Here is a 72,089-nt window from a genome sequence, read left to right as displayed (position 1 = left end):
ATAGAAAAGCAAGACTCTACCCTCAAACAATTAAAAGTAGAGGTCAAAACGCTTCAAAGTGACAATGTCAGACTAAGGTGGATTTGTAAGGAAGCACATGCGAATTTTGTATCGGCCGAGGAGGATGAAAACCGCAAACCAAATCTCGATCAAAAACATGCTCGAACAAATCACACGACGCGGGATGACTTGCAAATGGTGAAAAACAATGCGAGGAGAACTGAGGGAACATACGATGATTTTTCACCGACGAGTCAAGATACAAAAAGAAGGAATTATCTAGGGAATAATGGTTTCATCCCACAACGGCATATTAGTAAGTAGTTCCGTATTATGATGCAAAGATAAAAGTGAAACCAAACACAGATACAAAATTAATATATAGATTTATTAAACGCATACCACGATTTGGAGGAAAAGCACTTGTTAGTTAAATAAAGCTGCATTTAGTATTGTTATACATATCACCGCTTTCATTTACTAGATGTCTGTTTCAAAGCCCTACTTCTTCCCTCACTTGCTCTCTCTCTCTCTCCCTCTCTCTCTCTCTTTTTCTCTCTCTTTCTCTCTCTCTATATATGTGTGTGTGTGTGTGTGTGTGTGCGTTTGTGTGAGTATGTGTGTCTGAGAGAGAGTTTGTGTGTGTGCAGCTAATTGTTATCAATAGTTGTCTTCTTTAATGTTCTGTTTTATCATGTAGCTTTTTAGTATATATCCATATATATCCATTAACCAGAAAATACACTATCAATACAATAGTGATATAGAGTTCATCTGCACTATTGTTTGCTTCAACGATGGATGTACTTTAAAGATAATGATTTGCTTTAGTATTATATGTTGTGGTCATTGTGTGCATCTATTTAGTGAGTTGGTAAATTCTTTCTTGTTGCTGTTTTGGTTTCAACGCCATTTTTTTGCACATGATAGGCTATATGTGATGGTTGCTATATATGATGAAGGTAGAACCCAGAATAATGCCAGTAAGAACCAACGACACACAGAAAACTACTGGCAAACTGTTTAACATACCCACGCTTGCTGAGCCTGAGACTTGAACCCCTGACGACAGATGTGAGATTGTTGTGTAAAAGGCGAGCGCCTCAAACCACTAGGCCACCCTGGGACCCAACATCTTGCTTGCGAATATATACTAATTAATAGCATCCTGCAGGTCTGACGGCCATGTGCTCAAAAGGGCAAAGTTTTCATTTAGGAACTACTAAACCGCACAAAGTATTCATTATGTTTTGTGAATTTCCTTTATGAGCAACATAATAAGAAGCAAATACTAACGGGAGCCAGATGAATATAACTATCTTTGATCACATGAACCCAAATGATCGGAGCACATGATTAAATTGCTTCAGAAATCTAACCTAACATGATAGGTAATAAGATATCCTCCAACAAATGTATTCTAGCTTGTTTTAGAAGCATAGGACATCACTATATTGTCGTCCTTTTCCCAGTAATGGATAAAATTACTTTTTTGTGTGTTTGTTAGTTTTTCCTTTTAGATAGCTCCATATGGCTATTGATTCCGTACTAAGGCTATTGACCGTAGCCTAATACATTTCAATTTCTTATAGTTTATCAAACATTACTTTTTTCGTTGTTTATTACAAATGTTCAAGACGTAAAGATCCTACTGTATTTAATGTTCGCACTTTAGATAAGTACCGAACACTTGCGTATATATATATATATATATATATATATATATATATATATATATATATATATATATATATATATATATATATATATATATATATATATATATATATATATATATGTACAGATATAGAAAGGGGGTAACTAATGAACTATCGATTTCTTCGGCGATGGGACATATGTTTTTTTCTTTAAGTTTAATTTCAAAAGAGAACATGTTTTTAAAGAATGGTCTATATATTTGACCTTTTAGGTTTTAAATATGTCTTCATATGTATTCCTTCTTCATTTATAGGACAAACTGAGGTGGGACAAGTTGCATTTTACAGCACAGTATCCCAGGTCCTTACCAACCTTGGCCTTCATCATCCAATAGTCTTTGATCGTGTTATAACTAACATTGGTGGTGCATATCATCCAAACACAGGGGTATTCATCACTCCTATAGATGGAGTGTATGTGTTCAACCTTGGAGCCATGTCAAGACCAAGGAAAGCACAAATTCTCGAACTTGTTAAGGACGGTTCTTGGATACAATCCATTTATCCCGACGCAGGAAATTCCGATTCTTATGCAACGGACAGCCTCGTTGCCGTTTTAGAGTTGAACAAAGGAAATGAAGTGTGGGTACGTACGGGCAGCGGATCGGGTGAAATCAATGGCAACAGTTATACTTTTTTCTCTGGATGGCTCATGTTCATGAAACAATACTGATTGTCTCATCAAATTAAAGCTTGTACGTTTAGGTCTTATTGTCTTTATTTCTTCTAACATGAGGTATTCTAACTCGGCATTCAATCTCCCTGTATGTGTTTGAACGGACCAGAGAAACACGTTAATCATTTTTTAAGCCATACTGTGCAAGACTAAGATTTCTTGGATAAATGTTTTAAGTTTGAGTCCCATGAAAAGATTGACTTTTATTTTTTTAAATTGCAAAATTTAAAGTTTTGTTTTTAAAAAAATCTTGATCTGATTGTATTTCACCGAAAAAAAAAGAATCATTGGCTTTCAGTCCATTTTGCATTTATCCTTATACATATTGATGTAATTTCCGTCAATATGTGTGTCCAACAAGTATGCGTCCTTCCAATACAAGAATTGTATGTCTGTAACCGAACTCAGGGTACACCAAGTGAGGGGGATGGAATACATTTTGCATATATTATATACATTGTGTGTTGTATTTGTACTGTATAGTTTTCACAACTCTACGCTGTTTTATTGGGATTTTTTATGTACAGTCAGACCACTATTAAAGGTCACCTCTACTCAACGGTAATGGAATATATTATCAGTCACTTTTCTGTGACTGCTCATTAAATGTTTGTGTAATAAGAAAGCATCATTTACAGAACGGAACATAATAATAATTCTCTAAATCTGCTTAATAACCTATAATTACTAATATAACAATGAAATATCCGGTACATAACTTGTGCTTGCAACAGTATATATAACACAACAGATGTCGCTATGGCTCATCGATTTCTAGGTCAATAAGAGTGTTTTCAAGCATCCGCAACCGGTTGAAAGAGACTAGTTGAAACATGGCTGATTTAGAGATTTAATTCCTGCAGAAACAGCCATGTAAATGTTTGACAACACAACGGTGTTTGTGTTTATCTGTTGTTTGTCTTTGTTTTGTACTTGCCTTTGAAAAAGACTCTTTAAAGAGTCGAAAGAGCTCAGGCTAGTTAAATATTAGTTTTACACTGTTCATTGTCATTCTTTTGCATTTATTTTAATCAGTCCCTGATACACATGATCCCTTGCTGGATCCAGGGCACTTGAATGGACTGTTATTTGCAATATGGTTTGTATTATATATATATATATATATATATATATATATATATATATATATATATATATATATATATATATATATATATATATATATCGTAACGGGGTGTTTTTGTGATCTATATGAACATCGCACCTTCTCTTCCCTCTATATATTTGGAGATTTAATAAATTTCCTATTTCAGCATTTATTGTGCATTTTAGCTACATGTATAAACCTATTGAAATTGACAAGATTCCTTTCAATGTAAGCATTGCTATCACATATTAGTTTTTTTTGTATAATGCTTTACAAATACTACATGTGCTTCCGGAAGGAATTGTCCATCATTTGATGTGTCTTCTGAGATAAGATAAACAATGTATGGATTATTGGCTAGGAGAAAGCATTATGTGTGCGTATGTTTGTGCGTGCGCGCGTGTTTGTCCAGTTTCGCAGGAAAAATGAATACTTTATGTTTAATGTTGTTCAATACATTATAGAGGTTATTGGATGTCATTGTCGTTTTACAGCACATGAGCACCACATTTGCATATATTAACCCTCATAAGGCAGGATCTTCTGGAGAAACTGGGTCCCTACCAGGGAGTCCATCCCACAGACTTTTTCCTACTTATTTACTCTCCTTCTTCACTAACCCAAAAATAGTGCCAGAGCTGCATGTGAGAAATATTAGCATGTAATATCTGTTTTTTGCATATAACTCATTACTGGGCTGGCAAGGCATAGCAAAGAAAGTTCGGTGATGACACGTGTTGGCCAGCACAAGATTGTTGTAAGCGGCAAACTCCAAGAGCCTGAGACCTCTTTCATTTGTTTCTGCATTGCAGAAGGGATCACAGGCTCTTTGCCATTGTGTTTGTTAAGGGTCTCCCATCTTTCCATTCCAGTAGTGTTCTCAAAACAGAATGTCTTTCTTTGATGAGTTGTCAATCAAATCTGCCAGTTGGCTATGTTATGTATACTTAATTTAATTGTTTGTTTTCTTAGATTTAATTTTTTTAAAATTCCATTACATGCTTTTATGATGTAACATTGTTTACTGCATTTGACATTGTTTAGAATTGAAACATTCTAATAGTTGCTAACCTTCAAAGTCAGTGACAGTTTTGGTAAACAACGATTAAAAATGTTATTTTATCTGTCTCAGAGTAAGAATCATTAAGATGAGTCAAGGTCATACCTGGACTACGTGATAATAAACAGCTGCAAATTATCCGGGATATAATTTGCGTTAGCATAAATTTTCATCAAATAACAAAGGTAGTTATGTCTCATCGAATGCTGCATCAATCTTAAATATTCTCCTGCATCCGCATCAAGTTGAAGAAAAGGTTTTGAAACATGATACATTTAGAGGTTTCATTCCTGTATAAATTGTCCCGTTAAGTTTTCGGTTTTATTAGTTTGTTTTGTGTATATTTTGTATTTGCCTTTGAAAAAGAGTCATTAATAGTTCAAAGTGGTCAGGTTAGTTAGATATTGCTTTGCATTGTTCGTTGTTAGTTTTTGGTATATATATATATATATATATATATATATATATATATATATATACGAAATTCCAACCTAGAGGAAATCGCAATATTAATTTCTTTATCCCATTTGTTGGTATTAAGATCATTTTGTTCGTTGGCTATGTACGAAAGTAAATTACGCAAACACATATATGCCTATCGATCAGTAGAATATTCACAAATGGCCTAGGACACATCCAAAACGGTTGTTCATTATTTACCATGAGTGTACAAAACATAGTATCGCGGTCATATATCACTAGACATAACACTGATAATACTTTATCTACTTTCTCGGAGTTGCTAATAACATTTCCAGTGAAAATCAAACAGGACGGACCATGTTTACTGGGACAAGCTATGATAAACAACTTTTGCTGACTGAAATATCTCATCCCAAAATGCATACAAATACAGATATTAGTGTTGGTTTGTTTCTAATAAATCTTATTTTTCAAGTGTTTAATTTACATTGAGTAATATCGATCGAATGATCACGCTGCAAATATGGTCAAATAGAAATTGCAGATTGCTATTGTATTTCAGGCACTATATCATTCTTCCATAGTTCGTCAATATTTGTCATCACTGAATGAAATTCTAAATACCAGATGTTGTTTTTTCACATTTATAACAGTTACGTCTTAGCGTCAGCCGCCTTTATAACATTGCCACGTTGACCCATAATGCCCTAGTATTTCACACAATGAATAGACATTAAACAAATTCAAGATGAAGTCCATTCTATCTTTTTGTACTAATTCAAAATATTTGACACATATCTTTCTTGCTTCTAGAATACATATTCTGGGTGAAATTTGACTAAATAGGGAATCGTAATTACTTATTTAATGTACCGCATTCCGCTAGAACATAGAAATAGAGACACATGAAATCAGAATTAATTGTATGTATGTATGTATGTATATATATATATATATATATATATATATATATATATATATATATATATATATATATATATATTATATAGTGTCCAATTCCTCACAAAACGTATAATTCCAAGTAGTGGCCATTCACGAGACCGAAAATTGTCCAGAAAATTGTCCAGGAAAGTATGAAACCGATAGGGTAAAAAAGACTCAGCGTCAATTTTGTGAGCAATAAGGCACGTGTGTTGGAGTGTATACCAGGCTTGATGTCAGCGCATCCTTAGTGTAGTTGTTTATTTCCATCGTACTGATGCAAATGGGTAATCCATATATACTTTGTCTAACAGTGGATTATGTGAAAATAATTATTCAGGAACAATCGTAATACTCAACCAATTTTCATTGTAAGGCAGTCCTTAATTATGTTTTTTTCTGTTATAATCGTCGTTCCTAATGAACGTCTTCACACAAGCGAAATCTGACAATTCGAGCAACTCTTCCAGTCTCCTTGCCCTTCTCTACGTGTCTTTTGATACAAGACATATTTATGTATCACCAATGACTGATTTCCAAGGAAGAGAAGGCAAAACAAACTAATATATTTTACGAGTCGTAAACAGATTTAAAAGTATAACTAGCATCATTATTAACAAGCATTGCATTTTTATCCTAATTTATCAATTTTATAATGTATCATGAAAAAGTTAACAAGTTTACTTTACAATCGGATTGAAAACGTATAATTATATTCCTGAAGTTTGCAGTTAAAGCTTCGTTATATAAAACTGAATTAGTTCACCAAAAAGACAAACAGTCGCCTATCACTAGCTTTATCACTAGCTCAACAGTATCTGAAACGGTCGTGTCGCCATTACGAATCAGTGTAAAAAGCATTAAATATTATAGTAGAGGTCTACACATTTCACTTTACAATCCGCTGCTGGCTAATTAAATTTTATCTTGACTCGAGAAAGTTTCGTCTCTTCGTAGTTTTGACTGCGCACGCGTTGTGTATACGTAAACGTACATCAAATGGTCGCTTTAAAAATTTAATAAAGATTTAACCTTCTCTATTAATTCTCAGAATCTATTTTAATTTAGTTTTAATCTTATGATTTTATGTTATCGTTTTCCTTCTTCTTCCTAAAGAAACTATTATTTGCAACTCAATTACCCGACGTATCTGTGCCACGTATTCACTTACACAATGATGTATTCAGCTTACTTGCCTCTGTAAATCTTAATGTATGTTATATATTATCATTTAAACAATGGTGTATTCTGATTCCGTGCCAAAGTATATCATGTATGTAATCACTGAAACAACCATAATATTTAGACCGCCGACCAAAGATCGTCTTTTATGTATTTCTTGGAAACAGTGTTGTATTTCGGTCTATTCTGAAGGTATCTTTTATAAATAAGGATGTATGTCGATCGCTTACCGAACTGCAAAATCATATAAGCAAGTTTATGTAACCATCAAGGTTATGATGTGTTCAGATGAATTGCCAAACTAAATGTTTCATGTCATCATTAACACAAGAATTCATTCAGATCCCTGTTAAAGAACACCCCCAATTACCCGTACTTAATAATCATTACAAAATCAATATATTTTGAGATCATTTGCCAAATTATTATTCTATGTAATCATTGCAATAAGAAAGAATTCAGATCGTGTGCCAAATTTTTATGTTCACTGTTTTATATAATCATTAGAACAATGATGCATTCACTTCGTTTCACAAATATGTCTTCAGTATGTCATCATTATATTATGTATATTTAAACTGCATTCTTTGTTAGCTAGTTTCTTCTTTATTGTTGTAATTTATTGATATGCTGTTGGGAATGAATATTTGTATATTAGGGTTGACCTTGTTCAAAACCAAGCTGATTTTCCACCTGACCTAAATAAACTGAGTATTTTTATCTTTTAAACGAATGATACATTGCTAAATATTTTCTCTTATTAGGATCATAGTCATTGCCTGAGTCAAGGGCATTGTGTCTACCATGTTTTATTTTATAATTTTACTGATAGACATTCTACGAATAACGGACATTTTATCTAGTAAAGATTATGAACCTTCCGGAAGTTTATTTCCATTAGGTAATAATTGTTTTGTTTAGACAATGGTAATTATGATCCGAGGTAAAGTAGAGGAGTATATAATCTTGTTTTTCAGGAAATTATTCATTAGTGCTTTAAGATCTGAACAGAATTAATGATATTATGGTCGTATTCTGCAGAAATGTATTTTCTCAGAGTATTTATTCACTGGATATACAAAGTATTCATCAAAAATAACATTCTTGAAAATAGAGACATACTTTTATCTTGAAAATTTAAATAATGACATATTCTTGGATTGTATTATTGTCATCCAACAAAAGAATGCTGGCTTATAACTACCGCGCCGACCACCGCAGGCACAATAGCACTTCTAGATTGTGATTTAATTTGGACTTCCACTAAATTTTATTCAAAAATTTAATCATTAGGACTGGTGTATGCAATGCTATCATTATTTGGAATTTTATTCTCAATACCTGAAGTTCCTTTTTGACATTCTCACGTTGTATTGTATAAGTTGTTTGTTGAATTGTACAAAGCCTGTTGATTTATCACTGTTCTATATCACTTATTTTAAGACCATAGATTCGCAATAATTTAAACAATGAAGTATTCAGCTCGCTTGCCACTGTAATGAATGATTGGAAACAACTTGAATGAGTATGTACGTATCTGTATACGTATATAACGACTCTATCTCAAATGCAGCCGCTATGTGTGAAGTCTGCTTAAAGCTACGAATACAACTTTATGATAATGCAACTTCCTACTGTTTAGTAGTATGCTGCATTTAAACTTCAGCTAAGTCGAATCCTTATATTCATTTACCATCTTCCTTGGTTTATCAGCGACTAATGGATGCATCCATTATCCAGGTAGTTAGCAAAATCTTGCTTGTTCTTGCTTTTGGTTTCAACGCCAATTTTCAGGTAGGCCATACATGATGACCAGGATATCTGGTGAAGGAAGAACCGATCTAAACTCTAGGGAGAAACACCGACCCATGTTAAGCTTCTGGGAAGCTTTCCCTCATACCCACACTGTCCAAGCCTGAGACTGTAATGCACGCAGACCGAGGTGAATCGTTTGTGTAAAGGCGAACTCCCGAGACTAACTCAGCAGCCAGGTAACCTAAAATATGACTTGTACATACAGGCCAGTTTGTAACGTCCTGCAGTTCTGGCGGCCTTATGAACAGAATTAATCCTCACAATTGAAAGTATTGAACATATTCTGTGGCTTTCCCTTATGAGCCAAGCAATAACAGGAAATGCTTAAGCTATGCCAGACGCATACGAATCTCATTTAACAAATGAATAGAAATAATCTGAGTAACTGATTTAATTTATTTTAGATATTTGCACTAACATGATTGGTAATCGAATGCACCATAAAAGATACCCAATTATGTTTTTGATGCATCAGACTTCATTGCATTTTCGTATTCTACCTATTAAAGGTTATCATTTATGTTTTGTGAATTTGTTTTATTTTCTTTCTCGGTAACCGTCAATGACTTTTTATCCGTAAGTATGCTATATACCGTAGACAAATGCACTTCATTTTTCTACATTTTATCAGGATCAGTACTTGGTTGCGTATCAGTTACATTCCTCTGATTAAAATCTAGACTGCATTGAATATCGGGCACGCTTACGGATATTGGAAGTACTCAGACTTACACGTAACGCAAGTATATATATATATATATATATATATATATATATATATATATATATATATATATATATATATATATATATATATATATATATAAATACATATATATATATATATATATATATATATATATATATATATATATATATATATACATATATATATATATATATATATATATATATATATATATATATATATATATATACACACACACACAGAGATAGAGAGAGAGATAAATAGATAGATAGTTAAATAGTTAAATATAGTAATTGACCAACTGATTATGTCGATATTTTGAAAGAGTTTTTCTAAACTGCACGCTTAAAAAGAGAACAAGTTCTTAAACAATAGTCTTGATATTTTACCCTTTAGGTTTAAGTATGGAATCATATTTGTTTTTCTTCAGGACAAACTGGGGTAGGTCAAGTTGCTTTTTCCAGCACAGTATTGAATGACCTTACCAATATTGGCTTACATCAAACAATTGTCTTTGATCGTGTGATAACGAACATTGATGGGGCATATCATCTCAACGCAGAGGTATTCATCATTCCTGTAGATGAAGTGGACGTGTTATATCTTGGAGCCATGGTATTTGGTAGGAAAAATGAAGAACTCCAACTTGTAAAAGACGGCTAAGTGATAAAAAGCATTCCACACGATGCATTATATTCCAGCTCTTATGCAACGGACAGCCTCGTTGCCGTTTTAGAGCTCATCAAGGGAAATGAAATATGGGTACGTACGGGTAGAGGATCGGGTGAACTCCGTGGCGGCCGTTTTACCGTTTTCTCTGGATGGCTCCTCTTCTTGAAATAATACTGATTGTCTCATCGACATACAATCTTGTACTTTTACGTCTTATTATCTTTTGTTTATTATAACATGAGATATATGAACTCTGTGCATGCCTTCAAACGCCTTCGAACGGATCAAGCAAAGATGTTAATAACATTTCAAACCAACCAGAGCAAGATTCAGATTTCTTTGATACATTCTGCAAGTTAAATACCATGAACAAAAACTTGTTTAGATTGAGAAATTCAAACTTTTTAAATAACATATTTTTTTTCAGTTTTAATTCACCGATTGGAAAAATCCAATTGGGTTCAGTTCATTCAGTATTTTCTCTTATATATCGTGATATGTCATGTTCGTCAATCCGTCTGTTCATCCAACTGTGTATATCCATGACAAGAATCGTACTGTTTGTAACCTCTGCTTTTTCTGCACCAATTATGGGGCAGTAAATTCCTTTTTTCTTTGTGATATTGTGAGGATACGAGGACGACAAGGGACTTTCAGATCTTTTATTGCATATGTCCAGCAAGTGGAGGTTATAAATTGCAGGTTAATAGCCTGGACAGTCTGTCTACTCAGAATGGAATAGACCGTTCGCGTTTCCTGTTGCTGTTTCACAAGAGGTTGTCTACATAAGATTTTGCTTCTAGATTTATCTTCATGGAATTGTGTGGGCCGAAGGAGAAAGACAACATGTGGCTATTAGCATTATTTATTATTATTAATGTTATTATTATTATTATTATTATTATTATTATTAGTTGTAGTAGTAGTTATATGTATATGTATTATAGTAAATATCTTCATACCTTACCATTGTCCTATACTAGGGGAACGATATTTGTAGGACACGCGCCCCCCCCCCCCAATCCGGTTGTAAACATGAACACTAATCAAGTAATAAACACATACATGCAACGTGCATGTATTTGCTATTATTCCATCTGTTTTGTCCCAAAACCTCTAAAACAAATACAATGAGAAAATCAGTTTAATGTTTGGTGTGGATTATTTTACATGTTCCAGTGCTTTTTATTAAAGAAGCTTCCATATATTTACTATTACGTTTCTGCAACGTGTAGAGCGATAATAAGATAACTATTGATAGTGTTGTTGTTGTTGTTGTTGTAGAGGTTAACGCCATTTTTCAGAACCAGATAGGCTATACATGGCGGCCAGCATAAATCATGGAGAAAGAACCCGGGAAAACCCCGGTAAGAACTACTGACCCACGAGAAGCTACTGGCAAGCTTTCTCTCATAACCACATTAGCCTAACGCGAGACTCGAACTCATGGAGACAGGGGTGAGATGGCAATAATCCATAACGGTGAACGCTTTAGATCACTCGGCCACTGGTGGTCCCGATAACTATTGAAACAATTTGCTTACAACAATACCACATATCACGATATATCGCTTTATCAAAATGCGAATTTTACGGCTTTCTAGTAATATTATGCGTCATCCCAAATGAGGATTTTTTCTGATTATCTTCGATATAATTATATTCGATGATTTATTTTTATATTAAAACGTTAAAACCCATTTATTTTATAAACGTCCTCAGCATTAGGAGCTTTGATGATTGGACCAGGTGTTCTGACTAATCAATGGTGGAAGCCGGATTACATAGGAATAAGTTTAGGAGACGTCTACTGTTCATTGATACTATGTTATTGGGACGATACATTTTCGGCAGATGCAATTAAAGGTCCGATTTTCTACTGCCTGGTTTTCATAACTCTGGGTTGTTGCTCGCCTTAACAGATCAGTAACATCTCGCCACTGTCTGCGTGGGTTTGAGTTTGGACTCCACCAACATGGATATATGCGATGGTTTGCCAGCAGATTACCGTGGCTCTTAGTGCTCAACTGTTCTTCATGCATTATCTATACCGGCCACCTGTCATGTGTATAATAATGGCGTTAAACTCAACAACAACACTCATACAACCGGGTTCCTCGATCTCGGTGAGCTTAGCAACTCAAATGATAAATCGTTGTAGATGTGTAAACACCCGTTCGTAATAAGCCTTATCATTGAAGCTAGCGAAACGAAGAGTTTGTTCCCTGCGTCACTATCATATGCAAGTAGTCACTTAAAGTAAGTGATTATTTAGTTTACATGATGAACATAAGTGAGGTTGATACATTATTCTTGTGCAGAACATGTATTTGGAATTACGCAGCATATATTTGCTTTTGTGTTATTGTAGCTTAGTTTAGTTTGGTTTGTTAACTAGCGTACTAAAATAAATAATTTGCAGAAAAGAAGACGAAGTCGATAAATGATAATGGTGTTCTGTTCAAAACTAAAGTGTCAAAGGTGAACCAATATAAGGTGGTTACCTGTGTACAATAGGCCGGTGTACTTTACATCAGCTTTTACGTTGTACATTCATCAATCATATTGTAATAAACACTATCGAAACTGCAACGGCAGAGTTGTTAGTATAATTCATTTTACGAACCATAAGAAAATAACAGAACAAAACCAAACCTTTATTAGCCATTGAACTCTCACAGGTAGGTGGCAATGTATGTAGGGATTAGTTCTTACACAGGTTAGGGTACAAATAGATATATCACAAAATGAGAAGTGAATTAGTATTGTATACTGAGAAAAAATATCCTAAACGATACTTTATAGAAACAAATATTTTAAGCAGTTATTTAAATGCAAGAACACTCACGCACATATATGCATTCATTTGCAGCGCATCATTCATACATATGACGCACCCAGATGCAAACCGCTATATATATATATATATATATATATATATATATATATATATATATATATATATATATATATATATATATATATATATATATATATATATATATATATATATATATAGGAGGCCCGGAGTGGCCGAGTGGTCTAAAGCGCTCTCCTTTACGGATCACTGCCATCTCACCTCTGTCTGCGTGGGTTCGAATCTAAGATTCGGCCAACGTCAGTATGTGAGAAAGCTCGCCAGTAGCTTCTCGTGGGTCGGTGTTCTTCCCAGGGTTTTTCCGGATTCTTCCTCCGCTATTAATACTGGCCGCCATGCATAGCATATGGTCTGCTGAAATATGGCCTTAAACACCACCACAACAACAACAACAACAACAATATTCGGGTGTTTGCATTTCAGAATAAAATTTAAATAAATGTCTTTGTCTAATAATTATGTACAAGCACTCAAATGCTTCCAGGAAAAAGAATTAATCTTTTAGAATCCAAACAATTTGAATAAAAATTATTATTAAATTCCCAAACTGGTTACAAAACACACACTTTCCAGTCTAAAGAAAAATCCCCAACTGACAAATTTCTCTATAAACAAAGATTGGCCATAATTTTCGAGAAATGTTTACGTCTAAAAGCACGTCGATCCAGTTTGAGCTTCACAAAATCCAATCATTGTACTCTAAGAATAAGATAGAAATAAAAAGTTGTTTACTTCTCTCACTGATTTCTAAATCAAGGTCGGGAACTAGGTCAGCTTTAAGTGTTTACAACTGAAGAGTCAAGGTCAAACTAATTTCTAAGAAATATCGAGTTCCTAATAAACAAAACTCCATTATTGTCACATGTAATGAAATTAAAAATAAAGTGATTTTAAACCTTACACAAAATTAAATTAAATCAAATATAAATTAAATCAAATATAAGCAACAAGTACGTATTTTCATCTTTCTTAAGTTAAAAGAACATGCGGGCAAATGGCGAAATTCAACTCTTATGTTAAGCCCATCGCAGAATGTGAATTTTCTGTTTTAACTGTTTGTCTCAACGATTGACTCTGCTCGGAATTTTGTAATTGCTGGTTCAAACTTTTTCGCAAAGTAAAGGAACCTTCCTTTCGAACGATACCAATTATTTTTCAACCTCTAAATTTTGCTTAAATAAATGGTGTGCAATAGTAAGATGTAAGTTCTAATGTTGCACTCCATTCCTGTATAAATAAGTCGATTCAAGACTTTTAACACATGTTTTCTGAGTTTGGTGAGTAATGTCGTCAGGATTAGTAGAGATGTTTATTCCTTCCCATTGAATTCCAGTTTTATTCGACTATGTTAAATCCGCACAAGGAATCTGAAGAACAATCAGACTGTTGTATCCCAAACATCACACAGGATTTGATATATTGATATAAATTGCAAATATTTATATTAACAAAATTAAAACTGCATTTTATTATTTTGTAATAACTTTCTCAAAAGACCCGCTGAACCAAATGCTTTGCTAAAATCAATAACCAATAGGTGTCGTCTTTAATGTTCTATTTTATCATGTTGCTCTTTAGTATCTATCCATTATCCAGAAAATACACTATCAATACAATAGTGATATAGAGTTCATCTGCACTATTGTTTGCTTCAACGATGAATGTACTTTAAAGATAATGATTCGCTTTAGTATTATATGTTGTGGTCATTGTGTGAATCTATTTTGTGAGTTGATAAAATCTTCCTTGTTGCTGTTTTGGTTTCAACGCCATTTTTTTGTACATGATAGGCTATATGTGATGGTTACTATATATGATGAAGGTAGAACCCAGAATAATGCCGATAAGAACCAACGACACACGGAAAACTACTGGCAAACTTTTTAACATACCCACGCTTGCTGAGCCTGAGACTTGAACCCACGACGCCAGAGGTGAGATGTTGGTGTAAAAGGCGAGCGCCTCAAACCACTAGGCCACCCTGGGACCCAACATCTTGCTTGCGAATATATACTAATTAATAGCATCCTGCAGGTCTGACGGCCATGTGCTCAAAAGGGCAAAGTTTTCATTTAGGAACTACTAAACCGCACAAAGTATTCATCATATTTTGTAAATTTCCCTTATGAGCAAAATAATAAGAAGCAAATACTAACGGGCGCCAGACGAATATACCTATCTTTGATCACATGAACTGAAATGATCTGAGTACTTGATTTAATTGTTTTAGATATTTCACCTAACATAATAAGTAATGAAATATCCTTCATAAATGTATTCTAATTTGTTTTAGAAGCATCAGACATAACTATATTGTTGTATTCTTCCCAGTAATGGTTAAAATTACTGTTTTGTGCGGGTTATTTTTCTTTTAGGTAGCGCTATATGGCTACTGATTCCGTACGAAGGCTATTAACCGCAGTCTAATACATTTCAATTTCTTACATTTGATAAAAAATTACTGTTTTTGTTGTTTATCACACAAATGCTCATGACGTAAAAATCCCTGCTGTATTTAATGTTCGCAAATCATGGACGTGACATCTGCTTCCTGACAAGTATTCATATCTGTAGATGATCCCACTTTAGATAAGTAACGAACACGTGCTTATATATATATATATATATATATATATATATATATATATATATATATATATATATATATATATATATATATATATACAAATATAGACAGGAAGTACCTAATGAACGACCGAATTTTTCAAAGATGGGACCGATCTTTTTTTCTTAAAGTTTAATTTCAAAAGAGAATATGTTTTTAAAGAATGATCTATATATTTGACCTTTTAGATTTTAAATATGTATTTGGATGTATTCCTTCTTCATTTATAGGACAAACTGACGTGGGACAAGTTGCATTTTACAGCACATTATCCGAAGTACTTACCAGCCTTGGCGTTCATCATCCAATAGTCTTTGATCGTGTTATAACTAATATCGGTGGGGCATATCATCCACACACAGGAGTATTCATCACTCCTATAGACTGAGTGTATGTGTTTAACCTTGACACCATGACCAAGGAAAACGGATATCCTCGAACTAATAAAAAACGGTTCTTGGATACAAAACATTTATCCCGATGCAGGAAGTTCCGATTATTTTGCAATGGACAGTCTCGTTGCCGTTTTATAGCTGAATAAAGGAAACAAAGTGTGGGTACGTACAGGAGGCGGATCGGATGAAATCAATGGCTACAGTAATACTTTTTTTCTCTGGGTGGCTCACTTTCATGAAACAATACTGATTGTCTCACCAAATTAAAACTTGAACTTTTAGGTCTTATTACCTTTATTTCTTATAACTTGAGGTATTCTAACTCTGTATGTGCATTCAATCTCCCTGTATGTGTCGAACGGACCAGAGAAACAGGTTAATCATTTTTTTTTAAACCATACTGTGCAAGCTTAAGATTTCTTGGATAAATGTTTCAGTTTGAATCCCATCAAAAGTGTGAATTTTATTTTCTTTTGATTGCAAAATTTAAAGTTTTGTATAAAAAAATAATCTTAATCTACTTGTATTTCACAGATAGAAAAGGTCATTGGCGTTCAGTCTATTTATCCTTATACGTATTGGTGTAATTTCCGTCAGTATGTGTGTCCAACCGAGTATGCGTCCTTCCACTATAAGAACTGTATGCTTGTAACCGAACTCCGCCAGCACAAAGTGAGGGGGATGGAATACATTTGGCGTATGTTATATACATTGTGTGTTGTATTTGTACTGTAAAGTTTCACAACTGTAGGCTGTTTTATTGTTTCTTTTTTGATATACAGTCAAACCTGTATTAAAAGTTACCTCTACACAACGGTCACGGAATATATTATCACTCACTTTTCTGTGGATGCTCATTAAATGTTTGTTTAATAAGAAATCATCATTTACAAAAATGAACATAATACAAATTGTAATGTATGTATTTCGAATCTCTCTTTTATTCACCGTTCATTGTGTAACTTAAAGGTGTCAATATCTCAAATTTAAAATCAACGAAGTTTTGCCCATGCATGAGAGAGTCGAGACAATGTGTAAACTGGATTATGGGAGATGTATTCAAATAGTTGTAGCAGAAACAAGACGCCTTTTTCTTTACTATGCATTGCCAGCACATTAATGATTGATATTGTGTGTAATATTAATTTCTTTTTTTCATGTTAAAGGTAATCAGCGATGAGAGATAATAATTATTCCCTTCGTCGGGTTCTAGGGTCATTCCATATTTACAGAATTTGGCTGTGAACTCAGATATTGTCTCGGTTTTGTGTTATATGAACATCCATTTTAGCGACCGAACATTTAAACGGGAGACCTAAAAAGCTCACGGACATCCTAGTCAGGGCGAAGCTAACACCAATCACTAATTATGACTACCCTAGACAATCTGGTTCTGTGGCGATAAAAGCTGCAAAACCTGTCAACATATGATAGAGATCATGCTATTTTCTAGCACAGTGACTAGAGGAAAAACTAAACATACATGGTCCAAATAAAACTTGCAAAACAGAGAATGTAATATATATCATCACATGTAAGATCTGTAATATTCAATATGTTGGAGAAACTGAAAAACTGCACAAAAGGATCAACGTTCATAGATCTGACTGGATTACAAAGAAACTGTACAGAACCCCAGTCGTAGAACACTTCTCCTCCCATGGCTACATGCTCAGTGATATAACACTTATTGCAATTGCTCACAACCCCAACTGGACTTCCGAAATCAGCAAAGAAAAGGAATCTTACTGGATTCGGTCTTTAGATCATTGACATCAAGCGTTTTAAACCAAGAAGACTAGAAAAAAGCAGCCATGCACAAATAAAATTATCGTTTGTAGTCGACATATTTTCTTTTAAATAATTCACTAAATTCTCTTAATAGCCTGTAATTACTAAGATAACAATGAAATATTTGGGATATATTTTGTGCTTGCAAAAATATACATGAAACAATAGATGTCGCTATTGCTCATCGATTTGTAGGTCAATAAGAGTGTTTTCTAGCATCCGCAACGGGTTGAAATAGACTAGTTGAAACAGTGTTGGTTTAAAGATTTAATTACTGCAGAACAGCCATGCAATTGTTTTGCAAACGTGTTTGTGTTTATCTTTCGTTTGTCTTTGTTTTTTTACTTGCCTTTCAAAAAGACTCATTAAAGAGCCGAAAGAGCTCAGGCTAATTAGATATTAGTTTTGTAAATTTATTGCATTTATACAGTCCCTGATACACGTGATCCTTTTCTGGATCCAGTGCACCTGAATGGACTGTTATTTGCCATATGGCTTGTAATCTTTATATATATATATATATATATATATATATATATATATATAGAGAGAGAGAGAGAGAGAGAGAGAGAGAGAGAGAGACATACATACATACATAGTAACGCGGTGTTTTAAGGTCTATATGAACATGGCACCTTCTCTTCCCTCTCTATATCTGGAGATTTAATACATTTCATATTCCAACATTTATTATGCATTTTAGCTATATGTATAAACCTATTGATATTGACAAGATTCCTTTAAATGTAACCATTACTATTACACAAAATTATTTACACAATGCTTTATAGTTGCTACATCTGCCTCCTGAAAGAATTGCCCATCATTTGATGTGTCCTCCGAGATGAGATAAACAATGTACGGATTATTGGCTATGAGAAAGCATTATGTGTGCGTATATTTGTACGTACGCGCGTGTCCGTCCTGTTTCGCAGGAAAGATGAATAATGTGTGTTTAATGATGTTGCTCAATAAACTATATAGGTTGTTGGGTGTCATCATCCAACTTTCTTTACTATTCCTTGCCAGCACAGTAATGAGTGATATGCGAAACACAGATGTTACATGCTAATATTTGTCACAGTCGGCTCTGGCACTATATTTGGGGGTAGTGAGAAGGAGAATAAACAAGTAGGAAAAGGTCTGTGAGATTGACTCCCTGGTTGGGACCCAGTTTCTCCAGAAGATTATACGTTATGTGCGTTAATCTATGCGAGTGCGGTACGTATATGCTGTAAAAACCATAAAGACTTGTAATAACTTTTAAATGCAAAACGTTAGCACCTTGCCTGTAGAAGTAAACGTGAAAGCGATTCATGTCGCAGACACTTACTGTTTTCGCCCTCAAAGAATAGATCATTAGTCATACTGAACATTGCTATGTGTTTCATGAAACAATTGTGTTTTTCATAAACACTGCACTTTTCCAAGAAAAACGTAACATATTGCACCGACATTATAGACACTTTTCTTTTGAAACAACTGACATTCTTGGCGAATTTTGTATTTTCCATAAAATGCAGAAACGTCTTAGTGACACAATTCATTTACATTCAATAGCACAAAAGTGAGAGCCGCAATTTTATCATGCAAATCAGTAAATAAGGACACGTTTTGTAAATATCCTGTATTCTTAAATAAAAGCACTTCGTAAAGTTTAAAAAATGGCATTTATTTCGCTAGAACGTGATAATTACAACACAATCATCTCAAGTGAAAAGATTGCATTGACATTACAAAGGCTACGTTCCTAAATAAAACGGTATTGTCCAATCAAATATGGGGTGTCTATGAGCAATGTGTAACAATGAAGAAGATTGTAATGTGTAATCATCATCATCATCATCAAATGCTTAACCCAAGAGGTCGTGGGCGCACCACAGATAACTTTACAACCAAATCTCTCAGTCTTTCCCTGTTCTCTACTGCCCTTCGGTAATCTTCAAATCCCATGCCTGTCCACTCCTTAATGTTGTCTTCCCACCACTTTTTATGTCTGCCTCGTCATCTGCACCCTCGCACTGTGCCAGTGTAGATGATCCTAACACACGACCGTACCACTTCCGTTTGATCTTTTTAGCAGTGGTCAAGAGGTCGTCATAGGGTTTGATATATCTCGTTGGATGATGTTGTGGACCTCTTTGTTGGTTACATGGTCAATGTATGAGGTTCCCAAGATGTTGCAATATCATCTCATTTCGAAGGTTTATATCCCTCTTTGTAGATCTGATGTCAGATTCTTTGTTTCACAACCATACAGAAACATCGATATGACAATTGAGCGCATCAACCTTATTTCGGAACCAAGAGGAATGTTGGCATCTTGCAATATTGGTGTTTACCTTGTTTTTGCTGATGTTGTCTGGGCTATCCTGCAAAGTAGTTCTGTTTTGGAGCCCTCATATGTGATGACTGACCCCAAGTACTTGAAGCTTGTGACACTTTCCAGCTTCTGTCCACTGACCTTTATTTCTTCATTAATGACATTGGTGTTGATTGTCATCATTTTAGGTCTTTCGGCGCTAATCTACATAATGTATGCTGTGGTAGTTTTGTCGAGGAGCTCAACTAAGTCAGTCATTTATTTTCATCTCCTGCTGAGCTATCATGAGCTATCAATATCACAACTGCGAAGCGAAGGTTGGAGATTGTTCCTCCTCTGATGCTGACAGTGCCATTGTTCAAATGCCAGACATCCTAACCGCTCCGGTGGCCTAGTGGTTAGGGAGTCCGCCTCATATGTGGGAGGTTGTGGGTTCGATCCATGGCCGAGTCATACGAAAGACTTACAAAAATGGTACTAACAGCTACCTCGCTTAGCGCTCAGCATTAAGAGGTTAGTGTTAGGACTGGTTGGTCTGGTGTCAGGATAATGTGTCTGGGTGGGACATCATGTAACATATCTACGGCATATGCCCCAGTGCTAGACATCACAATAAACTGACACACTACAGACATCGTAGCGATATGACTGAACAAATGTTAAAGATAAGTTAAAAATCCAAATCACGCACAAGAAGCTCCGATCTGAGACCGCTCCGATAACCTAGTGGTTAGAGCGTCCGCCTCGGATGCGAGAGGTCGTGGATTCGATCCCCGGCCGAGTCATGCCAAAGACTTACAAAAATTGTACTAACAGCTGCCTCGCTTAGCGCTCAGCATTAAGAGGTTAGTGTTAGGACTGGTCGGCCTGGTGTCAGGATAATGTGACTGGGTGGGACATCATGCTACATGTCTGTGGCATGATGCCCCAGTGCTAAACATCACCATAAACTGCCACACTGTAGACATCGTAGCGATATGACTGAAAAAATGTTAAAGCTAATTTACAAATTCAAATCACACACACTCACACTCACACACACACACACACACACACACACACGCGCGCGCGCGCGCGCGCACCAGACATCATCTATGATCCTTTCAAGGAAATGTTGAAGAATGTAGGTGGCAGTATACATCCCTGTCTTACACCAGCTTTTGTTCGAAACCAATCTCTACTGCTGCCATTGAAGAGAAGAGCGCTAAGTGGTTTCTTATAGAGGTACTCAATAACTAGCACCACGTTTCGGCTGATGTTGAACATCCTCATATAATTGTCCTAAAAGCCGCATGCCATACCCCATCAAATGCTTCTCTTGAACTCTATGATGACTTGGTTCAGATTTTACTGTTGCTGAAGGTATTTCCCGCAAATGAGACTGAGATTGAAAATTTGTTTTGCGGTGTTCCTTTCCGCTCTTCATGAATGATTTGCTCTGCTTGATGATTTAGTCTGTCGAGAATTATCTTCAGCATGACTGTGCTCGGGTTACTGATCAGACTGATGCTTCTGTAGTTTTGGCGTAGCTTTATGTCACTTTTCTTGGGGAGCACGATGCCCAAATATTGTGGCCATGTGGTGGGTCATTGTCCTGTCTGCCATATCGTGGTGCAGATTGTTGTTAGAACTGTGACGATCTCTTCTTCTCCTATTGCTTGAATGAGCTATGTTTGGCAATTGTCAAAGCCGGCTAACTTTCCTTTCTTTAGTGACTCAACTGCAATTTCTACTCCCTCACAAATAATGGGGTTGTCATCAATTTATTCTGCCTGAGGGCAATTTAGTCCTGCTGGACCTCCTGGGATATTTTCATTGTATAATTCTGAGCAGTAGTCTGCTATCGCGTGAGGATCTTTTGATCTTCTGTGAGGCATTTTCTTGATTTGTCTTGGATGGTGGTAGTTTTCTCTTTTTGTGAGCTGTGAGATCTTTAAACAGCTGATGTGTCATTTTGCTGAAATTTCATCACAGATTTTCTTCAATTTCGCCGCATTGTCTTTATATCAAGAATTCTTTCTTTTTCATTTTATCCTGATCATGTTGCTTATCTCTTTGTATTTTTTTTTTATCTCCTTCGTGATCTCTTTTTCCCTTTTTCAGTTCTCTTCATTTGTCACATAGTTTGGGGACGTGTTGTGACCCAAGGTTTCTTTGTTCGACTATATTTGCCAATGATCTTGCTAGCTATGCTAGTCACATCTGTGTTGAATGTGTTTGTTAAGGACTCAAGGTCGGTGGTTTGGCTGACCAGGGTATTCAAAAGTGCCGATTTCGTTTCATGGGCCATAAAGTTGACGGTGTAAGGTTGCTTACCTCAAAACAAACTACAACTCAGCTTTTGCGGTATTAGCATAATTTTCAAGGCATTATTTCTGTAATTTTGTTATTGTATTCTCGAAATATCATTAACATTTAGCGCAATGGTGCACATGATTAGATTCCATGGGATGTGCTTAGGTCAGCGCGCAATCAAATCTACAATGTCCATGCAGTGACGCCATTATATAGATACGTTCAGTATCCTAAATGCGATCGTTGAATCGAACTGTATTGTCATTTGTTCTGTTGTCATAGTGAGATTACATTTTAATGAGTTGGGTATTTACAATTTGAAAGCAAAGTAAAAACATAATTACAGATGCACTGATATAAAATGTCCCATGAAATAATGTATAACAAAAATAATTGAGTCAAAAGGGAGAGGTAGTGTTATAGCAATTCTCTATTCCTACATTCTTATCATCGTTCGATCACACTATACACAAATTTAACATCTTATCTGATCAGATTATACACAAATCTAAATCAGAAACAAAAAGAAAACAGAAAATTAGATAGATTTCTAAAGATAAATATACATGTATTTTTTGTTAAATATACGTTTGCCTAAATAAACGCATATAGAACTTACCTCGTACATGTTGAGATGTAACGGAGTTGTGCGTCGGCTTATATGCGGGTCATGCACTTTTTAGTGTTTATACCTGTTCAGTTCAGGGAGTCGGCTTATACTCGAACGTCTTATACGCGAGTATATACGGTAATAGTAAAAGCTTTGATAAAGTCTTTTACTCAGTTTGACTATTCCAAATCTATCCAATCGGGTCATGGGTCAAATTTTAAGTCTGGAACATTCCGTCCTATTCTGCTTGAATTTGGCATTCAGCAATTCAGGTCAAACGTGAAATAACGATTTGACAAAACATCAATGTAGAGAACTTTTGAGTTTTGTAACAATTTTAGTTCATTATCTCCTGTTCATTCTTCAAGTTTTTCTTCAGATTAGATGTTATGGCCCGTACAAGGTTAAGAGAGAATGAATGAGTTAAATTATAATATTAGTGCTCATGTGATCAAAATAAATTATAGTAGTACCGGTTTATTGAAAGTGATAACCAGATTAAACAAGCAACTAAATTAGTTGTACCTATTTCACTCAGTGAAGATTTAAGGGAAGGAATATCATTAGATGCTACTGACATTGGAGTTTCAAATCTTAGGAATTCTGAAATTATGAACGATCTGGACAAGAAACTTTTACATATGCAAGAGCAAGAAATAAACGAACTTAAAGAGTTATTATTTGAATATGAGCACTTATATCCAGATGTTCATACAAGGATGGATAAACAACATTTTCCATGACGTTGAAATTGCAAATTCCAAACCTGTCATCTACAACGACACCTGGAAAGAACATTTAACATAAATTCGGAAATTCTTTGACAGACTCACCAATTCATGTTTGACAATTAATATATCTGAAAGTGAGTTCTGCCGTTCAAGTGTAACTTTTGGAAGACACATCGTGGGACATGATCAAGTTAAATCCGTAGATAATGAGGTCAAGGCTATCTCTAAATTTCCCATGCCTGTTCATAAAAAACAACTGATGAGCTTTTTGGGAATGGACGGATACTATCGAAAATTTTGTTCCACTTATTCTATAGCTGCTGAACCCCTGACAAATGTATTGAGTAAGAAAAACAAGTTCCTTTGGACTGAAAAATGTCAAGAGGCTTTTGACAAGTTGCAAGCCATACTTAAAACCGCACCAGTTCTTACAGCTAAAACTTCCAGCCAATCTTTTAAACTGTCTAGTGACGCAAGTGATGTTGTGGTTAGAGCAATTTTGATTCAAGAAGATGTAAATTACACTGATCATCCAGTGTGCTATTTTTCTAAGAAATTACATGAGAACCAAAGAAATTATTCAACAATCGAGAAGGAATGTTTGGCCTCGATATTGGCAGTACAACATTTTAAAGTTTACCATAGTTGAGCTCCTTCTTCGATTATTGAATTTAGTGACCACAACCCCCTTACTCTCACCGGCAAGATGAAAAATAAAAATCAAAGACTACTAAGGCAGAGTTTGTTGTTACAGGAATATAATCTTGACATCAGGCACATCAAAGTAATATATAATTTAATAGCAGACGCACATTCCCGTGTATAATAATGTATTATTTCATGTACACTCTGTGATTTATATGAGTTCTTTTTGACCTCATGTATAATTAGGCTGTGGTAAAAGAAAGCCTTATGTAAAAAATCTTTCTTATTCTATATGGGGAAGTGTTATGCATATTTGATTTAATTATATCTGATTTATTATATATCTATTTCAATATAATTGTTTGTAAATTTTTTATTTTGTTTTATTTTTCATTGCATGATATTGTAATGGACATTGGCTCCCTAGAACTGTTACATTTTTCAGAAAATAATTTGACCTTGATTGTTAGTTTATAAACAACAGGTGTTGATGTAAATCCTGACCTTGCTTCAAAATTTGTGGCAACCACGTAAACAAGTCCTATCTTTATTTTAAAATGATTTGTTGTTGTCGGGGTCATGATGTGACTTTGTGCTTTAGATGCAAACAAGTTTTATTATATTTTATTTATTAGAGCGAAATGATTGGATTTCGTCAGGGTCACACTGGGTGTACGTGACCATTAACAAGTACGTAGTTTCTGTGAGCTTCGAGAAGATGATCACGCTACCCCTTATTTACGTTTAGAATACGATATAACCTATGCTTTGGAGAACTATTCTCAGTAGAAGCAGGGCTGTTAAACTGGAAGATGTATGTTGTGTTGTTTGGAGTTATTTCTAATTACCAGGATTCAAAGGGGCTAATTCTGTTATTTTTCTGGGAAATACATATGCTCATGTGCTCTCTTAATCAAAGATAGTTCTTATAAGAAATTTATTTTCATTTCCAAAATCGGAGTGATAATTCTTGTTTCTTTAAAGAAATGTAGATTTCAACACTACAAATTGCAGTATACGTCATCGTCTTCCATCTTGGATTCTTCTTCGGGATTCGAGCTTGAAATCATTAGAAAATTTTGTTATTTGGACTACTAACATTTTATTCCTGGATTATTCTAGCATTATTAGGGATTTGGTTCTATAAAACCGTAAATTCATACTTTCTATATTTTTACAGAATTTTTCCAGGGAAAATAAATAATTGTATTTTTTCAAAGCTTGTTGTTTTCACTCTTTCTTATATTACTGTTTATTCGAGCCTAAACAAGTGACATAAGAAATAAGACATGTGCTTTTTATTTCTTGGATATTTTTTGGATTTGATTCGTAAAATCGAAAAGTCATAAACTGATTTCCTCATTTTTCATTTTGTATTCTAGGGAAATAAATTATTTGCTAAATTGTACAAAGTTTGTTGTCTTCACTCTTTTCTGTTACTTATTTTAAGAGCATAGACTCGCAAAGTTTATATAAAAAGGTATCCATTTCGTTGATTTCATTGTTAGATGTGGGTTAAAAGGTGTATAATTATGATAATGAAGGGATTCTCCCTCAGGAAAATGGTAATAAGCCGGCTTGAGACTGGGCAACAACCCATAATGCCGTTCGCAATGCCCTTGAAAACAAGAAAATCACTATGGTGTCCCCTCTTCCGTTGAAGTAGAGTTTACGCCATTCATCTGTGTTTATATCACCAAAGCTTCTCCAGCGCAGAGACGAAAAATGTTTCAGTCGTACCTCTCCCACTCATGAATACGTTCTTTCATCTTTCCCATAGCCTTAGTTTTATAACGTTCCATTTACCGATGTTGATGTTGTCTTTCTCAGGGATCTTGGTAGTGGTGGCACCAGTAGCATGCTTGTCACCTCCGTTCTGGTGTGCAGCGGAAGAAGCGGTCATTATTGACCCCGGCTGCGACCGATCTGGTTTGGACAAATTGTTAATTGTCTCCATGTGACGTGTCAAGCGCAATATACAGCCTGACGGAGCCCATCCCTCTTCAGACTGGTTGACCACAGCCGAAATCAACTGATATAATGTGGCACGCACTGGTCATGAGCACTAAGGTCGTTAAGCATATCTTGGTGCCTTTCCGCTCTGGCCGTTGACGTCATCGATGAAGACGTCCGCCCAGTAAAATTGTGCTATCCTCACACTATTTTACCCATAGTTTGGAGAATCGTGGGGACTGGAGTAAGTTATTCCACCCCGTACGGATCAAATTGAACTGTACCAATGCCCTTTACACGTCGATGTAAACATTTGGCAAAAACAATATTAATATCTCATAATAAGGATACATTAGGTATAAACATGGAAACTTTTATGACAAATATTATTTTTCCATGTAATAAATTGCCCGCTGACGCATATATTTCATTATAAAGTTAAAAGAGACATTTTATGTTATATGCAAATGTTCAGGAAAAGTGACTCTGTCATAAACAAACACAGTCTTCTCAAAACATATGAATCCTTCATGAAACTGTAACTATATTTGTGGAAATTGACGATATATTACTCCACGAAGGACCTCATAGGTGCCTATGTTTCTCGGAAACAAAAATATATCATTCTATTTTATGTCTGGACAGGGTACACGATTCTTATGTGAAAAGAAAATACATTTTTGTCATGAACACTTTGAAAATATTGGATACCTCTGCTAAATGTTTTAGTTTCTCACTATCGAAATCGCTAATTCGCCTGCCTCCGGTCGCTAGAGTGAACGACTTCAAGATTTGGTTCAGGCTTATTTAGTGCATTGTGTTCGCACATAACCCTTTAAACTTGCTGAGACCTGTGAGGCATCAATCACATTTAATAGTATTTCCTATCTAATTCACAAACAGACATGGACCCAGTCAACACTGCACGACATAGCGAGTAACCCCACGAGAAACTTTCTATTTGACATTTGTATATACAGAGATATCAACTTATATGAACATAAGTACCATAGGTCGTTTTGTAGTTTATGGCAATATAAATTTGCTCTTTGAGTATATAGTTAACATTTATTGCTATCACTGGAAGTAACTCGTTTATTCTAAGCATTTGCGCTAGCTGAACAAGTAGTAATATTAGTACAAAAGGGATAACGGTATATTTTATTAGAAGGACTCAATCAAAGCTTTCCACATAACACAATTTCGCAAACTAAAATCGTTAGAGCTGATAGGGACGCTTGCATCTGTTAATGAAAATAGTCTTGTCTTCGCAGCTTTTGTTATTGTGAAAAAGCCCGTTGGATTTTTCTAATAAACGATTTTATGAGATATTAACCCCTTTTTAATCTACTCCTAAAACATACAAGCTTAAAGACGTTATATATTTATCTGAGGGATCAATATTGAAATTGATGAAAAGAACTTGTGTAAATTCTGTTGGGTATATCTTCGTACGTGTTTAAATGTGTTATTGTTCCAGTGATCGCGTTTCAGAGTTGATAAAGTCGTATTTCTCACTTTGTTCTCAATATCTCTGGCAAAAAGATCTGTTTAATCAATGTTATGTGCAATCGTGTTATAACAATTGTATTATCAGTGCTACAAATTCTTTTGTTGTCATCAGTCTGCTTTTGTAGCTCTTGTAGTTATATGTTTCTCTCATTTCCATTCTGCACGGTAACAATCTGTGTGCTAATTGTTTCTTTCGAATTTTAATATATTTTAACTTCTTATCCTTTAAAGACTTTTGATTAATAATATAAGCATTTACAAATTACCTCGTAGTGAATCGTTTTCTTTCAGTTTGTAATCTACACCAGTAACACGTGTGTTATTCAAGTCTGAAATAGTATGTAATGTTTCATAAACAATTGTTATCTTCTTAGGGGTTTTCTTTTTGCATCTTATTTATATAGTGATTTATAACGGATTTGATAGTATATATTTCTGATATTCTGCTATTCTAACCTATCTCAGTAACATAAGAGTCGTTTATTTACCGTGAAGGTACATCGCTCTACCATCTTTATAATTTATAACAATATGTACCATGTTTATTGCTCTCCACTGTAGTTGCTTGTTTTTAACATTAACACTGTAAGAAATTAAGTCACTGTGTAAACATTATAATAAATGGAGACTCTTGCAAGTGTCAGTGGTTGTCTGAGTTGATCAATGGAAATTGATACCTATTTAGGTTTAAAAACTCCACAAACTACATCATAATTAATTGAAGCCATGCAAATATTTATGACTTGTGTCTGAATTAGTTAGAATTGTACCTGGTTATGAATACTCTGCAATCGTTAAAATGGGTGATTAAAACTTGTGAATTGTATGTATTTCAAAAAATTAATTTCAATATTGTCCTCAATATTAGAAATATAAAAAAAATAAATGGCATGGCAATTTCATAAGCATGCATGAATGAGTACTACAGGAACTGAGATGAAGAACGTAAAAAACACTTGGAATGAGTACTTTGAAATTTACATCAAAAAGAATAATGTCACACATGTAAGAAACAAGAGGGAATTCACATCTCAAGAGTTGGAATTGAACAGGTATTGACTGCAACCATAAATGCATCTAACAAGTTAAACATCCAGGTGTTCCTTGATTTGATTTGTACCGTAGGCAGATAAACGTTACTAAACAACACAATGTTAGTGATGATGATTATATTTTGTCCTTCTGAAGCATCTGAATTTCTAATCCAAACAACCGTAAAATAAATTTTCTTTGGTCGAATAAGTAATAAATGAAACCTAAGAAAATGACAGATGAAAAGTGCAAACAAGACATGGGTACTGCAATGTCTGTAACGCTATAGTTTTTAAAACAGTCAGGTTTGTTAATGGTGTGATTTAGAGGACGTTAGTTCGATAGGCTTCATTTCTCTCCTTCTGATTAACTCCTTAAACGGTTTTGTTTCAATGATATTAAACTGGCATTTATAATTGTAATAGGTAATCCTAACTTAAATGATATCAAACGATAATGTTTCTACAAATATTTGCAGGCAAGTAGCCTTTGAACGCTGATTCTAATTTCTTTAAAACACTATCAAATATAATTTAGTAGTTTAGCTTTTTTCTGACAGGATCATTGCGTATTTTGCTCGATCTTCTCTTGCCAGAATTTTATATTCCACGATTTGGGTTTCGTCGGTTATGTCCGTCTTATTTTTAGTTAATATTTAACCGCTTATCTATTTCCATGTTTCATTTGCTATACTAATTTGCATCTTCCATTTGATACATTAATTCGCATTCTTTCATACTGGGTGAAATAATGCAACTGTTCTATCTGATCTAATTCTACTTCAAGATGGTTACATGTTGCAACTAAATATTGAATATTTATCTGTATTGAATGAATACAAAGAATGTATCAAATATTTCAAGCACTGATTAAACATAGATGAGATATAGTGTAAATCAATCAAACATAATTTGAAAACGAAGGAAAGCACATTGTATTACCAATAAGTACTTAAAACTGACGTGCAAAATGTTACGAAATAAAAAGCACATATTGAATGTTATCGTCTACCTATAGGAACAGAAAAAGCCTTACGCAATTTCCGGATGGAGAAATAAAATGAAAATAACTAAATTAAGTTAGCCTTTAAATTCACACTTAACGTAAGTAAAATAATACAAACTCAGAGAAAATACAAATGCAAAACATCACCAAATAATAATTAGACCAGCGTTTAGATATTATTAATACCAAATAATTGAAAACTACATTCCACCTCAAGTTTACAAAGAAATCTACTTGAGATTGTAAATAATGTATCAGTTATGAATCTGATTTTTAAATGTATGACAATGAAATAGAGGAAATTAATTTATACAACGAAATATATTTAACAACAGCAGTTGTACTTTTATGTACTGATTAAAAAAATATTTAACTTAAAAGGAGCATAGGTAGTTTGATTTTTCACAGATATATAGTCTAACCATATCGAATATACTGACAAACAATTAATTTAAAAGGTAGAATTTTGTTATAATTGTGTGAAAGGCTACAAAGATTGTCTAAAGATGCAGCTAGTACAATTGCCGTCATTTCTGCAACTATATGTAATGCAGATAAAAACGTGTCCTAATGCAGCAAAATTGTTAACACTTGCCATTTCACGTGTTCTAGGTCAAACTGTCTCTAATCCGTTTTATCTGCTCGTATTAGCTTTTTCCATCTATTCTTGCTCCTTCTAATTAAAGCGAATCGCATTGACTTAATGGCAAAGAATTGTAAAATAAATGACAAATTATTGTTTAAAACAAGCAAAGATATAGCAACAACATTTCCTGAAATTATTGATAATGTAATAGTTTGCAAATGCAATTTAGCTGAAATTCTTTTATCTGCCTTACCAGGGACTCTGACTGGTTTTATTTTCAGCTTTGATTATATGTTTATAAACATGAATACAATAGTTTAGGAAGTAATACTCTTATATTAAAGAAAGGAATTTATACCAATTATTTCAACCATCAATATAAGCATAACTATAAGCAGCATCGATCTTTGCTGGACGGCAGTAATTGGCGCCAACGAATATTTTGGGCTATGACTACATGTCACGGTTTATGTTAGTTACAAAATGGCAGCTATGTGTTACGCTACCGTCTTCATTACTCCCACTGAATGAGAGACACTTCTTGATAGCCTAAATTCAGCAGCATGCATTACTTTCTGCAATGATGATAGTCAGTTTAGCATTTCTATTTCTTTTGACTTTTTTATTTATTTTCTACTGCTTTTTCATTTATTTTCTTCCTGCTGTGTTTTAAATAAATGGTTCATTGGTTAAAGATGGACTTTCGGATTTACGCCAGTGAGTCATAAGATCATTTTATTAAAACTGAATTTATTCATAAAGGAAAAGATGTATTTATTTCAAATGAATACAGAGCGTTAAAGATAAATACATTATAGTAACAAATGTTAAAAGATTAATAAAGAACTTGTTTTCATTATTCTAGATACACAAGTAATATATTATCCTGATCTGTACATTTTAATGAACCACGAGCTCATATCAGACAATCCATTAGATGTGCGAAGGAGAGGCACAGCTGGGATATATCACGTCTGATAGATAACCTTTCCACTGTGACGGTGACCCCAAGGTTTGCCTAACAAATAGGGAGCCGGTATATAGTGTCGATATATAGCCACAGATGCACTCTTGATAGGCGCACGTTTAGAATCGTTTTGACATGAACCGATTTGTGTATCTAGTTCCTGTTTTCTGCGTACTTGGTATTACTGTGGCACATGATGCATTGATACCCTAGGGTGATGATTGTAAAACGGGAAAATACGGCGAAAGACTGCACGAACAACTTCTCGTATCGAAGCCATCGTGGTAGCTGATGATAATTTGAGGAGAAGGCTCAGTGTACTTGAGAAAGACATTAAGCGTGTTGAAGAAGAAAATAAGCTACTCCGAAATGCAATGGAAAATCAAGGCTCTACTCTGAAACAACTAATTGACGAAATCAGAAAGCTTCAAAATGACAATGTTGAGCTAGGTATGTTTTGTAAGGAAACCTCTTCACACCGGACATCTATTGAGGAAGCTGCTAGGCCCGAACATTTTGTTAATCAACAGGAAGCACAGCAAAACCATACGATTCGTAGTGACGGGCGAAAGGACACAAAAACGAACGGTCGAACTGAGGAGAGCTACAAGAGCAATACAACGGCGAATCATGATGCTAGAAATACTATTTATTTAAGGGAGAATAAACGTAGTGGACAACATTATCATAGTAAGTGAGTTTATCTAAATATTTTTACTTATAATAAAGAGACGAAACATCAAACCAAATTATGCAACGAAACGAAATGACTTTTCTCCATTTCAAATCAAGTAGAACAACTTATGTTACTTCGCCCTTAATAACTTTTGTCGAATATATATATATATATATATATATATATATATATATATATATATATATATACAGGGAGAGAGGGAGTGTGGGAGAGAGAATAACCAGATGAATGATATTCTACGCGGGTAAATAACACAGTTTCCCTTCCTGGCTCTAATGCAAGATTTGCGTCGGGGACAAACTTTCAGGTAAAATCTAAGATATCTCACCTAAAGAACAACACAAACAATTTGAAAAAGGCCGAAAGGGTTAGATCTAAGCTGTCAGTGCTCTAACGTACAATATGTTCTGCAATAAGCAAAGTTCTTCGAAAAGGAGTTTGGACAAATGTTGGCACCACTTATGAAATAAGTCCACACCTAAGTGAAAGAGACTGTCAAATTTCAAAACGGCGGTATGACCGAGCCTTCCTAAGTTTTAAGCTACATATATTTTAATATATATGTGCAGAGGTTATCACTGGGATGCAATGGCACTGTATGTGCTATGTAAGAGCACTCTATCATCATTTCGAGCAATACTGCTTCCTCCACAATGTAGGTTATATTTTTCTTACCAAATTTGAAAACTACAGTTAAATTTACCATCATCCCTCTGGTACCTTTAACAATCGTAGCAAATCGTACAAAATCTTTCTGAAGCAATTGATATAGCCCTTGTATTAAAAGTAACTTATCTTATTTTGTATTTTGTGCCTTTCGTTTGTTTCTCAAGAATACGGACTGGATTATTTCCTTCAGAAGTTTCCTTCACTATGTACACTAAACTATTATGAACATTCTTTTCATTAGGAACAATTACATCCAAAATGAAAGTGTTCTCAACGTTAGCGGTTTACTATGAAATGCAATAACAATTTCTAACGGATACCGGACGATCAGATGAACCAAAAGGTATCTGGGTCCTTGACTTCTGTTTTCGATCTTTGCACTAAATATCATACGTCATACTCTGAAATCGCTATGTTTATATGTTTTGTAATTATACTGGACATCTACCCGATAGTTTTATCATTACCGCATTCCTTTGAAAAGTTTTTTGGCGATAGATTTCCGTTGTTTTTTAGTGCAAAATCGGGCTTTGTAATGCAGCATTCCCAGCTTGTGTCAAGACTTTTTTCCCTTTGCTCACTTTCATGACATGTTACATCACAATGTCCGCTTTTGGCGAGTAATGCCTAACTAGTTAAAGACACCCACTCTCTATGTCACGCACATATCAGAGAAGTGATCAGAATTGCTGTTTGGTTTGTTTAATATATAAATAACAATAATTTGTCAAGTACGCTGTTGATTATTTTAGACATGGACAGAGGGCTTTTAAGAATTAATACTTTAAAACATGTTGTTTTATATTTTATATTGATACTTACAGGACAAACTCTTGAGAGCCAAGTTGCTTTTCACAGCACAGTATCCAGTTTTCTTGACAATCTAGGCATTCATCATCCCGTTGTGTTTGACCATGTTATAACTAATATTGGTGGCGCATATCATCCACACACAGGGATATTCATCGCTCCTGTAGATAGGGTGTACGTTTTTAGCCTTGGCGCCATGTCAGCAGCTGGTAAATCGATATACCTTGAAAAGTAAACGACGGCTCTTGGATACAAAGCATTTATCCCAATGCAGAAAATGTGCAGTGCACTGCAACGGACAGCCTTACAGTAGTAGTAGAGCTCAACAAAGGAAATGAGGTATGGGTACGTACAGGCAATCCTGGTCAAATCCATGGCAACCATTATACTTTTTTCTCAGGATGGCTTCACTACATGAAGTAATACGAATCGTCTGCTGTTCTAAGAGATTCTATACAGTGTTGTTTTGACAGTTGTCAATATCAATAATTTCTTGTTTACCTGTGTCTTGTTGTACATTTGTCAATTTTTAATTTAAATAAGTCTATCATTCTTCAATATCATTTGAATTTCTAACAGATGGGTCCGATATTTCATTATTCAGATGAAAACTTTCTGAAAATTAGGGAAAATAATGACATATCTCGTGCAAATGATTAAAGCTTCTGTAAACAAAAATTTACAAAATAAACGACGCAAGGAAGGTACGCGTTTTATTTTAATTGCTGTATCCGTGTAACAGATATTAAAATGTTGTTATGTAATCTGGACAGTTATATAGTGTGTGTACATGAGAATTACACTGCTTCAAGTCCTATATATACTTAAATTTTCATTGCGTTTGAAACTCTGTTCTAGTAATTGTAATATGGTGTTTGTCATAAATGATTAAAGCATAACCAAAACATAAAGAATACATAATTACCGTTCACATTTCGGTACGTAAAGAGCGTCATTTTTGACGTCATTTAGTGCCATGTGGAAACATTTGTTTATGTTGCTTATGTTGGCCTTTCTTGCTTTTAGTTTTATTTTTCGTTGTCTTATTGTTCCTGTTTCTTCATTTTGTTTCTTTCTGTCTTTTCTTTAATAGCATATTATGTCATAATGTTGAAGGAGTTTTCCCGTGATTACGACGTCGTATTAAAAGTGTTTAGCCTAATATATTGTCTAATAGCGTCTTCGAAAGTAAACAGTTTCATTGTGCATAATTATTACAATGGCGAGCAGTTATTTTGTGACCATATTTTGGCAGCATTCGAACGTGATTGCCTCTATTCAGCACGATTGTATTGTTTTAACCACTGTTTATGCAAGATAAATAGTGCTACGTAATGAAAGTGCACTTCGTACTTCATAAGATGGTCAAAGTTGTTTTCTGAGTGTTGTGATTGGATCAAATCATCACTAATGAATATCGCGAGATTATACTTGGCTATTTACAACTTTCACTTGTACTTTCATTAACTCTTGAAACCTCGTGATAAAAAATGATTTTTAAAAATCTTACATTAGATTGAATTGTCCCAATGGAACACGTACACATGATAAAATGATCTTAAACAAATTAACAAGAAATACATTTTTTTTGCAAACAATGACAACTTTACAGATAGGTGGTTCTGGCCGGCGTATTAATGAATTGATTAATTTGTTTACTGGTTAAAAATATTAATTATTTCAAATTGTAAACGAGTCTTTGAAAATTTCTTATTAAATGAATCACTGCAAAACCTTGCCAACATAAAAACATATCCTACGGGGCAATCTCATCAAGGATGTAAAAAGTAAAACAAGGCGAAAAATACAATTAAATTAGGTCACAACTGGATGAATATAAATGAAATGTTGCCTTATTCTGCGTTTTCTTCTTTGTATCATAGTATAAACTGTCAGTAATCCAATCACACAGTTTGAGAGTTATGTGATGTGGGAATCGTTTACCGGCAGCATATATGATAAACAATGAAAATACAACATTAAAGTTCTTAAAAACAACAACAGAGTGCCTTATGTGAAAAGAAGATAAAACAAAAATAGTATACTTTTTTCTAAATGTTAATATAGTCAACTAATCATATACTGTAGATCGTATGACTTGTTTGTTGAATCTTTTATTTTGAACTTCACATTTTCGACGAATTTATATTGATCACAGTTGTTTCATACTTGAATACATTATGAGCTTTGTAAGACATCGGTACGTGACGATATGCATATGTTGAAGCTATTTAAATTGGTGTCTCCAGTTTTCTTCATAAGTGTTATTTGACACAAATATATACATGGTTTTTCATATTCATCATTAAAGGTTTGGGCTATTTAGTTTCATAATAGGGATGTCTGTACCATCCCATATCACAGAATAGTACAATAAAAATGAATTTGTTTCATTGTTTCAGCAAACAATATATGTTAATGTATATGTGGCACTAAGCTATGGTTTGAACATGGTTTGTAGTTTATAATATCTTGCAGATATATCTCTATTCTGAAATATATTTTCATGACTGATTCTCCAGGGCAATAAATCCATCCTTATCTTCAAATTCATGCAAACTCAAAACTATACTTTGCAGTCTTGGCAAGTTCCCAGCAGCTTTCGTGGAGTAGAAAGTACAAAGCAAAGGGTGTCGATATTAGCACGAGCAGTATCATTATGAAGAGTTGCAACCAAGGTTACTAAGAAATGTGTAAGCCAATATTGCCGCATGAGTGTCCCTTCAATCAAGCACGCAGTATATGATTTGAGTAAGCCTATACGTACCGGTCGTCAGCTTCTCACAGTGGTAAGCTTCACAATATATTCATAACAATAAAACATTAAACTCTATAATAATGAGCATGGACGAAAGTTCAATTCATAATGGCTACCATTTAAATGCAATATCTTGGTATATTAAATGGTCAAATACGTTCCAATTGTGGGAGGAGATGGATATCAGGAAACGGATCCCAGAACGCCGTACTCACTTTTTCGAATCTGCCACCACAATATGATTTCTCGTGATTTCTTGAAGAAATACGTGCTCAGACGCATTGTTATTCACGCTATTCGAATGTAATCATGTCGAAGGAATTAAAAGCCAAATACGGTAAGGGACGAATGGAAAAAAATTAAAAATTGCAGAGATGCGACGTAAATGTTGGGTCCATGTACGACGCTGTATACATTGACTAAAGATAACTAAAATAGTTATTTTAACACACACATTTAATGCAACTCCAAAAATATTTATATTAGGCGGTAATAACTTTTCACTATATATTAGTCTAACCTAGTTTCTGACGTTATGGGACAAAATGTATATGTGTAATATGAACATTGGAGATAGTGGTGTAAGTTTTGTCTTTTTCCTCCAGATGGATAACTGCAATTTCTTTATGCAATATAATTTGTCTCAGCTGAGCGCGACAAGTCTAATCCCAGCCGGACCAGTTGTTATTTGCATAGAGAATTTGCAGATAGCAATGTGCATAAAGGACAGATTTATTTCCATACTATTCCTTAAATAAATCTTGACGTATATTAAGAATATCATTTATTTTGCACAAACGTGTTCGCATCGGTTTATTTAATAGTTTACACATAACAGTCCTATGCACGTTACAACGTAGGTTTGATAGCATCAAGCGTATATAGTGTAATCCTATTCCATGAATAAATCTTGATACATTTTGAGAATAATATTCATTTGGGAGATATAAATTGCTTTTTAATAATGTACTGAGAACATGAGTTTAGCAAGCAATTGTCTCTCTTTAGCAGTATTTCTCTAAACAGCATTCAGCAGAAGGACTATTTTTCTGTTTCTAACTGACCAACTCCTTAAATGTGAAATGACTTTCTTAACTCATTTATGAAGATACATGGCACCTTAAGTTATGACGTTAGAAAGAAACTCTCATTTGTTTTTATAATTTCATAAATTAAAGCTCAACAAAAAATGTTGGGTACGAATGATTCTCTGACGTATGTATTCCTCTTTTAAACTAACGATACTGACCCAAAACTGTTATATATTCCCTGTCACCAACTAGTATCGCGATCCTCATATCGACCTGGACTATGCTGATCTTCTATGAGATTACTCGAACATTAAGTAAACCTACAATCTAAGGAACCTACATTCCTTATAATAATGAAATAGTCGCATACACTGGTAATAAAGCATCGGTGTTCGTTTATGACAAAGTCATGTTTAAATAGGACACAATAACGAGCATTCCGCTGTCTGCTTTGTTTTCTACTACCTACCATATTTACGTTCATTATCATAAAATGAACGCACGTAAATTCCCTTTTCATGTCAGGTAATTGTTTTGCATTTGTATAGTGAGGGTGCTTGTGATATTTTGGAAGCAATGATACCGGAACCACTCTCCAAAAGGCATGGGAAACACAGGGGCAAATGGTAAATGTATAATTAACTTGTTAATTCAATACTTTATAAGTTACACTTCAGTAGCCAATCCACTATACAAGACTATTGGGCCAAAGCTTGTGCACAGTATGAGTAGATGTGTTGGGCTTTACATTCTGTGAAATATACAAAAAGCAAACCTGCACATATAAACAACTCAAGGTACCATCTGGAAGCTTTCATTAAAATATGAGCAGCTTGTCGTTAAATGTAGTACAGTAAATGGGTTTATGTTAAATGTTCACATACATGTGTTCCTTATATAGGCTGTAGCTAAGTCCACGTTGCCTTTATATTATGATTAAGTAAAAATTATCTAGATTGCCATGTTATGGATCAGGGGATAGGTCCCATAGGATGTCAAATATATGCAGGTCAAATCCATGGGAAATATATTTGTTTGCAGCCAAAGCTTTTCTCTTCTTCAGTATTTCAAAGACAAACGCATTTTCTTAAGCATATTATGAATACCAAACCATGTAGACATTAGATTATGACCTTTGACACTCTTTTCGACTTGAAAGGTCTAATTGCTGTATATAACAGAGAACCACGTCCTAAGCATTATATACGGCAAGTTACGGGTAATTTTAAAGGTGTGGGTTTTCACAGTAAATACATCAACTGTATTAATGACTACGTCGGTGATATTTCGTCTCTATAATGGCAAGACCAAGCATTGTACAGTTCAGTTCTCTAAATCTTGGTAGCATAGTTCATGAAAAGTTGCTCACATAAACTTAGTATGCCATTTGGCAAGTATGCATTAAAGCATGTTATGAAGTTGCATAATAAATAAATATTTTGATCTCCTGTGAGATACAAAATAAGGCTCCTCAATTAAAGTACTACCAGCAATTCTTCAAAATAGTATATATTTCTAGCATATTATTTTGCGACATTGCATTGCCTGGTAACCAAGCGGTATGATAGGTTATGTGGAACAAAATGTCTCAATCGTAACATTCTAGGCCTTTTGTATGTTACACAAAGAGCAACTCTTGACAGTGGGTTACCTCACTATAATAGAATATCACTGCAATAGAATTGTACATTTGTTGATAAAATGCCACTCGGGCAAAAACTGTGCCCTTAATTTGTTTAGGAAATGGTTTTAATGCAGATCATGAAGATTTTGCTTGGTGAATACATGAAGAAAGTCAGAAATTTAATACTTGTATTAGCACAGCACATGGCTGACTCTGTAATAAGATAGCAGGCGGCGGACGTCACAATGAGCCTCAACAGAGTCACCAAGTAATTAGTTTTCTTTTCCACTCTTTTTTACATGATCTAAATGGTCGTATAGTGTACATTGAAACGACGGACTAAGGCTATGACCCAGGGATCAAACCAGCTTTAAGTTAGCGACATATTCTGACATGGCATGAAATGTGAAATAGTAGATAAGTATTGGTTGCCTCGCACTGGTAAAAAACGAGAGTGTCCCAAATACAGTATGGCGCATATGTATCACATGTACCTCTATATGCAGCAAGGATAGAAATAAAATCAATTGCGTCCAAAATGAAAGTTATAATTAATGTAGGTCAAGATTTATTCAAAACAAATCCATCTGGCACAGTTAATGTAGTACTTTATGCAGAGTGATATTTGCAGGTTCTCTATACGAAATACGTCCAGGTTTGCTAATATTAGTGTCGCTTTGGCATGTCCTGACTGTATCTGCATGGAAAATGAGAAAACGTGAAAATCTACGCTCCTTTGTACATTATGCACATTAAGGGGGCTACAATCTACTTCTTTGCATGAGATTCTCAATCTCGACAGTTTCCATGCTGTATCACAGGGGAAGTATATCCACAGGCATCATTGATATTCATAACATCGGAATAGAACTTAGAACCTCAAAGCATAGGTTATAACCCTGGCCTTGAAGATGGCACAAACCCACTTTAAGATTTAGTCCTGCAGTACTTCAAATATTTACATCGTTTTTGAAACCAATCATAACTAACCGAGATATTGGTCCAAATTCAAAATCATAAAAAAATGGTATATATAATTTGTACATCAAAATAAATAAAACTTAAATAACGAGGAACATAAGAAAATTGGCATTCCATGGTCAGGTAGTAGTTGATGCAATGGTCAAGATGATATTTTGAAGTCCTGGAAGGCTACATATGCAGTTATACATGAGTTTATGAAAGGAGGATATGAATGCATTAGAGATCAGTAGCTGAAATATTGATTTGTGAGGTAAAACGGTAATAATATTGATGTTTACATCCAGGATTAATAATATTAATATACTAATTAATAATACTACATTTATCATCTAAATTATCATTTTAACACTGTATATCAAATAATTACGGGCGAGAAATATATTCCAGTGTGCAATACACATCTTTTGAAATTGCATCATAAAGATAATTAACAACTGTAACAATAACGCCCATATGAACTCCAATAGATCCGTCTTACCATCCATCTTGAAAATCTTAGTATTGCCATTCCTCCTCCATGAAATAAAATAATAGCATGGAGTTTTCTCCTGGCTACGTGTTATGTTATAAAGGTGACCCTAAATGAAAATGATGCCTATTTGACATCTAACAAATCCATCATTGTGGCGATATTAAAATCATTTTATCGCTCGACCTCGTAACCGGAAATCTATCGAGTCGGACTCAGAAGACAGTTGGAACAGTCGCCGCTGTAAAAGCTGATAATTTAGTTTTACTTGTTTATGACATTGTTGGTTCTGCACATCAATCTTGCTCTGATAACATGTGCGAAAACATCAAAGAAATAAATTAGGAATTCCTAACATTACTTCAAATATATTTTGCAATCTCATAAAACTATCAATATAAATGCTTCTTTCCTTCGCTCGTGACTGTTCTTATTTACAATGTGTGTACTTATTTGAATAATATGGGTATATTTCTTACCAACGTTTACATCTGTTCATTATTTGCATCAATGTTTAACCAATGTATCAAAGAATCAGATTATTGTGGCAATGCTCTCAAATGCATAATCGTGTTTATTGGTAAACAAATTATTTATTTTCTACCACTATTATTAGCTTGCTTAACATTAGATTCTGAAACGTATTATTAGTGTTATGCTTATATCGACATCATTGACACATACTGTGTAATATATATATATATATATATATATATATATATATATATATATTGGTTTTGTTTTGAAATTAACCAACTAAGCAAACACGATCGATTGCATTGATTTCACTATGCAGTGAATACATTTGTTGAACAAGTACTATCTTCCAGAAATATAGCACATACTCAATCAAGTTTGTTCATCACGTATTGTCATTTTGTTCATTTGTAACAGATGGCAACATTTCCCAGTATTCACCACTACCTGCTATGTTAAAATTTTGAAATTTGTAAAGATCGTACTAAGTGTTATTTTACAGATAAGTGTATTGTACATTAAGTTACTAGCTTTTGCTTTTGAAATGTCGATGTCAAGCTCATACACCGATTTTACAAACTGTAGTACATTTTTATCTAGAGAATGTCAAGGATGCAGTGTACATACAGTTTACACCATCCATTTAATATAGTTAATATGACTTTCTCAAACGTTCATGTTCCACTGAGAACTCTTGTTGTTACAATTATGTGAATATCTAACTGAACCATTGGTTATCCAACATATAAAATGGTTTACGTGCGATATAACTGAATCGGTGTTGCACATCTGTATCTCTGAACAATAGGAAAAGATTAAAATATTACAATGATTAATTTGCTTAATCTGAGGTTTGTTTCTTAATTGTCATAATTGTGTTTTGTTACATTATTCCAACTGGATATGATTTTTTCATCTGTAATTTTGCAAGAGTGATAATATGATGTTGCACAATGTAGCTGCTGATGCATATAAATAAATATTGATTCATGATTTGTTTGAAAAACAACATTTTATGTGTTATTATAAATGGCCTCAAACTATTTAGCAAAACAAGCTTGTGATGAAAACAAATATTAGTTGCTTATTACCTACAAAGTATAACAATCTGGGTAAACCATACCGTACGTCTTATAATCTTTATTCGTCATTGGAGGATTGATATAAGTCTGTGTTATTTTCAATGTTTGTACTAATACACAGTGCAGCGCATGTGGCTTGATGATGGATAGACTTTGCATTGATATAAATTGCAATTGCTTTTGCAACTGTTGTGGTCAGATATTTAATATTGGATATTTGCAGAATAAAAGGCCCGTCTATGGTGGCGGCTGGCTTTCAATTCAGTTATCGTGAACCACCACGTAATGTTGTGCCCCAACTATTGAAATTTGTTAGGGCAGAGAGGAATTAACTCAATATGGGCAACATAATGTCAAGTTCCCAGTCACCCTATTTAACTGGACTATCAATAAGATGTGACTTATGGAATGCAGTCAAATGTCTTATGTATTTATAAGTCATGCTATGCGCCGTAAATGATACAACTGGTGAACACCTTTGCACCGGATGATGACAATGGTTCCCTTAGCTCCTATTGAGCAAACTTTCACAAAAGGAAAATTGGTGTAGATGATACTGTAGAATAAGGTCTGCAGAGAATAGTATGTGCTACTTACAGAAGTGCAGCCATTGTTCGACTTCATCTGCTTTATGGCATAAATCATAAATCAAGCTTTCCTTCCTTGAGTAATAACGTTTGACATACGTTTGCTTCTATCTCTTGTTTTGTTTTGTTTCGGGTATATTTGTGTCATGATCTTTAAACTCCTGTCTACTGTATTGAAAATAAATGACACGTTGTTTAAAGGAAAACTAATTCTATTTTTATAATTTTACTCTAGCGATACGTCAAATGACTGGGCTGCCCGATGCAAGACATATAAGAGACTCCACCCAGGAAAAGCACATTTCTTTTCTTGGTATTAATCTGTATTTTCCCTGAAGCATATACAAACGTCAACAAAACAACAAATACAAATTTGTATGTCGACCATAATGACTATAATCTTGACTTCTCAGTGGAATATTCATAAAAAGCATTGTCCGATCACGTAAGATTAAAGCAGTGTACGTATCATGGGTGCATAGTTTGATAGTAGTATACCTGCCATGTGAAGACTACATATTACAAATACGCTGCTAAGTCTACTTTTGGGAGGGCCAAACGATGATAACTGTAAGAACAAAACATAAACTGGACAACTGTCTTCCATAACAGTGCTACATTGACCAACAAACACTTCGTTGACGGTCACATCATCTTTATTGCGCATTATGAATACGTAACAATCGGCGGCACTCATTATACCTGAATATAGCTTACAACAAGTTCAAATGCTCTATGACATGTTTCTACATTATGTTCGATACGCACGTAGCTCTTAGTTCATCAACTTCACTTCCCCTATCGTTTGTATTTAGAACATGCGTTAGAATCAGATCAAACTTAAACTACATGCCATATTTATTCCGTTCTTCTAGAATGAAACTGTGAATGCTTAGTTCAGTAACCAAGGTCCATCAATACGTATTACAAATACAAAGCATGTATACTCAGTGTGCACCATGGTGTACAAAATTTTAATTTGGTGTATACAAAACAAGCAAATTTACAGATAGACAATCAATGTATGATAGTATAACATATTTTTGCCATTAAGTGGATCATTCAATGTTCATATCAGTTATCAAGGAATGTCTCAGACGAAATGTCAAATTGTTATTCTAAGACATATTTATTATAATTACTACATGACTCATAAGGGATATATTTTTTAACAAATGGAAAAAGATAATAAATGCCTCTAGATTTTCGTAAGCTGGATAACATATACGAAATAGAATTCACCGTGTTCCAGACAAACGTTATATATCCGCCGTAGGTCACGGTATATGTCATTTCTTTCAACTTTACTACGCCCAACTGTCTCAACTTTCATTATGTGAACTGAAAACATGAATTTAGCAAGCAAGTTCCTAGACACATTTGAAAATGCACATGATATACATAATTCATTTTATAGATGCTTTAATATCTATCTATCTATCTATCTATCTATCTATCTATCTATATATATATATATATATATATATATATATATATATATATATATATATATATATATATATATATATATATATATTTATATATGTGTGTGTGTGTGTGTGTGTGTGTGTGTGTGCAATGTTGAGATCGCTTTTGCAGTTTTGGAACGCCGAATCCTTGAGTCTTTCCGCAAATAATGAGAAAAACTATATTTCGTCTTTAGCTTCGTTTTTTGACTAGCCACAACCGAAAGCAAAGCGAAGCAGCAATGTGAATTAATAGGAAATGCTTATTACACTATTGCATACAAATATGGAATAAAGTATCGAATTCCTCTTAGGACCAAAACATACGCATTAAAAAAATGGACATTTAGGAGATCTGGGAAACTGTATTGTTCAATAAAGTATAAAACCAACAGGGTTCAATAGACTAAACTTCGCTTTCATGAGAATTTAGTCACGTACTTGGATGGTATTTGTGTTCCAAGTAAAGTTGTATGCTACCAACACCTCGTCTGTCAATGGAACAGATGAAAACATATCGTCGATATAAATCGTATTACTAAAAAAATATTCATTTCAATGTCGTCATATATATGTGTGTGTGTGTGTGTGTGTGTGTGTGTGTGTTTACCACTGTTGTAAGCTTCTCTACTGTTAAGCATTCAAACTAATGTATAAACAAAAGCACGTGTTTTATTAAACAAGCATATATTCACAAGTGAAGAAATGTTTACACCCCAACTCTTTCAATGTACTCGTTTAAAGCAATCCTAATGTCCTGCTTGTCTCGCCAATTAGTACTACCTTTCTTCTCTGTCCAGTTGCCACAATACTCCTGATTTTATTTTGTTTTGTTTCTTCAGACATTCACATTTCTGAGCTTACCTGTCGTGCCATCGTACCTGACTCCATGAATGTTGTCCTAAGAAAGGAAGGAATAACAAACCAATGTTTAACATATAATTTGAAAATTTTAATTCGCTTTCTTCTTCTAACTACTTAAACGTATTTCACAAATTCATTAGCAATATATATATATATATATCCCTTTACGCGCATTTGTGCGTCAGGGACGCACACTGGATAAAACTGATGCACACATTTTGTTGCCGTGAGTTTTTTTGGACGCAAAGAATTTTCATAATATGATCAGGATTTATTTAATACCCAATATATTGGACGATGGATGGCATCGTATATACTTTAGAATATAGGCATTGACTGGTTTGCTCCCTGCCTTGCGCTATTCTATTCGTATACCAAAGTGCAACGCAGGGAACATATAAAACAATGAACCAGACTAGCATAGGCAATGTTATGACGGAGTAGCTTCCCCTAATCTTGCGAGCTTCTCGCGATTTCCATCGAGCTCAGCAAGCTGTCATCTAGATGACTCACGGTACTAATTCAACTCCAATAGTAAGCATATGGAAACACTATCATATTCAAAATTCAATAACTAAAAATTTCTGAGTGCTGATGATGAGACATATAATTCTCCATGCACATCTAACCTTGGTGCAAGCTTATGTGTAGAATACACCATATGAGCCGCGGTATTTTGTTTATTTACATGTGCATGAAACACATGTTATTGATTCTGCACCAAATGAATCAGGTGCTACTTTCATTATTGAGTACTCCTGAGTCAAACCTGTAAAAATACTAAAATTACATCAATAGAAATTTGCCTATATTTTTTTTTAAATTACATATAGGATAAGCTCTCAAAAGAAATTTTTACATTAATTTTAATTTTCATTATTAACCAATTATTGACCACCAAACCCGTAAATACTCTATAAATTTGTTCACCCATTTCTAGACTGCTTCACAGTTCTTCCGTATAATTAGTACCGTGTGTCCTAGATGTTTAGCATCAAGGCTTGTTGCACTAGAAAGTGATCTCCAGATTAAAACGTCATGCACTAAAAAGCATTAGCAAAGAAAGTGAGAGAAACAGAACACAAAAGAGTAAATGTGGATCTAACTTTAATGAAAAATGGAGAAAACAATTTCCTTGACTGGAATATTAATTATGATTACCGGTGTGACTTCTGATCTCGTGATTGCAAAGGCTGCAAAAGTGAATAATCCTTTCGTGACAGAATTTTAGAATTTTTAAAAATCTGCCCTCGTTCGCCACAAAATATCTGGAGAACACATTATAACCTAAGACATTATTTCACAACAAAAAATCAGTAAACTTGCAGAGACAAATGCGTTATTTGGATTACAAAGTCAGCGGGTCATTGCAGATTTTGTTGGTTTTTAACTTTTGCTGCAATAAAAGAAAGATCTTAAAGTTCAAGTACAACTTATTAGAAAGAAGATGAACCATTATCCTCCTTGATATTTGGATAAATGTGTTTTAGGACAAAGTACAATGAAACCTATTATAGTACGCATTTTATGAAAGGCGGTAAATTAACTCCCATTTGGTTAAAAAGATTTGCTTGGCTTTTTGTATCGGCTTATACCTAATGTGTTGGGCTATACTATTGCTTCAGGAGACTGTTAAAAGTACGACTTTAAAATAAAAATGAACTAATAAAGTTATTCTTTGAATGGACAATGCATTTGTTTGTTAATTGTGCATGTTGGTATATTTGTATGTTTAGAGAAAGAGAGAGAGAGAGAGTATGTTGTGCAAGTTGCAATATCCTTTTTCATGCTGGAGAAAAAGTCGTACGAAAATGTGTCAGTACATTTTAGACCCAAACATTTTTTATTTGACCCCCAGTTTTGACACCAAGGGTTTTTTTGCACCCTCAATTTTACACCCCGGGGGATACATATATATATATATATATATATATATATATATATATATATATATATATATATATATATATATATATATATATATATTACTCAAACAAGGATATATTCAGGTCGCTTGCTGATGTACAACTCCAAGTATCTGTACTATACCATCATTACAACAACACAGTGGTTAGATTACGTGCCAACGAACCGCTCTGGTGGCCTAGTGGTTAGAGCGTCCGCCTCGGATGTGGGAGGTCGTGGGTTCGATCCCCGGCTGGGTCATACCAAAGACTAAAAATGGCGCTAACAGCTGCCTCGCTTGGCGCTCAGCATTAAGAGGTTAGTGTTAGGACTAGTCGGCCTGTTGTTAGGATAATGTGTATGGGTGGAACATCATCCTACATGTCTGCGGCTTGATGGCCCAATGCTAGACATCACCATAAACTGTCACACTGAAGACGTCGTGGCGATATGACTGAAAACTTGTTAAAGCTACGTTAAGATTCCAAATTACACACGCGCACACACACACACACACGTGACAGCGAGAGTGTTGTATTAATTTGTGAACTAGCTATCGTGAAGGAGTACTAAAAGGATATAGAAGCACTTTTTCTCGTTAGTTAGAAATGAACTTGTATCTCATAGCTCCAGTCGTTAAGAATGAACTTTACTTGAACCTATCTTACTTATGCTAGGTTGTGCTGAGTACTAACATTTGTACTTTAGATGGACAATACACCAAAAGAAACCACTACTGTAGATGATGATGGGCAGCTGTTGAAAATGATTTATCAGACTGCATGCATCGTACATTGCTTCGAATAGGCAATTCAGTGCATTTATCAAACCATCGAGATATCAAAGCGCTGGAAATGCAATAATTTCATTCAACCATATTCGCTCATGACTCCGCAATATCCACATCAAGCGATAGTGGGACAAAGATTCGTACAATTGTTAATAATAGGTGTCGCTTTGACGATGAAGGGTTAGATCCCGGATGGGTCTCGTGAAGATGGAGCGGGTTGATCGAGGAAGACAATTCGTGGTTATTATTATTATTATCGTCATTATTGTTGTTATTATTATTTATGCATATATTCATTATATATTCATTATCTTTTTACCTTATCATGGTCGCACGCTTTGGAAAGTGAACTTTGACGTTCGTGTCGCCAATACGATTGTAGTAGCTAAACTACAATAAAACAAGAAATGAATGAAACGTCAATATATTAGTAAGCAGGTAGATATTGCCATAATAAATTTAAACATTAAAGCAATATATCCACAGTGATATCACATATTACTTGATAGCGCTTTATCACAATAAAAATCATCGTTTGTAACTAACATTCGAAAACCAAATGATGTTGGGTGGTTTGTGCATTTGGTCTTATTAGGAGTTCTGATCAGTATTATAATAGCCATATGTTTTACTAGTTGATATGGCCAGTCAATAGAGTTAGCATAATACCCGGTTGAGGCGATTTGTGCTATGCCTTGACATGCATTATTACGATGATATGTTTTGGGATGATACACTTAATATGTCATTGTGTTAGTCTGGTGTCTCACTTCCAGGATATTGTTATTTACGTGTACAGTCAATCCTGTTTCAAAGGACACCTTAACACAATGGTCACTTTAACCCATCAACAATGACATGCCTGTGCATGAAAGGTAAACGTTTATGTGCTGCGGAATGCATAATTTAGATACAGGAATAGAACATGAATCAAAATGTAAAATTTCTTATCTCGCTTTCACTAATCGTACTCTAAGCATTTTGCTGTTAATTAGATTGGCGGAAAGGCATCCGAAGAGTCGCAGCAGAAATGCATTTGGTGGCAGGTATAGTTGGAGGCCTGAAATACATTTAATCTGATGCACAATTCGTCCGATTTATTAGGTTTTGACGTCATTCAATATTTATGGAACTTGTCTAAAAGGAAGACATAGTTTGTTTCTGTTTGTGTTTAGTGCAACATAAATAATAGAGACAGATTTAATTTCGCAGGAGGGGACAAGGCTCGAATGTGCCTTAAAATATATAACCGGCTACGAAATAGCTTAGGAAAATATTATTGCACTGATTTAAGGAAACACATAATCCTATTCAATAAGGTATGTGTAATACTTACCAATTTAATTAATATGTGACCATCCATTCACAATCTTCAATCTTACTCAGAATCTGGGTAAGCATAAAAGTTATTTCTTTTTTAGCACTGATAGGATTGACTGCAAGGATCTCAAGCGTAAATATGAAATAATAATTTTATTGATTGAGATAAGTTCTCTACAGCGTTGTTACCGCCAGTTAGTTGAAGCTTCCCACCTAAAAATTTGGCCGCCTGAAGTGATGTAAATTATCCACACATCAGAAAGTACATTGACTCAGATCACAATTATTACTACTGGCATGGTACCCAGAAATGTAGTCCCGGTTTATTTTAAGAGATTTTATATAATCCCATTTTGCTACAAGAGTTAGATTTAGGCATTTATTTACATTTATTTAATAGTAATTGTCTATTCCTTAGAAAATTAGTATTATTATGTTGCTGTCTGTGTGTATTTGGACGACAGTGCACAGTAAGTAATGAGGTACTGATGCTTATCCGAATTCCGATTTGGATTCTGTAGCTGATTTCTGAATGTTGGATGGTCTTTTTTTCTTCTTAAATTTTACATAACATACAAATAGTACGTTTTTCTACAACTCTCCATCTTATCCCACAAGGTAAACATAGTACACACGATCTACATGCAACGCCACGAAAGGAAAATATCTAATACATACGCGTGTTACAAATTGGGTATCATGAAGGAAAGTTGTAAAGTCTTCTTGCCATATCATAATATCTGATTTGCCAAATTGTATTGTGCTGAATCACTATTACGATAGTGAAAGATAATATTGAGACAATCTCATTCATATGCTCTCATCGACTCAGATATATTTTTTTTAAACTTTAGTTTTTACTGTGTCATAACTTTTTATCATGTATGATCTGCTTAACCGAGATAACACTAATAGGACAGTTCCGCATGCTCTCTTCTCCTAGGATTCTGCCCCGATTCTTTACTCTCAACTATTTATATTCAACGTTTTTTTTTTTTTATCGAGATTATTTTGGATTACCAATCTAACAGGTTAGTTCCGCAATAGTTGCATGGTCAGTAGCTGCATCCAACCACTTTCAAAATAAAGAATTCTTATACGTAGCCCCAGCTTGCCAAATGGCATTGACATCTAATGCTAATTCTAATTTTGTTTCATCTTTCGTTTACTAATTTCATTCTAAATAACAACTAGACTTCTAAGTATGTTTACAGGACAATTTAACAATTAAGGGTAAAAGCTATCGTGTCTGAATGCAAGGTTCCTAAATTTTCCACATGAATAACAAAACAGTAGGATATTGAAATTGTCGTCATATGAATTTTGTACTACCTGTAGAAAGGTAAAGAAATTACATTTTATCTAGATTGGATGAGTCATCACTTTACAGCAAATTAAAAAGTGAAAGACTAACATTATTGTATTATATTTAGGATTTCAACGTATGTTACCAAACGTTACGCATTTTTTGCAATCTTTAGGGTCATTTTTTTACGTATATACATCCAAAGTGATTCACAGTTTTAAAGAATAAATCCAAAACGAAGGCTTAAAAATGATGCAAACTTGCAAGAAATAAATCATATATTTATTTAACATTATAATTCTGACCACACCTCAGTGCAGGTTCGATCACCACAAAGCAGAGATATAAAACAATGCAATGCATTTCTCTGGAATCTTTGGTTTTAATCTATCCGTGTTTCTAACTATTATGCATAGACGCTTCTGTTTGAATATTTCATTGCTTGCATGGAAAAACATAACTATACGACTAATTGATCAAGTCCATTTCCCTACTCTTGAGTGGTATTTTGCACAACCTCCTTTAAAGCATCATCGGGATACCTGCTGAACAACTAATAAGAAAATTGCAGCATAATCGAGTGGAAATATTAGGCAGCTTCTCGTATGCACATAAGTAAAAGGTCTATGTATAAATGATGACCTAACTGCATACAGCTTCAAGTTAACACTTTACTTCGTATGCTGGAATCCATATTTACACAGCTAAGTATTTTAGCATGATATTAATCAACTTCCTCGCGAGGTGGTGTTTTGCCACATATGGTGGAATGAATGCTGAGACATAAATCCAAACAATTTCAGCAAACTCACAAACGATTTGTATATTATGTTCAGGTAGTTGTTCAATTTACTTATTTAGAATAAAAAGTAATGTAACTATTTACAATTTACATGCTTTACAGCTTTTATGATATTTTATTAATTATGGCTGCGAAAATCCCAATAAACACTGTTGCATTAACTCATTACGGCCGAAATCTTACTTTTGCGTCATTAGATGGTACCCTTGTTCCAGGGTTTTCTGACAGCAACATAGTTCTTGATAGAACGAGGCGAGTTGTATTATTCAGAGAGCATACATGTAACGTTACAGTGATGCCAAATAATGTACACATTTTGCTCGCCTTGAACCAGAGGCAACATCTTATGCATCCAGTGTTGGGAATCTTGACGCTCCGACAGCGAATAAAAAAATATGACAGGGAACCGATCAGATAAAGTAGACTAAATGGCTAACAGGAATGTGTGGCGTAGTCCAACGTTTAAGCTGGAAAATGACAGCAATCATAGGAAATTTCATTTAATTATGCAGTGCACAAGAGAATTCGAAGAGGGATATTCATTAACCACCGTGTTCAAGGTACAAAGAAAACGGGTTTGGTAGAAGTAGCTTCAAACAAAAATCACTACGAGCAATCCATGGGATTGAATGCATTCGATAAAGACCTTCCCAGCGCAATAACGACCAAATGAAAAATAATGGGAAGAAAGGAAACAAAAGTGAGAAGAAATGAAATAGAAGTGGAAAGAAAGAAAGCAGAAGTGGGAAGAATAAAATAAAAGTATAAACATTTGAAGAAAATCGAAGGGGGAGATGAGATTTGGGATTTAAAACAAAAGTAGGATCAACATCCTAAGAAAGATTGTTTCTTTCACAAACAGATCGAAGAATTTCGAATGAGGAGTTAACATGTTAAATGGGGGTTTGATCAACTAGGTCACATACTATGTAAATTGTATTGATCAGAGGTTGGAAACATGTTTTGAATATACCTAATAAATAGACACTTCGATTTTTGTAGGAAATGTTATACCTAATGGGTCTTGAGTTATGATATATGATTAGAGGGGTCAGTTTAAACTAAATGGGGGCTCGAAATTCTTTAATGCACACCTTCCTGTTGTATTATTCATAATACATAGCCTAATCGTGACAGAATTTGAGAAGACAGATAAACATCAACTCAATAATCGTGAATTTAAAAATGGTACCATGTTCATATACGTCATACCAACACTCGCTCATGTGTCAATAGTCAACAGACATTTAACTATCAGGCGAAAATGATAAATTCGTGTTGGAAATATTCATGATATGAAAAGTGGCATATAATAACACCGACAAACAAAGAACGTAATCTACATCGGCTTACACTTGCCGAGTCTATACATTAAATCATTGTGTATGCACAAGCGACAAGTCAATACCATCATCGGGTTGTTTACATGAGCATTGAAAGTGTATTGTCTATTTAGCATTATCGTTCCTTTCCTACTATCAGACAATCTTGGTTATTTGTTTACGCAAGCATGAGCTTAGTCGACGTATCTTAATGTCACTTAAATAAAAACACGGTAATGAAGTTTATGATCCCCGACGGTGTGCCTGGTATACCTGGCTATGTATTAGATATTAATAGAAGAGATACCCTCAAGTAGGTCAGATAATGCCAGGTAGAAGATAATACTTGTGCACGTAGCAAATAAACCGGTGACTAAAATAGGCAAAATGGCGACCGCTTTACAAGCAGAGGCACGATTCTCACAAATCTTACAATGTCCGATTTGTTTGGAGACATTCAAAATACCCAAAGTTCTCTCTTGTGGACATACGTATTGCGCTTCATGTCTACAGTCACATATAAACAACAAGGTGATCCAGAAGGGAACTCCTCAGGTATGTTTTCCTTGTCCGGTGTGCAGAGCGGATACATCTTCATCTGATCCAAATATCAACATCGAACAGTGGGCGGAATCATTACCTGTAAACAATATTGTATCTTCCTTATTAGATGTCTCAGTAGGACAGGGACATACAGGGAAATCTTGTGACCAGTGTGTAGAACAGGGAAAAGAATCATTAGCAGCGTGTTTATGTAAGGAATGTTTCCAATATATGTGCAAGACATGTAGATTGTATCACGATGGATTCCCTTCATTGCGTCGGCATGAGGTCAAAAACCTAAGTGATGGTGATGGGTCTTGGTCCGTGATACCCAATCTGTCCACCATAGAAGTATGCCCCAGGCATTCTGATGAACGTATCAAATTCTTTTGCGGTGATCACAAAATAATGTGCTGTAATACTTGTGGATTTCTGGAACATCGAAAATGCGATCGAGTTATCATGCTCGAAGACATGCTCAAGTCTTTTGATGTTAAAAAGACATCAAAAGAAGTACATACTAACCTTTGTAAGTATGAGGAACATTTAAGGCAGATAGTGCAGAAGATCAAGGTACATGCAGACAACATTCAAAAGGACAGGACCGACATTTTGGAATATATTCACTCTCTCAAAGTCCAGCTTATTGCAAAGATACAAAAACTTGAAGATGATATCATTGCATCTCTAGAAAGTAATAACAAGTCTGAAAATTTAAACTTTCAAACCCAAGAAGCCAAGGGAAAAAGTTTGATTACCGCTATCGACAGTGATCGTGCCAAACTTGAACTCGTTATGCTCCACGGGTCAGAGATCCAGAAATTCATTATGCTCCACAATTTGGATCAAACTCAGCGTAGGTATTTTCGAGCTATATCTGAATATCAAAAGGACATTAAAGAGGTCAGAATGGCTTTGGATGTTGATAAAACTTTTCAGACATTCGTGAATACCATCAACGAACTTGGGAAGGTAAATTTGATTTGCAAAGAATGTGATTTCCCACCTTGTCCAGGCTTTGATGAAACACAGTTTCAGAAAAGTAGCGTGAGTGCGACTGTCAGAACTACACTAAGAGAAAGGGAAGCTGTGAAGGTGTCAGAGTTTAACGTCAAGATATGGGGGGATACAAGTTTGTGTCACATATCAGACATTGTGCACTTAAAGGATAGCAGAATACTACTGACTGATTGTATAAATTCCAATATTAAGTTGTTTGGACAAGATTATAAGTATCAAGACAGTGTGACATTACAAGGTGGTCCATGGTCTGTTTGCTCATTATCTGACACCGAGGTGGCCGTGACGATTCCACGTCGTAAAACAATCCAGATCATATGGATCACGGACAAGATGCTGAAGGTCAGGGATATCAAAACGAGGCTACAGTGTTGGGGTATAGCAGTAGTGAAGGACCAGTTGGTGATAACTACATCTGAAGATGAACATACTATCCTAATATTAGATATGCATGGAAAGGAGATCAGGACCGTCCGACCAAATAATTATCAAGCTGACCAACTTATTGATCCTCTTTATGTCAAACCAGATAGAACTAACTCAATCATATATATATTGTATCACAATGGGCATAAACTTGTAGCCTACAATATGAATTGGAATGTCCTTTACACCTACATGAATCAGGACATGACAAAACCAGCCGGTATCGACAATGATAGAGAGGGAAACATTTACTTGTGTGGATTTAGCTCACAGTCTGTCCAGCAGATATCAGCAGAAGGGAAACTCATTAAGACGCTTATATCAAAGAAAGAAGAAAAGAAGTTTCCGCTCATGATAAGATTGTACACAGATAAGGACAGTTTCATTGTGACTTATGGTCGATGCGATATTGTAGAAGTGTATGACCTATGTGTTTGATAAATGTGGACTTTCTTACCTATTTCTAGAGCAAAACATTGCTCAAGTGACCCAGTAAACAACAGGAAAGATGTCATAATATTGGAATATTAAGAGAAACTATTTGTTTCCACAAATAAGTTACATTCTGCTACATTGACTATAAATAGTACCTGTGAATATCAAATGCTGCGAAATAAATGAACACAACGAAATCTGAAATAAACATTTCTTTCATTTATTTGGGCTCAGGTTATATAATCTTAAAACTATAATTGGGACACCCCGTGCACACAAAAAACACATGAGTGATTTCCTGCAATTACAAGCAACCAGCTGACCTGAATTTTACAATTATCGCAACAAGATCAATCTATGCCTTCTGAAAAGCATTTGTTATTTCATCGTATATGTCAATCTTTTATAACGTAAATATTTGCGAATTTTCCTTATGTTTTAATTAACTTCATCTACCTTAAAAACCTCTTTCATTTAAACCGAACTAATTCATACGCATCTGCTACTAATTTCACAAAATTCATGTATACATATAAAACTTTATATAAACGTATATAGCAACCACGATATAATATTAATTAGGTTATGGTAACATATATATGTATACATGGCAGGTGTATATGATGTAGTTATTGTGATTGAATTTCATATTTTCATATTGAAGTACGAATCTCTATTGAAACAATGCTGCATCTAATATGTCCAAGTAGTCAGACAAAATATTATGATATGCTGAACTGGCCATGGGCTGATTTGCACTTCGTCAAGATATATATTAACCAATCGGCGTAGAGCCAGCTGAGGTCACGTGGTGAACATAGAATTTATTGAATAACATAAATAACACCTGGTGACTAACATTTCCTCTTTGCTGCAAATGGTAATGTAAAATCGTGATTAGAGAAATCTTAAAAATGTCCTCAGAGTTCTTTTAGGAACCCGAAACTCCTAATATGTGCTGTTCAAAGATGTTCGAAAAAAAAGCATAGAGTTGAATTTTTGAAAATGTTCTTTTTACTTGTGGGTTATTTTGAGAAATGCAATATTTTAGTACAATTGCTTACTCAGTCGCAAGACGGTTGTATTATATATAAACTTATATATACTATGGATCCTTCCGCACAACGTCACGAATGATATCCGCGTCAGTTTCACATTCAATGTGCACGTCTTCGTTATTGACATTCATAGGCCTGATGAAAACATTCTACGGTCCTCCCTGGTATCCCATGACCTTGCATCAGATCACCTCTGCATTATATGCCATCTTGACGTATCAGTCCTTAACCCTCCACCGTTATCTGCTACTAAGAGAAACCTCCGTATGATAAATAGAACCAAACTAATGCACGACATCCAAGCTAACCTAACAACTTGCTTACCTCCTACCACAGAACAACTCGATAACTGTCTGCGTCCATTACTTGACAAACATGCCCCAGCTACCAAGTGCAGAGTATCAATTCAAAAGTGTTCTCCATGGTATAGCAGTGTTAGGGACCAGCGTCGCACTGCAAAAAGAGACCGCCGTAAAGCTGAGAGGCTCTGGCTTTCCACCAGACTCACTATTCATAAGCAAATCTATGAAGTCGCTAAGAAGAATGTCACAAATATAGTCCATGCAGCGAAATCAGCCCACTACACTACTAAGATCATGGAAAGTTCCAGTTCTTCTAGATTACTAACAAGCTAATATCAAAGAATAAATCAACACCACTTCCAACTACCTCCTCTCCAGTCGACCTTCCGGACATGTTTGCAAATTTCTTCCGTGACAAAGTACACACCATTAGAGATAAGCTTGACACCACAATTTCAATTGACTCGTCCTCACCATAAAGTTGGGATACAGAATTTGAGCGGCAACCATTAGCAGCATTTGAACTTGTCTCTATGGATTTCGTACGTACAATCGTGATGAAGAGAGCACCAAAGTCACGTGAACTTTATCCAATTCCAACATCACTGCTGCTTGAGTGCTTAGATCCAGTATTGCCTTCAATAACAGATGTTATTAATACCTCTCTCTCATCTGGGTAATTCCCATCATTTTTCAAAACTGCCATTGTAAAGCCTCTGCTGATTAAACCAACACTAGACCATGACGATTTGAAGAACTACCGCCCAGTTTCTAATCTCCCATTCATTTAAAAAATCTTAGAAAAGGTTGTTCTATCCCAGCTTTTATCTCATCTAAATTCAAATAGCCTTTTTAGCAATGTACAATCTGCATATCGCCCTTGCCACAGTACTGAAACTAATCTTCTAAAAGTAGTTAATGGCATTACAGTCCTCACCCTCCTTGATTTGTCTGCAGCATTTGACACAATAGACCATGATATATTACTTCACCGTCTCCAGCATGTATTTGGCATTCATGATACAGCCTTACCGTGGTTCAAGTCCTACTTGGTCAACAGGACACAAATTGTATCTGCAAATGGAATACACTCCAGCCCAGTTGATCTATGTTGTGGTGTTTCACAGGGGTCTGTTCTTGGACCTGTTCTCTTCATTCTGTACACTCACTCGCTCTCAAGTGTCATACATCATCATCCAGTGTCTCACCAATTGTACGCTGATGACACCCAAATATACAAATCTAGCCACCCAACTGAAGTTGATGCTACCATCCAAGGTGTAGACAGGTGCATTTCTGATGTGAAATCATTGATGACTTGTAACAAGCTGCAGATGAATGATCATAAAAGTGAGGCCATTCTGATCACAACACAAAGACTTTCTCATTCACACCCTTTACCTCAAACAATAAATATCAGCAACGCCAATATTAATTTCACACAATCAGTACGAAACCTAGGTGTTACTCTGGACAGTACTCTCACTTTGCACAAACATGTCATGAACATATGAAAGGCTGCATATCTTGAGCTGAGACACATCAGCTCAATTCGCAAATATCTTTCAGTTGATGCCACTAAAACACTTGTGTTCATTAGTACTTTCAAGACTGGACTATTGTAACTCAATTCTGTCTGGTTCATCTCAATATCTACTCCAGAAACATCAAAAAGTTCAAAACACAGCTGCTCGGATCATACTTAGAGTACCACGATCAGAGCACACCTCCCCGCTGCTCTGTACCCTACAGTGGCTATCCATTCGATCCAGAATCAAACACAAAATTTGTTCTCTGTGCTACATTTCACTGTCGGACTCTAGTCCAACATACCTATCCGATCTCACCCAAGTGTACACACACCAGCAAGATACTTACGCTCATCTTCTGACAATCGTATACTCATTATTCCCACTATAAAAACAAAGCAATATGGACAGCGTTCTTTTGCACACCAGGGCCCAGCAACGTGGAATGAATTGCCCACCGAAGTTAGACACACAGAGACACAGTGTTCACATTCAAGAGGGCTCTCAAAACTCACTTATTTCGACTGCAAGAACAAACTTAAAGACCTAATAATATTTCCTACCTGAAATATTCTCAGCATGTTGTTTTTAATGTTTTCTAATTTCATGGTGTTTGTTTTTGTAATCATATTATTATATGGTTTTTTTATCTTATAGGTGTTGTCTAATGTTGTAAAGCGCTTAGATCTTCTAAAGATTAGGCGCTATACAAAGTCCTCATTATTATTATTATTTGGGACAGTGTGTCTGTGAATTTGGGTCTGTGAATTTCATTGGATGCGGCGGCAGGACACCGCTTCCAAACAAAATTAAGTGTTCAAATTTGAACAGTGTCCCCATGTGATCGAAACAAGAAGAGCAAACAACTTGAGCGTGTGTAATTTGGATTTGTGACGTAGCCTTAAAAAAGATTTCAGTCATATCGCTACAATGTCTGCAGTGTGGCAGTTTACAGTGATATCTAGCACTGGGACATCATGCCGCAGACATGTAAGTAGTAAATGGGGTGAGATTAGCGACAATGGGAATTAGCATTACAGAGACCCCTGGATCAGATTAGCGACAATGGAAATTTAACATGGCGAAAAATCGTGGGTCAGATTAGCTACACGGGAAATTAACATGGGAATAAATCGTGGGTCACTCTAGCGACAAGGGGAATTTAACATGGAACTATAGTGTGGGTCTGTCTAGCGACAAGGGGAAATTAACATGGGGAATAGAGTTCGGGCTTTTGGGATTTTTTTTTTAAATTTAAATTTAAATTTAAATTTAAAAAAGGGGTAGGCAATGGAAAGGCTATCTCTTTTCGAGAAATATGGCTGGCCCTGAAAAGGGCCTTTGGGTTTATGTTAATGTATTCATTAACATAAATGGTACCGCATTGGTCTTCTTCTTGTCCTTAGGCTACGTCTCACTGTTGGTCCGTAAATCAGCACTCTTTTCAGGCATCCTTGTCTTTCAACGTAGATCCTACGTATCCACAGGCTGGTGTTTGTCCTGTGGACAATGGTCCACTTGGATCGGACATACATGAGCATGTCCGTCCTAAACATCATGGAAGACACAAGCGTAGAAGATTGCACATCGGTCCACATCTTGAAGCGACGAGAACAAGTGAATCAATGCAGTGAACTGCGCTTATTTATAGGTACAGGAAGGATTGAAACGGATTGAATTCATTCACCAATCCGAACACGCGTTACAAAATTCAGTCAGCTCGCATCCAATCCGAAGAGAGCAGTCTGTGACGTCACGTGGTCTATATAGATTCGTTAGCGCTTGTGTGCAGTCAATCTATGCGACAGTGATTCAACATGACGGAAACTCAGAAAACGATCCATTGGGGTGCACCAGCAGGGGAGACTGCCCAAGGGAACCCGGACTTACTTTCAGAAGAGGTACATTGGGATTTTGTGGATTTTCTTACCTCGCAAGAATTTGTTCCGGAACCTTCGTTACCTTCTTCATTACCGCAAGTGGAGAATTTTAGACAGAGACAGAAAGAAGAACTGGAGAAATTTATGCAACGACAAAAGGAAGCGGAACAAGCTTTTCTCCTACAGCAACAGCAACAGCAACAAGAAGAGGTAAGAAAAAAACAACAGCAACAACAGCAAGAAGAAGTAGCAGCAAATAAACAAGAGGGTGAAAATCAAACGGCTACGGTACTGTTGGACATTTTAGCGGAGTTAAGAAGTCTGAAACAAATGTATCAGACTTCTTTATCACGACCGAAGAGAATACGACCTTCCCGAGCTAAACACGCCAACCCTGTGACTAAGCCTGTCGTACCACCCTTAGTGATTTCAACCCAATCATCAGAAGTAGGCCTTGGCCGTGGCAAAGGCTTAAGGCAGTTAAAGTTGATTGGTTAAACTCACTCCTACACCATAAAGAAAAAAGGCCCATTTCAGGGCCACCCACATTTCTCGAAAGGAAATACAATTTCAATTTGCCAATAACTCAAAAATAAACCCCACCCATTTTACCCTTATAGTACGTGTCTGTGTATGAGTGCTTGAGTGTAGCTTCTTATTTTAAAATCAAAACTCAAAGACACTTACCTTATATCATTCATGTATTCTTTTATCCATTTTTTACAATCCAATTCACAATTCACCACAGAACACTTTAAAAAGTTCTTACACTTCTTCTTTCTCCTTATTTAGTCTCTCTGTTTTTTCAATTTCTTCACCGTTTTTTCCTCATTTTCTTCCCTTCTTCTTTTCTTCTCCTGCTTCTTTGCCTCTTTTAAATAGAATTGTCTTCTTTCTTCCTCTTCTTCCTCTGAAGAATCCCTCTCTTCTTTCGAAGAATCCCTCTCTTCTTCTGAAGAATCCTTCTTTTCTTCTGACTCCTCTTGTTTCTTTTTTGGGCAATCTGGAGACCAATGTCCTTTTTCTTTACAATAATAACAGGTATCTTGACTTTTGTCTTTTTTAGCCCCTGTTTTTTTTTTTTTTTTTGACGGTCTGGACACTCTGAAGACCAATGCCCTTTCTTCTGACAGATATAGCAAGTATCTTGACTTTTATCTCGAAAGGAAGGAGAGTAGTCCGTCGGCTGGTCTGAAGAGAATTTTCTAATGACCCCTCGCAAAGCTCTGACGAAACGTTCCATCCGGGTAGTCTCTTCCATCGTTGTGCTCGGCTTGAGAGTGAAATGAATAGTGAAAGGACAAGACACACACCCATTTTATATACGCTGGTTTGCCAAGACTATAAATTAGTCTATGGTGTTTAAACTTGAGTCATTTGACGTTTTGCACTCAAGATGAAACGATCCCATTCATTCGAGAAGAAAGAAGAAGAAGAAGAAAGTAAGAGGCAGAAACGTGATCTATCGCCTCGTACCAGGGCTGAAATCTTGGCACAAATTCATGCCAGTGATTTTGAAGAGGACATGAGTGAACCAGAATCCGAACCCTCTAAACCAAGTTCACCACCCTTAGTCAACCCTGAAAAGTACTATTCCACTCGAGAGACGGAAAAGCGCTCCTCTAGAAAATTTAGAACCACGGCTTACACCTACACGGTGAAGTTTAAAGATTTCAAGGCCGACGTACCCTTGGAGAAAGCAGAAGGGTTTATCACCGAGATGTGGGATTCTTTGCTCGCCGCACTCAAGCGACAATGTCAAGCCAAAGAAGACGATCGCTTGACACTATCCATAGATCACGACGGTTTGAAATCCCCTGTTTGGATCGAGTTTAGCAGACCCGCAGAACTGACCCCTTCCAAAGTCATGGACAAGATACAACAGGTGCAACAATCTAATGACCTGTTTGACATCACCGATGGTAAAGCCACACTGAAAATGGCCCACGTCTCTCCTCCTCAAGGAACTGGATGCAAAAGATGTTATTGGTGGACGACCTTCGCAACACCAAAAAGAGTCTCGTCCGAATTAACAACCCTCAAGACCAGATGTGTTTAGCCCGTGCCATCGTGGTGGGACGAACCTATGCCAACAAGAACGACACGGTAGAATGGAAAAGAACCTGGAAAACTATTCAACGATGCGATCGAGCCAAACAACGAAACGAAGCAGAACTCCTGTTACAACAAGCCGGACTGTCCAAAGACACACCCTGTGGCATTCCTGAGATGCAAAAATTGCAAGATTCCCTAGCTCCACGCTACACCTTGAAAGTGCACCCTCAAGAAATGCGTGGAACTCTGTTGTTTCGAGGCCAAGATTTTAAGGACGGAAAATACATTCATGTCTATCATCACGATGACCATTTCGATACCATTACCAGTATCACTGGATTCCTGGGATACAGTTATTATTGTGAGAAATATGACTATGGTTATAACAATCGAGAGCAACACAAGCATTGTGGAATGAAATGCCCAGGATGTTTGGCCTCTCCACCCTGTCTGAGCGAAGGACCAGTGCCTTGTTCGACTTGTTTGCGCACGTTTGTCAGTCCTACCTGTTACCAACAACATCTGAAGACGCAAGGTTCACAGCAGAAATGTGCTTGTCAACTCTTGAGATTGTGCCCTACGTGTAGACAAGGCATACGTACCAATAGTACCAAGGCACACGTATGTTAAGGAAAAAAAAATGTCACATTTGTCACCGCATCGTGGACTTGGAACACCAATGCTACGTGCAAAAATACCAACCCCCACCAGAGAAAGAGGACGGTCACAAGAAGAAAGGCAATTTCATCTTTTTCGATTTCGAATGTATGCAAGAGACCGGCATTCACATTCCTAATTTCTGCGTGGCTCATCGAGCGTGCGAGAAGTGCATTCAAGAACCTATCTTCAGTCATTGCCCTCACTGCAGCAAGATTCCCGGAGGGCGTGAAAAAATCTTTCGGGGACCAAACACGTTAGCCGATTTTGCCCAATGGCTCTTAGACCCCATCGACAAGACGTGGAGCCAAGAGGACATCGAACGTTACGGAGATTGTCATCGTCATGCCACGGTGATGGCTCACAATTTCTCCGGATACGATGGACAGTTTCTTTTGAGGTACTATGCGGAACAAGGCACCGAGCGTCCTAAAGTCACTTTGAACGGAGCCAAAATCATTTTCATGCAAGTGGGACAAGTACAGTTTAAAGATTCGATGAGTTACTTGGCCATGCCTTTGAGTCGAATGCCTAAAACGTTTGGAATGACAGAAATGGCTAAAGGGTACTTTCCACACTTTTTCAATACAGAAGCCAATCAACATGCCGTTCTACCCATTTGCCTGAGGCTCACTATTACGACCCCGACAACATGCGTACCGAACAACGAGAAGCTTTCTACATTTGGTACCAGGCTCATGCCTCTGACCCCTTCGACTTTCAGGAAGAAATGTTAAAGTATTGTCGTTCCGACGTGGACATTTTACGACGTTGCTGTGGAAAATTTCGAGAACTGTTCATGGAACACGGAGGGGTCGATCCTTTGAAAGAAGCTTGCACCATTGCCAAAGCGTGTTCCTTAGTGTACCGCCAACGATTCATGCCTGAAAACACCGTGGCTGTCATCAGTCCTCAAACGACCCACTATGTCAAGCGTCAATACTCGGTCAAAGCCCTACGTTGGTTACATTACTTGTGCGACAAGGAAGGCAAATGGATTCAGCATGCCCGCAACGGAGGAGGCGAAAAGACCATCGGAACGTATTCGGTAGATGGCTGGGACTTAGAAAACCCCAAGATCGTGTACGAGTTTAACGGTTGCTTATTTCACGGATGTCCCGTCTGTTACCCTGACCGTGACACTAAAAATCAGTTTTTGCAACGAACCATGGAAGACTTGTACCAGGACACTTGTCAGCGACGCCTAAAGTTAGAACAGCAAGGATACCAAGTGGTGGAAATGTGGGAACACGAGTACGATCACCGTTTGAAAACCGATCCCGAGTTTAAACGCCTCGTGGAAAGTTACCAGTTCATGGACCCGCTGAACCCGAGGGATAGTTTGTACGGAGGAAGGACCAATGCCACCTGTTTGCTGTACCAAGCCGACGAAGAGAAAGGAGAAGAAATCAAATACTTGGACGTGTGTTCGCTGTATCCCTACGTGTGCAAATATTGTCGCTTTCCTGTAGGGCACCCGCAATTGTTGACGGAACACATTGACCTGAAAAACATTCGACAATACGAAGGCTTGATCAAGTGTAAAGTTTTGCCTCCCACGAACCTATACCATCCCGTCTTACCTCACCATTGTCAAGGCAAACTGATGTTTCCCTTGTGCCGTACTTGTGCCGAAACGTGCAACCAGGACCAACATTGCCATCACAGCCAGGAAGAACGTGCCTTGACGGGAACCTGGGTCAGCGTGGAATTGTTCAAAGCTCTGGACATGGAATACCAACTGTTAGAAGTGTACGAAATTTGCCACTTTCCCAAGACACAACAGTACTACAAGGGTGACCCTACTCAGAAAGGCATTTTCGCCGACTACGTGGATGCCTTTTTGAAACTGAAACAAGAAGCCAGCGGCTATCCTTCCTGGTGTCACACTCCCGAAGACCAAATACAATTCAAAGAGAAATACTACGAACAAGAAGGCATCTCTTTAGACCACATCGAAAAAAACGAAGGCAGGCGATCGTTTGCCAAAGTGATGTTAAATTGCTTGTGGGGTAAAATGGCACAACGACCGTGTTTACCCAAGACGGAATATTTGACAGAACCTTCCCGCTACTTCCAGATGATTCACGACAAAACCAAATACATGAAACACGTGGACGTCGTTCGAGAGAATTTGATCTTGGTCAATTACGAAGAAGATCTGGACTTTGTACAAGACGACCCTTTTGGAAATGTCATCATTGCGGCTTACGTGACAGCTCATGCTCGCTTAAAATTGTACGAAGCTTTAGAACTGTTAGAAGAACGAGTCCTGTACTTTGACACGGACAGTTGCATTTACATCCATCACCCGATTCAACAGCACCCTGACATCGAAGGAGACCGTTTAGGAGCCTGGACAGACGAGCATCCCGACGACAAGATTCTAAGTTTCGTCAGTGGTGGTCCCAAAAATTACGGCTACGAATACCGTGACAAACAAGGAGAAGTGCACACGACGTGCAAAGTGAAAGGACTGACTCTGAATCATCGTACCAGTCGAGTGGTCAACTTTGGGGTATTGAAAGAAGCCTTGCAATCGGGAGAGGATGGAAACTTTAAAGTGACCACCTATCAACCGAACAAGATTGTACGTTTACCCACTCAACACATCGTCAGTCGACCCTTGGAAAAAGTCTATCAAATTGTATACCAGAAGCGAGTGCGACTTCCCAATCACTTCACCTTACCGTACGGTCACGTCGGTATTGGTCTGTATATGAAAAGGAACCCTAGGCAAGATCGATAGTTCATTGTTCATTGAAGTAACTTACCATGTCGTTGACGAAAAAGAAACCAGATTGGTTAGGAGTCAAATGTTGGACATCACCGAGACCAGGGTTTTGAGGTTTGGGCACAAGAGGTGGCCCAGTATGCACGAGAGTTATTCAAGGAAAAAAGTTACTTTTCAACCTGTGTTAGTGACGGTGCCAGAAGAACCCGTCACCCAGGACAGGACTGTCCTGGACAGGCCTGAAAGACCCTTTCGGGAGGACAATTGTGTGACCTTACCCCTACTATAGAACTGGTTAGAACTTTACCCAAAACATGTTGTACAGACACTTGTGTTTATTCCACGTTCATGGTTATCATGTGCCTTTTATTCTTGTACTTAAGCCTTTGGCTTTTATGCATTCTTGTCTTTCGTATTTATGTTTGAAACATTCAATAAACGTGTTCTGAAAAAGTATATAAACTCTTGTCTTGTTTGTTTTTCGTGTCACAAGTGACATTTCTCACACCATGGCTACCTCTGCTGTCTCTGCTCCCTCTTCCTCTACTGTCAAAGTCATCGACGAACACTTAGATCGTGCCAGCTGGGAGGCTTTGTATCTTCGCCATCCCTTTAACATGCTCATTGCTGGACCTAGCGGTTCAGGCAAAACCGAATTCGTCAAACGTTTGATCGAACATAAACATCATTTGATCGATCGACCCCCTCAACGAATCGTGTGGTGTTACAAAGAGTGGCAATCGGCGTACAGCCTCTTGCGAGAAAGTCAAGGCGATTCCATCGTGTTTGTGGAAGGCATTCCTAAAGAAGACGACGGCATCGTCTCTGACTCCCGTCTAACCCATTTGGTCATTTTCGACGACATATTAGGAGAAGACGAAGAAGAAATTAAACTGTGGTTCACGCGCAAAGGGCATCACCGTAATGCCAGTGTCGTTTACATCACCCAAAATTTGTTTCAACAAAGTAAAGCCCATCGCACCATCAGTCTCAATGCGCATTACGTGGTCTTGTTTAAAAGCCCTCGAGATAAATCGCAAGTGCAAGTCTTAGCCAAACAGTTAGGAACGCCTTGGCTGACTCAGGCGTACGACGATGCCACTCAAACGCCACACGCCTATTTACTCGTCGATTTGAAACCTACGACTCCCGAGGATTTGCGATTTCGAACCCACTTGTTTCACCACTGGTGCCAAGACGGAGGGCCTGTCCTGTACACGTCTCCGTCCTCGACTTCATTTCACTCCCCATAAAAAAATCTATAAAAACCTCAGACCCTTTTTCGTCTGTCTCACACAGTGCGAACATGACGTCCCTTCAGTCGTATCTTCCCGTCAAATTGATTCTTGCCTTGTATGGCATCAGTCGAGAAAAAAATCCACAAACACGAGCTCGTGTCTTAGAAGCTAGTCTCAAAGAAGTCTTACGATGGTTCACGGTGACGGCACGTCAATTACTCCAAGGAATCATTCAGATTCCTCATCAAACCAAACGCTTTTTCGATCGAAACAAAGTCGCTTTGGTCCAACTGGCCGATCCCCGCATCGACACTCAAACCAAAAAACAAATCATTTTGAAACCTGGAGGGAGCGGTACTCTAGGAGGGGTCATCATTCGCTCACTCTTAAGATGGGATCCTAATGCCCCCAAAGTTATACCCAAGACAAAAGTCCAACGAAGCCCCAAGAAGAAAAAGGCCAGGTCCCCAAGGAGAACTTCTCCAGTGGCAGGACCCTCCTCTGACCAGACACCACCACCACCCCGGAAAAAGAAAAGAAGCCCCCAGAAAAAGAAAAGTCCACAGAAAACTAGTCGCAAGAGAGGCACTTCGGCCAGGACGCAACCTTACACTCGCAAACCACGACCTGCCACGGCAGTGACTGCGTCTCCGGCAGCTTCACGTTTGTCCACTTCTCCGTTAATGACACCCAGAACTGAAGAGTACTTGGAGGCGTTGATCACACCAATAACTTCTCCGTTGATGACCCCCAAAAGAACTTCCCCAGTGGCAGGACCCTCCAATTTAGTGGCAGTGGCTGCTGCTCACAAAGTACCTTCTCCCAAAATCAAAGTTCAAGAAAGATCGGGCATGTTACAAAGTTTACTGGATTTGTCCAAGCAAGAACAGGCTCGATTTAGTCCGTTACGTACCCCTGCACGACGTGTCATGCCTGTCCTCAAACTAATACGACGTAAAGACAATCAGTGGCGACGCGTTCCAGTATAAAAAAGGCCTGTGACCAAGTCGGGTATCAGTGATTTTTTGGTGCTCCTGAAGACTCAAAGATGTCACCCTCCAGAAAACCCCAAGGAAAGAAAAGGAAAGGACTGCCACCACGTTTAGCCAAACATGGGGACATGTTATCTGTCCTGTCCAAAGCTTCTCCACCCCTACGAAAAAAACTCATTCAAACAGCCTCCAAAGAGGTCATCGATACCGTGTGCGAATGTTGTTTGAACGTTTTGAAAGGCACGATCCCTTTGTCCAAACACCAGAAACAATGCTTAGGCAAACATCGTCACGTTCTTCGCCAAATGGTTCAAAAGAAAATTCACATTCGTCAAAAAAGAAGATGTTAGTGCAACGTGGAGGTATTTTACCTCTCTTGTTAGGCCCCATACTGAAAGGAGTCTTGGGAACCATGTTGGGAGGACTGGTGGGAGCAAGATAAAAAGGCCTCGGAAGTCCCAAGATCTCAGAATCGACCCCTGACAACCCCATGGAAGGACGAAAACTAGCTTTAGTGCCTTACAAACGATGGATGGAATACCATCGGTGGCAAGAACAACACACCCCGCAATTACCTCCGAATCCCCATTTGAGCGAGATGTCCCAGTTACAACACGAATTGCAGTCCTTGATGGATCGCCAAGATTTGTCCGAAACAGAAAAATCGCAAAAGTACGGTCAACTCTTGCAACGACTGCAACTCTTTCACCAGAAAGCTTTAGACGAAACAGCTCTACCCACTCTGAAAGATTTTAAGACCTTGATGAAAAGTCCAGCACCATCACCAGTACCAGTACCAGTACCACCAGTACCCGTGACCAAGACAGAAAAAGGAAAGAAGAGGAAGGGTTTCAAACTCCACCAGAAAAAGTACGCAAGTTAACAACACCACCTACCTCCAGAATTGGATGGATTAAAAAGATGATGGCCACCCCTTCTTCCTCACAAGAGAAAAAGAAAGTGAAGACAGAAGTGAAGACAGAAGTGAAACAAGAACCGATATCCCCCGCTCAGACATCCTTCTCCTCTTCGACACCTATTGCTGGCCGCACACGCAAAGCATTGCAATCCAAGAAAATACCCCAAGAGAAAAAGAGTAGCATCCTCCAAGAGTGGGTGTCTTATTAACACACCAACCAACACAAAAAAATGGAAAAAGTCTTAGCCAGCATTTACTACGATCCCTCCCATCCTGCAGGTTACGCAGGAGTTCAAAAATTGTATCGTGCTGCCAAAACGCGACTGAAAAGTCTCCGTTTACCTCAAGTGCAACGATGGTTACAAGAACAAGCTACCTACACTTTACACAAACCCATTCGACGCAAGTTTGCCAGAAGTCGCACCCGAGTGGAAGGCATCGATCATCAATGGCAAGCCGATTTAGCCGATGTCTCTCATTTGGCCAGCTACAATCGTGGCTACAAATATTTGTTTTGTGTCATCGACGTCTTTTCCAAATTTGCCTGGGTCGTGCCCTTGACTTCCAAATCGAGCAGCGAGTTAGTGCGAGCCCTGCAACGGGTGTTGAAACAAAGCGGTCGTCACCCTCTTCGATGGCAAACGGACAAAGGCACCGAATTTCTGAACCAAGCTTTCCAAAAAGAATTAAAGAAACGTGACATTCATTTTTTTGCCACCGAGAATCCCGAAACCAAAGCCAGCATCGTGGAACGTTTTCAACGCACTTTGAAAGAACGCATGTGGAAATATTTTACGCATCACCACACTCTGAAGTACATCGACATCTTACCGCACCTGGTGCAAGCGTACAACCAATCTTACCATCGAAGCATCGGACGTGCCCCGCAAGACGTGACTCCCGACAACGAAGTGTTGGTGTTTGAGCACCTGTTTGGTACGTCCCCGACGAGGGCTGTCCCCAAGAAAAGTGGAGAGTTGGCCGTAGGAGATTGGGTGCGCATTGGCAAAACCAAACGCACTTTCGACAAAGGTTACTTACCTAACTGGACGACCGAATTGTTTCGCGTCACTGGACGAGTGCATGGCCGTCATCCTGCCGTCTATAAATTGGAAGACATGAACGGAGAAGTGCTCAAAGGAACGTTTTATTTGCCCGAGTTACAACGTGTCACCAAAAAAGAAGACGACGTGTACGACATCGAAAGCATTCTCGAACGCAGAACCCGTAAAGTGGGCAAACGACGTGTCAAAGAAGTCAAAGTACGTTGGAAAGGATATCCACCCACTTTTGATTCTTGGATCGACGCTTCGCAAGTCATCGACTATAAAAAGAAGTGACCATCATGCCCTTTCACACAGCAGACGCAGCTAAGTCGACCACTCCTCCTTCACCTAGTTCTTCTGTGCAAGATTTACAAAAACAACCCTTGTGGGTGTGGTGTGGAGAACGTGTGCCTAAAACGCAAATCGTCTTTTTCTGCCAAATCTTCGTGGTGTATTGTGTCATCGGGGCAGCCATCGCCAATTTGAGTTTGCAACAAGGAGACAAACAATTGTGGACCATTTTATTGAGCAGTTGCATCGGTTACCTGCTTCGTAATCCCTCCCTGAAATTCACCTCGAACGGGAACCCCGGGAACCTTGTGTCCAGTGCCAGTGCCAGTCACCACTTCAATCACAACCAGAACCCCATTTTAGACGGAGACACGCCTCTGACGTCCAGTAACCCCTCGGACAGCCACAGAACTCTGGAATTATGAGTCACCAAAACCAATTTTACTTAACCTTACCCAGGGACAGTTCCATGGAGGTGTTTCCCAAGAACACGTTGTGCTGTTACACGGCCAAATTACCTCAAGCCATCCAGTTAGATCACGAAGCCCATTGGGAAGTGGCTTTAGTAGAAATGATTCACCCGACCCAAGTCCTCAATGTCCTTCCCAATCAAAATTTTTTTGATGTGGAAGTTCATGACGAGCAAATGCAACAGTCGATGGATAGCAATGTCAAATATGACAAGAAAACCCGTACACAAAAGTACACCACCTATCACTTGTTCATTCCCCCAGGCTATTATTTTAGTGGTCAACATTTGGTCAGCACCATAACCTCCAGGTTTAATACCGTGTTTCTGAAAGCTTTGGAGCATGTCAACAAAAATGTCACCATGGAGTACCACAAAGCAGCTCGTCGCTTCTTGATGAAATTTGAACGAAGTAAAATCCTGTCCATTTTATTTTGTCCTGAATTGTTTGACATGTTGGGCGGTGACATGGACATGAGAAAGGCCATGATCAAGAAAAACGAATTACCCATCGTTTACGACAACGAGTCTTTTAGCAAGTTATTTCGTGCCCCGGTAGAACTGAACCAAGGACTGAATTTGATGTTTGTGTATTCCGATGTGGTGGAGTACAACGTGGTGGGACACACCTCCGTACCGTTACTGCGTGTCATTCCTTTCAAAGTAGATTCTGCCACGAACGCTGACGAGGAAGGTGGAAACACTTACCACGTCCACCGCGAATTTGTACATCCTCACTATTTGCCGGTCAGCAAGTCGTATTTGGACACGGTCAACATTGCTATAAAAGGAGATTTGGGACAAAATATTCCATTCACCAAAGGAAAAGTCACGGTGAAACTCCATTTTCGAAAACGGTTCTCTCACGACTCGTAAGTAAGTCATGTATCCAGTGTACGGAGGGGTTGCTCGACAGCGAGGACACGGCTTAGGAGATATGTTAAAATCGCCTTGAAAGATGCGGCACTGACGCAAGGCAAAGAATTTCTCCAAAATGTCATCATCGACAAACAAAACCCTAAAGAAGCCTTCATGAGGGCAGGCAAAAATGTCTTGCTGCAAACGGGCAAAGACATTTTAGGCCAACGAGAAACACCTATAAAGGCCCTGCACGCTACCGAATCAGGCATTCAGCAAGGACAAGGCAGAAAGAGACGACGAAGAAAACACCCTTTCACCAGACTTCAAGCGAGAAAGGCCAAGAAAAGAAGAACCGTTCGAGACTTAGACGTTTTCGATTATTGAGAAAAGAGACAAAAAAAAATGATGCACCGAGAGTCTTGCGCTTGTTCCAAGACGGAACTGGATCTGTTTGCCATGCCCCCCACGATGATGACGATGCAAGAATCCCAGTGGGTGGAATTTCACCCCGTCTCCTCACTGACCGATTCCGCTCCCATCGAGTTTGAAATCAAAGGACAGCCCGAAGATTACATCGATCTGAATAGCAGTTACTTGTACCTGAAAGTCAAAATTCTAGATAAGACTGGAGGTGCTATAGACGATGAAGCAGTAGCTCCCGTCAACAATTTCATGCATTCCTTGTTCAGTGGAGTGGACTTGTACTTGAATAACAAACTGGTCAGTAGCAGCATGGATACTTACCCTTATCGTGCCTACCTGGAAAATCTCTTGACCTACGGAATAGATGCCAAGAACACTCATCTCAATGCCTGTGTGGTATAGGAAGCTGACGAACCTACCAAGTTTGAAATATTGGAAACTGATGAAAAGAAAGACAACAATGATGGATTTGTAGAACGAAGAAAGAGAATCACGGGAGCCGACACAAGTTTAGAACTGATGGATCGTTTGCATTTGGACATGTGGTTGCAAGAAAAGTATTTGCTGAACGGGGTGGATGTCCGCCTGAGACTG

General features: G+C 36.7%; 3 protein-coding genes across 3 annotated transcripts in view; all 3 read left to right on the top strand.

The window, feature by feature from the left end:
• Window positions 1-2,421, top strand: part of LOC149783455 (uncharacterized) — a 2,746-nt gene extending 325 nt beyond the window's left edge. The window contains exons 1-2 of the mRNA XM_089933119.1: window positions 1-316; window positions 1,973-2,421. The exon at window positions 1-316 is cut by the window's left edge and continues 325 nt beyond it. Coding sequence (XP_089789245.1) covers window positions 1-316; window positions 1,973-2,391 — 735 coding nt within the window. The 3' untranslated portion in view covers window positions 2,392-2,421. The remainder of the gene's footprint in view (window positions 317-1,972) is intronic.
• A 29,335-nt stretch (window positions 2,422-31,756) lies between these two features.
• On the top strand, window positions 31,757-34,959 carry LOC149783454 (uncharacterized). The gene is made up of 2 exons (XM_089933118.1): window positions 31,757-32,344; window positions 33,845-34,959. Exons 1-2 carry the CDS (start codon window positions 32,029-32,031, stop codon window positions 34,063-34,065), a joined length of 537 nt encoding a protein of 178 aa, XP_089789244.1. The 5' UTR covers window positions 31,757-32,028; the 3' UTR covers window positions 34,066-34,959.
• An 18,003-nt stretch (window positions 34,960-52,962) lies between these two features.
• LOC149783453 (uncharacterized) lies at window positions 52,963-55,959 on the top strand. The gene has a single exon (XM_089933116.1). It carries the CDS (start codon window positions 53,005-53,007, stop codon window positions 55,042-55,044), a length of 2,040 nt encoding a protein of 679 aa, XP_089789242.1. The 5' UTR covers window positions 52,963-53,004; the 3' UTR covers window positions 55,045-55,959.
• The last annotated feature ends 16,130 nt before the right edge of the window (window positions 55,960-72,089 follow it).

This window comes from Sinohyriopsis cumingii, chromosome 14, assembly GCF_028554795.1.
Source record: "Sinohyriopsis cumingii isolate HCF-2022 chromosome 14, ASM2855479v2, whole genome shotgun sequence".
NCBI lineage: Eukaryota > Metazoa > Mollusca > Bivalvia > Unionida > Unionidae > Sinohyriopsis > Sinohyriopsis cumingii.
This window is presented reverse-complemented; position numbering and strand designations above follow the sequence as displayed.

Bases quoted from the DNA above. Each gene is read 5' to 3' on its own strand.
- LOC149783453 (XM_089933116.1), top strand. From the start codon at position 53,005: ATGGCGACCGCTTTACAAGCAGAGGCACGATTCTCACAAATCTTACAA.
- LOC149783454 (XM_089933118.1), top strand. From the start codon at position 32,029: ATGGAAAATCAAGGCTCTACTCTGAAACAACTAATTGACGAAATCAGA. The intron at 32,345-33,844 runs GTAAGTGAGTTT...TGATACTTACAG, and splicing joins TAGTGGACAACATTATCATA to GACAAACTCTTGAGAGCCAA.